Raw genomic sequence first — 67,956 nt, 5'->3', positions numbered from 1 at the left:
TGCAAGGTGGTCATCAGTCATTGTTGATCTGTACTTGGACTTGATGATTTTCATGTGCGAGAAAGCAGACTCGCACAAATAAGTTGATCCAAAAAGAGCTGTCAGGTAGGTAACATCAATACTTGCACAAAATTGATAACACATATAGTTGGCTACAGGCTCGATGGATACAAAATCAGTAAAACGCCTCTCAAACTCTGACGAGATGCTCTGAACATGCTCCTCATAATGTGCACTGTCAAGCTGTGTCACACCTTTACCTTGACGTTGTAGTTCTGCTTGAAGTTGCTACTACATCTTTACACACTGTAATATACACACTGTAATATACATTATAGTTTGATCTGATATATTGATTGGTATTGATCAGATATATTGATATTGATCTGATATATTGATTGGTATTGATCTGATATATTGATTGGTATTGATCTGATATATTGATATTCATGACACACGTCTGTGACGTGCTACGGTAAGCGTACTGACTCATTTCCGGTTTACTTCCTGCTCTGTGTACACTGTTTGGTGCTGTAGCTCTGTCAGTGAACGCTAAATATACATTAGTTTTACTCGTTACAGCGGTTATTCTCCCGCTTAACATTTAAACGTAGACTAGTTCTACCTAAGCACTCGGGGTTACTCCTTCTTTTAGCGACTTTTCACTACTTTCAAAGTTTTTTCATATACGCTAGTTTCATTAGCATTAGCAGTTAGCTATGGCTTCTCCCTCTCCCTCTCCTCTGTCCTGCTCAGTGTGTCAGATGTTCAGTTATTCCTCTGCCTCCTTTAATGATAATGGTACCTGTATTAAATGTAGTTTATTTACTGCGCTGGAGGCGAGGCTTAGTGAGTTAGAGGAACGGCACCGCACCACAGAGATATCTTTAGCCGCTATAGTTAGCCAGCCCCCAGTAGCCGGTGCGGTCCAACCGAAGGTAGCTTCTGTTAGCTCTGTAGATCCTCCGGTAGTTCCTCCGGTAGATCCCCCGGTAGTTCCCGAGCAGCCGGGAAGACAGGGAGGCTGGGTGACTGAGCGAAGGAAGACTAAAACGCCGAAGCCCACAGGTCACCACCAACCCATTCACGTCTCTAATACATTTTCCCCACTCAGCGACACACCCGCTGAGGAACCAACTCTGATTATTGGCAGCTCCATAGTCAGAAACGTGAAGTTAGCGAAGCCAGCGGCCATAGTTAAATGTATCCCTGGGGCCAGAGCGGGCGACACTGAATCAAATTTAAAACTGCTGGCTAAAGATAAACGTAAATACATTAAGATTGTTATCCACGTCGGCGGTAATGACACCCGTTTACGCCAATCGGAGGTCACTAAGATTAATGTGGAGTCGGTGTGTAATTATGCTAAGACAATGTCGGACTCTGTAGTTTTCTCTGGACCCCTGCCCAATGTGACCAGTGATGACATGTATAGCCGCATGTCGTCATTCCACCGCTGGCTGTCGAGGTGGTGTCCAGAAAACGATGTGGGCTTCATTGATAACTGGAAGCCTTTTTGGGGAAAACCTGGTCTGATTAGGAGAGACGGCATCCATCCCACTTTGGATGGAGCGGCTCTCTTATCTAGAAATATGGCGAAGTTTATCTCTAAAACCTGACAGTCCAGAGTTAGGACCAGGAAGCAGAGCTGCTGTCTTACACACTTCTCTGCGCTTTCTTTAGAACAGTCAATTCAATTCAATTCAATTCAATTCAATTTTATTTGTATAGCGCCAATTCATAACAGAAGTTATCTCAGGACACTTTTCAAATAGAGCAGGTCTAGACCGAACTCTTTAACATTAATTACAGAGACCCAACAGTACCACCATGAGCAAGCACTTGGCGACAAGGGCAAGGAAAAACTGCCTGTTAAAAGGCAGAAACCTAGGACAGATCCTCCGGCTCTAGGTGGGTGGTCGTCTGTCTCGACCAGTTGGGGTGAGAGAGAGAGAGAGAGAGAGAGAGAGAGAGAGAGAGCGACAGACAGACAGACAGGTGCACAGCAACAACAGTATTGGCAATGGCAGTCAAGCAGGACCATGGCAGGAGGCTCCACCAGGATCCATGAGAACCTGCGAGACGAGAAAGCACAAGAACTCCGGGGAAGAAGTGGAGTTAGTAACATGCATTAAAGGGACATGAATGAGTGCAGAAAGAGAGAGGAAGAGAGTAGCTCAGTGCACCATGGGAAATCCCCCGATAGTCTAGGCCTATAGCAGCATAACTAAGGGATGGTTCAGGACTCACCTGATCCAGCCCTAACTATAAGCTTTATCAAAGAGGAATGTCTTAAGCCTACTCTTGAATGTGGTGAGGGTGTCTGCCTCCCGAACCACAACTGGAAGCTGGTTCCACAGGAGAGGAGCTTGGTAACTGAAGGCTCTGGCTCCTGTTCTACTTTTAGAGACTATAGGAACCACAAGTAGCCCAGCATTCAGAGAACGTAGTGTTCTAGTGGGGTAATAGGGTACTATGAGCTCTTTAAGATATGAAGGGGCCTGACCATGAAGAGCTTTATAGGTGAGGAGGAGGATTTTAAATTCAATTCTACATTTTATAGGGAGCCAATGCAGAGTAGCTAGTACAGGAGAGATGTGATCTCTTTTTCTAGTTCCTGACAGTACTCGTGCTGCAGCGTTCTGAATTAATTGGAGCGTTTTAATGGACTTATTGGGGCAACCTGATAATAAAGAGTTGCAGTAATCCAGCCTTGAAGTAACAAATGCATGGATTAGTTTTTCTGCATCTGTCTGTGATAGTATGTGTCTAATTTTTCTAATATTACGTAAATGAAAGAAGGCAGTCCTAGAGGTCTGCTTTATGTGGGAGTTAAATGACAAATCCTGATCAAAGATAACTCCAAGATTCCTGACAGTGGTGCTAGAGGCCAAGTTAATGCCATCTAGAGTGACTATATCTTTAGACAATGAGTCTCTAAGGTTTTTGGGGCCAAGAACAAGAATTTCGTTTTTTTCTGAGTTTAACATCAGAAAATTGCAGGTCATCCAGGATTTTATGTCCTTAAGACATGTTTGTAATTTAGATAATTGATTAATTTCATTGGGTTTGATTGATAGATATAACTGCGTATCATCTGCATAACAGTGAAAGTTAATGGAGTGATTCCTAATAATGTTGCCTAAAGGGAGCATATATAAAGTAAATAGTATTGGTCCAAGTACAGAACCTTGTGGAACTCCATGACTAACTTTAGTATTTATGGAGGATTCATCGTTAACATGTACAAACTGAGAACGATCTGATAAGTATGACTTAAACCAGGTTAGGGCAGTTCCTTTAATGCCAATTTGATGCTCAAGTCTCTGTAAAAGAATATCATGGTCAATGGTGTCAAATGCAGCACTAAGATCTAATAATACAAGTACAGAGACAAGTCCATTGTCAGAAGCAGTCAGAAGGTCATTATTAACTTTAACCAGAGCTGTCTCTGTGCTATGATGAACTCTAAATCCTGACTGAAAATCCTCAAATAAACTATTGTTATGTAGAAAGTCACACAACTCTTTGGCGACTACTTTCTCCAGAATCTTAGAGAGGAACGGGAGGTTAGAAATCGGTCTATAGTTGGCTAAAACCCCTGGGTCAAGAGTGGACTTTTTAAGAAGGGGTTTAATTACAGCTACTTTAAAGGACTGTGGTACATATCCTGATAATAAAGAAAGATTAATCATATCCAGTAAAGAAGTGCCAATTAAGGGAACAACTTCTTTAAGCAGCCTAGTTGGGATCGGGTCTAACAGACAGGTTGATGGCTTCGATGAAGAAATGATTGAAGTTAACTCATGAAGATCGATAGCAGAAAAACATTCTAAATATATATCTAAGTTTACATTGACAGAAGTCCCTGAACTTGGAGAGCCACTGATAACTGTTGATGGCAGTTGGTGATTAATTTTTTCTCTAATAGTAATAATTTTATTGCTACAGGCTCACTACGATCAACATTAGACTCTATCGCTCCTATAAAAAGGAAATTATTAAAACATAGGAGACTAGCACCTTGGTATAACCACCAAACCCGCCAGTTAAAACAAATAGCTAGGAAATCTGAAAGGAAATGGCGCTCTTCCAAATTATCAGTATATCGCTCAAATTGGCAAGATAATCTTAAAATTTATAGAAAGGCCCTCCATAATGCCAGAGGAGCCTATTACTCAGCACTAATAGAAGAAAATAAGAATAACCCTAGGTTCCTCTTCAGCACTGTAGCCAGGCTGACAGAGAGTCACAGCTCTATTGAGCCACATATCCCCATAAACTTAAGTAGCAATGACTTCATGAGCTTCTTCTATAATAAAATTATTACTATTAGAGAAAAAATTAATCACCAACTGCCATCAACAGTTATCAGTGGCTCTCCAAGTTCAGGGACTTCTGTCAATGTAAACTTAGACATATATTTAGACTGTTTTTCTACTATCGATCTTCATCAGTTAACTTCAATCATTTTTTCATCGAAGCCATCAACCTGTCTGTTAGACCCGATCCCAACTAGGCTGCTTAAAGAAGTTGTTCCCTTAATTGGCACTTCTTTACTGGATATGATTAATCTTTCTTTATTATCAGGATATGTACCACAGTCCTTTAAAGTAGCTGTAATTAAACCCCTTCTTAAAAAGTCCACTCTTGACCCAGGGGTTTTAGCCAACTATAGACCGATTTCTAACCTCCCCTTCCTCTCTAAGATTCTGGAGAAAGTAGTTGCCAAAGAGTTGTGTGAATTTCTACATAACAATAGTTTATTTAAGGATTTTCAGTCAGGATTTAGAGTTCATCATAGCACAGAGACAGCTCTGGTTAAAGTTAATAATGACCTTCTGACTGCTTCTGACAATGGACTTGTCTCTGTACTTTTGACACCATTTGACACCATTGACCATAACATTCTTTTACAGAGACTTGAGCATCAAATTGGCATTAAAGGAACCACACTAAGATGGTTTAAGTCATATTTATCAGATCGCTCGCAGTTTGTACATGTTAACGATGAATCTTCAATAAATACTACAGTTAGTCATGGAGTTCCACAAGGTTCTGTACTTGGACCAATACTATTTACTTTATATATGCTCCCTTTAGGCAACATTATTAGGAATCACTCCATTAACTTTCACTGTTATGCAGATGATACACAGTTATATCTATCAATCAAGCCCAATGAAATTAATCAATTATCTAAATTACAAACATGTCTTAATTACATAAAATCCTGGATGACCTGCAATTTTCTGATGTTAAACTCAGAAAAAAATGAAATTCTTGTTCTTGGCCCCAAAAACCTTAGAGACTCACTGTCTAAAGATATAGTTACTCTAGATGGCATTACCTTGGCCTCTAGCACCACTGTCAGGAATCTTGGAGTTATCTTTGATCAGGATTTGTCATTTAACTCCCACATAAAGCAGACCTCTAGGACTGCCTTCTTTCATTTACGTAATAATAGAAAAATTAGACACATCCTATCACAGACAGATGCAGAAAAACTAATCCATGCATTTGTTACTTCAAGGCTGGATTACTGCAACTCTTTATTATCAGGTTGCCTCAATAAGTCCATTAAAACGCTCCAATTAATTCAGAACGCTGCAGCACGAGTACTGACAGGAACTAGAAAAAGAGATCACATATCTCCTGTACTAGCTTCTCTGCATTGGCTCCCTGTAAAATGTAGAATAGAATTTAAAATCCTCCTCCTCACCTATAAAGCTCTTCATGGTCAGGCCCCTTCATATCTTAAAGAGCTCATAGTACCCTATTACCCCTCTAGATCACTACGTTCTCTGTAAGCTGGGCTACTTGTGGTTCCTATAGTCTCTAAAAGTAGAACAGGAGCCAGAGCCTTCAGTTACCAAGCTCCTCTCTTGTGGAACCAGCTTCCATTTGTGGTTCGGGAGGCAGACACCCTCACCACATTCAAGAGTAGGCTTAACCCCAACTGGTTGAGACAGACGACCACCCACCTAGAGCCGGAGGATCTGTCCTAGGTTCCTGCCTTTTAACAGGCAGTTTTTCCTTGCCCTTGTCGCCAAGTGCTTGCTCATGGTGGTATGTTGGGTCTCTGTAATTAATGTTTTAAAGAGTTCGGTCTAGACCTGCTCTATTTGAAAAGTGTCCTGAGATAACTTCTGTTATGAATTGGCGCTATACAAATAAATTGAATTGAATTGAATTGAATTGAATTGAATACTGATCTGATATATTGATTGGCATTGATCCTCACCTTCCACCTGCGGCCCCTGCAGGTGTTGGAAGAACACAGACTCTCTGATGTAGCTCTGGTATCACCTGGTTCACGAACCTGTACACAAAGCGGTTTCTGTGGACGCAGTCGAACAGGTCGCAGGTGCGGTTCTCCGCCACTGCTGCTCCAGTGCCCCGCGGCACCAGCAGTGCCAGGTTGCAGCGCGGGTCCTCACAGCACGCACGCTCACAGAGAAGTACTGAAGACACGCCTCTCGGCGGCATGATGTCACTCAGGTGTGGCGACACCAGGACGGAAATACTGTCAATAATCAATCAGTAATAATAATAATAATATATAATAAAGGTTGAATTGATCTGTGATTGATAAAGAAATTTGAATTGATATTATTATTAGTGTTGATGAGATCTGAATATTATTTATTGATGAGTAACAAATAAAAACACCTTTACTGTCGTCATTGATTGATTCATAGTTCGATCTTCAATTGATTTATTGACTTTATTTCATTTGATCAGTCTTTGTTCACAGGACCTGATCAGATAGTAAAACGTGATTGAATCAACATTGACATATTGTCAGGCTGAAGATTGTAATCAACATTGATGTCAGATATTGAAATATACATTGAAAGTGCTCACTATGATCAACATTTAAAGGAGACATATTATGCCCCTTTTCAGGTTCATAATTGTATTTTGTGGCTCTACTAATAGGTTTAGATGTTTTAATGTTCAAAAAACACATTTTTCTCATAGTGCCTATAGCTGAGCACCTCTTTTCAGCCTCTGTCTGAACGATTGGTTTTAGCTCCTGTCTCTTTAAGGCCCTCCTCCCGAAAAGCCCAGTCTGCTCTGATTGGTCGGCATTATGACGCGGATGATGCTCTGGTCCCTCCCACTTTCGCCTCAGCGTTGCCGGCAGTTAGCTCCTCACTGCTACTGAGTTTAGCTGCATTTCAACCGTCAATAGTAATTCAATAACTGCTTCTAAACCAAAAACTTCACCAGTGGACATGTTAGAGGGGGAGTCTGACCTGAAATCACGGAGAAATGAACAACATCAACAATCAGGATTACAACTTTCTGTGACGTTTTCCTCAGGTAAATACTGCTATAAAAACCTCTATCTATCACATAATGTTAGTGTTTATACCTTAACTATGAAAACCAACACTGTGTTTTATGTTTGTCTTTACAGGTACAGCAGTGAGCAGTGACCTACAGTCTACACAGCCCAGTGAAGTTAAACATATTATATACCTGCAATACTTGATCCTGTACAACATGTCAACATAACTGAAGGAATTACTCATCTAATAAAGTAACTTGTTTATGTGCTTTAAAAACTGCTAAGTAACCAACTGTAAGTAACCAACTGTAATGTACTGTATCCATATTTCATAGTCTGATATTTTAACTTGAAAGTATTATTACCAACGTTAACCTTCAGATATTTGTAAAAGCTGCAATTATGTTTGAACCCCATTAAAAATACTGAATATTCTATCATTTATATTATATATTATGATGTCATTTATCTTCCAATATAAGGTTTAAATTTAAAGGCCAGGTTTAAATTTAACATTTTCATATTGATAGATGTTACACGAACCAGGTTTTCAACTCTTGTAGAACTAAAACACTTTATGTTTCATTCAAATTCCAGTTACACATGTTGCAAGTAACAAAGCTAGAACTTTTATGTAAACTGTGCAGATCATGTTCTCCATCAAGGTGGTTTCTAGTATACTGAAGTGTGAGCTGGTAATGGAGCTCTGCAGTCAGTGTTCATCTTGATGAGTCTTCCTTTGGATACCCAGAGTGTCCTGATGCTGCAGCTGTCTCTGTCCTCTGATGGGTCCAGGAACTCCTGAGCTTCATCAGGTCACCTGTAAAACAAGGCAGATTCAGTGTTACCTGTAAGGCAGCATATCATAAACAGTATAATATAATACAATACAGTATAATATAATACAAGTACAACAGCTCATTGTGGCTCAAAGTAGTCCTAAGTTATAAAATAAAATAATAAAGCAGTGTCTCTGGTGGTTCCTTGTTGCAGCTAACTGTAGTGATGTGGTGTTGAAACAGTCTGAGGTTACCAACACAATGTCTATCTAATGGCAGCAGATACACACACAGGACATTTACTGACTGTAACTGATGTTGTAACAAGTTCCTGGTGCAATAACAGACATTTAGCAGTGAGCCTCAGTGTTTATAATACAATAGGAGATTATATGAGTATGAGATGTTACACTGGACCTACACTTATATCGTCAGTCATAGCAGTACTTCAGTAATGCTAAATATATGGATCAGAAAACCTTTATTTTGACTCCACAAAATGCCTAGCGAAAACCCTAACCAGCTGCTCGGTGCTAATCAAAGTTACAGAATAATACTAAACTAATTAATCCCTGCAGTTTGACTATTTCTCTCTCACAGTAGTTCTATTGTTAACTCTGGTGCACATTGATCAAGTTAATTTACATTCAGCAGCACACACACACCTGAACAAAGCAGAAGAACGGCTTCAGAGAACCAACAAAGCTAACGCTAGCTGAGATAGCCTTAGCACGTCAGTAGAAAGTTACACAAGAAGACCAGGACGGAAGCCGCACTGTTCTTCTTCAATCAGAGGTTGTCTGTGTGCTGCTGTATGTAAATTTACCAGAGGTAAAGATAGAGCTACTGTGAGAGAGAAATAGTCAAACTGTGATCAAGCCTCCTTAGAAGTTAACAAAATACGGGGAGAAGGTTATGGTGATTATTTTTCATGATGCTTCTTGTGTAACTTTCTACTGACGTGCTAAGGTCATGAAAAATAATCACCATAACCTTCTCAGGTTGTGTTTGTGTAGGTAACTCTGATGAGTAATTAATCACCGGGACCCTGAGGTCTGCATTTGGGAAGGTCGAGCTGGCCATTCTCAGCATATGTCTCAACTGTTTGAGAGATGTTTTATGTGGCTCTTTGTCCCGGTTATTAATGCCCACCGAGAGGATCACCACCTTTGTCTCCTTGTTGGCTGGTGTTTTTTCTAAAATTCTGCCAAACTGGTACAAAATGGCCCCTGGATAGCTGTCAGCCTGAATGTCCTGATGTGAAAATTTGGGGATTCTATTGATGTTTGAATCACCCAGTATGAGTATTGGTTTGTTACTTTTAAATTCCCAGTCTTTTAGTTTACGGCTACTGCCAGCCCGGTGGCAGGTGGGTTCAAGGGTCAGGCTCGTATCTGCAACTCTGGTGGGAGGAGCGAAGACCTTGGCGCGTGCTCCCAGCTGGTGTGAGTTAGGATGTTCTGAGGGGAGGTCAGAGTTGTAATGAGGGTCTGTCATTTGGACTTTGTGACCTTGTTCTCTCATCATTTCTACCCCTGTATTGTTTTCAGTTACCCCGTTAAGCTGAGGAGCCGCCACCGTGGCTGGGGACGCAGCCTCCCGGTCAGTGCGGACCGAGTTGAGGGGCACCAAGGTGTCTACGGTGCCCTCTGCCACTGCCACCAGGCCGAGTTCACCAGCAGTGCAGGTAGGTGTGCTACTGCGAGGATGGGTGTCCTGATTAATGTTTGTTTTATGGAAGAGGGTGTTTTTGTTCTTTTCAGGCTGACAGCAAATCCAGGGGGCCGTGGCGTCTTGTGTCCTCCGGGGGCCTTGCCTGTTAGGGGAAGTGGGTAGTGAGTTAGTCTGTTTGTGTTTTTGTATGTTGACCCTGAGGAGAAGGGGAGGAGGAGAGACACGAGTGGCACCGTGCGGGGGGACCGATGATGAAAGTCTCTCCCTTATGGGCTGTTGGGTCCCCCCTCTGCCAGGGAGGGGCCCCGGTGCCCGACCTCGAGACTGAGGTACCCCATTCAGCACAACACTACTGTAGGTTGGTGTTTTGTTTGTGTTGTGTGTGCCCTGTACTGGGCTCAACCTGTAGTCCCGTGTGGGTGTGTGTGGTTGATTGATGTTTAGGCTGTGTGTGGTGTTTTCAACTTGTGTGTGTGTTTCTGTCTTTTTTAATCTGTTTTTTCTGTTAGTAGGCTGGGGGCGCCCACCAGTGGAGAGTTCAGGGAAGTCCAGGGCTCCTGCTGCGGCAGTGTGTCTCTCCTCCCTGTGCTGTATTAAGTTCTCTGTAACACATTAAATCCACAGGCTGTGAAAGAGAATGGTTAGTTCGGGGAAAGCAAGGATGAGAAGGGTTAGAGTCAGTGAAATGAAGGGAGAAATTGCCAATATCTGATTGACAAGGGCATGAAGAGGGAGAGGGGGTGCCTGGAACAGAACCTGTATCCAAAAGGTAACCTTCAGCTTGTTTGATTGTGTCTGGGTCTAGCCTATCCCCATAGCGTCTGTGGGCCCAGTTAGCAGCTACTTTTAGTGCTAATTGGTCGCCTGGTGTAGTTAGCAGTGTGGCTAGTGTGTCTGTGTAGTGTTTATGTAGGATATGCATGTTCTCCTTCATCCAATTGTTTGTGTTTTGTTTTACTGACTGTGTTGTTTCTATAGATGGTGAGGCTGGTTTTATAAAAAGAGCCAGTTTGGTCACCTGCCTCATCGTTCCCTGGGGGAAGTTTCCAGTTTGGATTGCTTCCCTAACAATATTCAGGTGATGTATGATTTGTAATAATTTGAAATGATGTTTGGCTAGTGCTCTGGTGTTAATATCCAGCGCCTGTCTGGTGGGTGAACTGGTTGTGATGTGTGTTCTGTGTGTGACTTTTTCCCTAATTGTGGCTCTGTGTTGTATGTGGTGTGTGTGGTTGTGTGGGGTCCTAAGATGAGTAGCTGTGGGCCTGTCTGTTCTCCCCCGGCCTCGTTCAAGCCGGGGCCCACCACCTTCACCCCCGTGATAATGACCATATGAGGAAGCGCCTACCTGATTCCATCTGCCTCCGGGCCGCTGCTGGTGGTATTGTTGTGGCGGCCTCCATCCCGTCCCTTGTCGTCCCCTGTCTGGGTTATGCCTGAAACCAACGAGGGTAAATACAGCCAATTTGAAAAACCTAATTCAAAGGGTTTAAAAGGCAATAGGCTACCAGCAGAAACGAGATGCTCCGACGTTTCGCAGTGCTCTACTGCTTCCTCAGGGAGCCGAATGAGGGAATAGAGGTAAGTGCAACATTAGACATTGGTCTAATGAGCATGTTTCTCCTCACAGGAACATTGCAGAGACTTCAAACCAGGTTCAATCTGTTCATTTTTTCCTTCTGCTTCTTTGGGTGCCACTGTCGACTTCCTGTGATAACCGGAAGTGGGCGTAATTCCGGAAATAGACATGAAAATCCTTGTATGTGTGTCAGCTCTAGTATGGGATTTTTCAGAAAGTGTGTAGGAGCACGTTTCAGGCCATTTTGAGTGGATTGGGACAGGTTTGTATGTTGACTTTTTTGGAGTGTCTGAGGTTGTTGGTTGTGTTTAGGCAAGTGTGGGAGTGGCTAGGTTCAGGGTAAGGCGAACTGGGAAAGGTGTTAGTTGGAGTGATATGTCAACACCGTGCCATTTGGAAGCTAGGGTTAGGGTTTGGAATGGAGAGCCATCGGAAAGCACTGGCCGGCGCATGTCGCAGAAGTCCTCCCCCACTATGCCCCCCCATACATCCAAATTGTACCTGCCGCTGTCTGGGTGAGACCATCCCAGGTGGCCAATAGCATTACCATTCTAAATCCAAACTCAACTGGAAATGACTGGGAGCAGATAGTCCTATTTGTAAATGCCTATACCCATTCGGAATGCCAGACTAAACGAGAATACGTTTTACCATGTATCCAAATACTAAGTGCAGGCTAAGGCCCCTTGTAAAAAGAGAGACACAGAGAGAGATATATAAACCACAGGCTAAGCTACCCATTAGCCTTCAATTTGTTATTCTACTTACGATCACTCAACGTCCTATTTGTGGAACACATCGTCAGTAGTGGACCTTGGGATCCTCGGGTGTTTCGGCCATTATCACTAGACACCCTCACCCAAGGAAGGCCCCGCCGGGGTTGATCAGTCCCCAGGGTGTGTCCTGATAAGTATTAGATATATCGCAAGTAGGACTTCAATAAGTCTGGATATACGTATTAGATATACGCAAGTGCAACTTCAATAAGTATGGATATACGTATTAGATATACGCAAGTACATATACGTATTAGATTTACGCAAGTACAACTCAATAAGTATGGATATACGTATTAGATATACGCAAGTACAACTTCAATAAGTCTGGATATACGTATTAGATATACGCAAGTACATCTACGTATTAGATTTACGCAAGTACACTTCAAGAAGCCTGGATACACATTAGATATTGGATACACGCAAGTCCAACTACAATCAGCCTGGATACACATTAGATATTAGATACACGCAAGTCCGACTACAATCAGCCTGGATACACATTAGATATTAGATACACGCAAGTCCAACTACAATCAGCCTGGATACCCATTAGATATTAGATACACGCAAGCCCGACTACACAAAGCCTGGATATACATATTGGGTAAAAAACAGGCCCAGAAAAACTAAATCCTACCCACACATGGTCCTATCCCCCCATACTACAACGCTAATCGCCCATGTGAAAAAGAAAACTACAACCGATACTAAAAATAACAGAAACTAAAATTAAAATACTGCCCGGAGCTGTAAACGTACTGCCAGAAAGACACATACTTACCCCCTGCGCACCACAGACCAGTTGTTAACACCGCAAGGTAGTTCCGGTCTGAGCATTCAGGGTTGAGAACTAGGTCTCCCAAAACTATCCCTGAAAAAAAAAAACCCTGGCTACTCCTGTGCCACCATACACCGCACGACCCCAGAAGCCAATACCCTCCCCGCGACCCTGATACTCACCAAAAATTTGATTCCAACTTGCAAGATCTTTCCCCTCACCCCACCTCCAATACTTAAGCCTAGAACCCAGCCTCCCTGGCCACGGTGCTCCCTTCCTATCCAATCTGCTCCGCCCACTAACCCCGCCCCCTGCACCCTGACTAAAGTACCTGTGCTGACAGCCTATCTCCCATTGCCCAGGACCTGTCCTGTCTGTAAAAAGCCAACGTCTTCTCCTCCACAAATTCCCCCTCAACTTTTCCTAAATCACCCCTCTAGCCCTTTTGCTATGGTAACACAATTAAAATGGTTAGAGCCATCCACCAATGTTAGGGTAAGGCAACTGTAAGGCTAGGGGTCGATGCAGGGCCCCAAATAAAAAAAAAATGTCCAATAAGGACTGGAGTCCTTGTAATAAACTAGATGCCCCACTACTCCCTAATCTACCATGAGTGAGACTTGAACCCCGGACTCCCACACTCGGGTCCACCCTCTGTACCCTTTACTCTACCAAACACCTAATCAACTGTCCCCAGAACCCCATTCTATATCCAGCAAGCATGCTTATGGATAGCTAATACAATGCTGAACCCTGATAATGAATAGTCATTAATAATCATAAACCCACCCGGACTAGCTAGATAAATTACAAAATAAATTACAAAATTAGGGTCTTATTAGTGTCACCCCAGATTCAAATTAGAATAGCCCTAACAAAATTATACCTCCCATAGGACTCTTACTAGGGTGCCAACAATGTTAGGGTTAGGGCAACTATAAGGCTAGGGGTCGACGCAGGGCCCTAAACAAACCCCTCCCCTGCCATCGTCCCATTAGGACTCTGGCCGTCGTAAGAAACTAAATCCCCCACTACTCCCTAATCTACCAAGAGTGAGACTTGAACCCTGGACTCCCACACTCGGGTACACCCTCTGTACCCCTTACTCTACCAAACACCTAATCAATTGTCCCCAGAACCCCGTTCTATATCCAGCGAGTATGCTTATGGATAGCTAATACAATGCTGAACCCTGATGATGAATAATCATAAACCCACCCGGACTAGCGCTGTCCTAAGGTAAATAAATACAAGATAAATTACAAAATAAATTACAAAATTAGGGTCTTATTAGTGTCATCCCAGATTCAAATTAGAATAGCCCTAACAAAATTATACCTCCCATAGGACTCTTACTAGGGTTAGGGTTGGGGTGGGGTTGGGGATTCCACCAAGGTGGAGGCCCCCAAAAATGCACTCGCCACCCTGCGGATGGCCTGCACTCCGTCTCCATCTTCTCTAATGAGGTTATGTGTACTCGTTCTATGAGTTACATTTAGACCGGTTCGCCTTTGTTATATGAAGTATAATAATAGTGTTTCTGGGTTTTCAGTTTTGGCTCCTTTAAGTTCCCTCCCTGGTTTTTTATATGTGTCACATGTGTTCTCTTTCTTGTATGTCAGATGGCGGTCGCGACGTTTAGGGTTAGGGTTAGGGGTTAGGGTTAGGGTACGATGCTTCCCAATAGCTCCTTGAGGCTTGCTAAAAAATGTGTCAACAATCTGCTACTAGGTGGCGCTCTGGTGGCAGTGTAAATCACTCTGCGGAGAATGTAATAGTTATGAATATGAAATTCACGTGGCACCTGTAGACTGGTGCCTGTTGCTCACATACCAAAAACCATGTTCATTGTGTTTGTAGCACCCCCTACAGTATTTCGACATAGCGGCCCCGGCGCCACGTTTCACCAATATGTATGAAACTCGGTAGGTACGTGTAACATGGTGAGACATACAGAAAAGCCTCTTGGACCCATGTCCCAAAACCCACAGGAAGTCGGGTATTTTGATTTTCATTTTTAGTCTTGGCGGCCATTTTGTTTGTCATTTTCACTTTTTCGCCTTGTATTTGAACAAACTCCTCTTAGGGAATTTATAGGATCTGCTTCAAAATTGGTCAGTACAGTCAAAAAATGTAGCTTACTGAACACCATGCTATTTGCGACTGCACGTTGAAGGGTGTGTCCGTGGCGTGCCGTCAAAGTTGGCCATTTTGAATTCCGTGGTCTTGTATTTGAACAAACTGCTATGGAATTTATCAGATCTGCTTCAAAACTGGACAGTAGACTTGAAAAATGTTGCTAATTAAAAGTTGTGCGATTTGTGACTGTACGTTGAAGGACGGGTCCATAGCGTGCCATCAAAGTTTGCCATTTGGAATACCGTGGCCATTTTTTGCGTTGTATTTGAACAGAATCCTCATGGGGGACCTAAATCTACTACAAAATTGGACAGTACAATCAAAAGATGTTGCTTATTAAAATTTGTACTATTTGCGACTGTACGTTGAAGGGCGTGTCCGTGGCATGCCGTCAAAGTTGGCCATTTTTAATTCTGTGATCTTTTTTTTTGTTGTATTTGAACAAACTCCTCAGTGGAGTCTGAGTTACTTCAAAATTGGAAAGTACAATCAAAAAATGTTGTAAACTGAACGCCATGCTATTTGCGACTGTATGTTGAAGGGCGTGTCTGTGGCGTGCCGTCAAAGTTGGCCAGCTTGAATCAAATGTCAAGCTGTGATGCCATTTCCGGCATTTCAGGGCTTCAATTTAAACTAACTCCTCCTATAGATTTTATCGGATTGACTTTAAATTGGATCACTACAATCTAGACACATTGGTGATCAAAAGTTAACCAAATATTTACTGTGCGTCAAATGGCGTGTCCGTGGTGTGGCGCTGAATTTCCACGTTTCACAGTGAAGAACCTCGCTATGAAAGCTTAAGTCTTTTTCAATCCACTTATTCATTCATACGGGATGCTTTTAATGAGAAAAATCAGTATGGCTTTAGCATGTGCCCCAGAAGAGCTAACTGAATTGGAAAGCAACAGGGGACAACTCAGTGCACATGTAACGTTAATAGCCACACATTACTTTTCAACATGCTGTAGGTCTTCACAGCTTTACGTTTAATTAACAGTAGGATATAGCTATGGCAATATTTGACTTACCAACTCTTGGTTACAGAGATATGTTTAGGCTGATGTAACCACCTTTGAGTAAAATAAAGCTACTCACTGCCGCAGTAAAGTGAACACACACTGTTGTCATTTCAGGGATACCATCTAGTGGCGTGAACGTTACAACGAAACTTTATGGTTCAATAACATATTCACATATCCAAAGCTAAATTAACAGCAACGACAGACTAAAAGACTTTGACAACCACTTGATAATAATTATGACTTTTTATCTTAGAATTTTGACTTATTATCTCACAATTATAACATTTTTATCTCATAATTATGACTTTATCTCATAATTTCGACTTATTATCTCATAATTATGACTTTTTATCTCATAATTTCGACTTACTTTGAGGATATTTTTATTAGCAAGGCTAAGTTTTATCTGTCTTTTTTTTTATTCTGGCAGAAATGGGCTTCCATAGATAATGGACTGCTGCCGGTTTACAACTGTGTCTCCTCCTCTTTCTTTTTTACACTTTACTTTCACTTTCTATGAAGAAGATTGTTTTCTGCATCTAAACCTCCGGCTGAAGGTAATGAAACAAGTTTGAAATATTATACTCGTTAACACAATCCGTCGTTAACTTACTTCCACTAGAAAGAGCGTCCAAACTCACAACTTGTTGAACTAAAGTTGAACTAAACTCGGGACGAACTGAAACAAGCAACATTAAATATATCCGCCATATTGTGTAGATGCTTGTGAGTGTAAAGGGAGGAATAAGAGTAGTAGAGTTAGTTGATGCTCAGTAGTTGAACACAGTCGTTGTTACTGTATAACAGCACTTACTGATGACTGAAGGCACATTTTCCTGCCTGAATCAGCCTGTGGAGGAGGCGGAGATAAGCCGATGTACTCCTGCTGTCGGAGAACCGCTGTTTGTGTCGGTGAATGCATGCCATAATATTGACACTACAGGACTGATGTGGCTACTGACAAAGACAATGAAGCTGCTGCACTTTTATGTTCATAAAACTATAATTCAGGATTATATTATTCAGCAGAGGTAGAAAGTCAGTACATTTACTCAAGTAATGTACTGTATGTTCAGGGACTATATGGAGGACTAAAAGTGCCACAATTAAATAATTAGATACATCATTAAATAATTACTTAAATGTGTCATTAATTAATTAAAATTGGAATTAAATACATAAATGTGTTATTAAAGGGGACATATCATGCAAAACCAACTTTTTAATCATTTGATTATGTACATTTGGGACTCTGGAGGGCCTATCAGCAGGCAAAGTGTGAAAAAATATGACTCAGTCATGTTTTTGTGGGCTGCCTCAGTCAAAATACAGGAGATAAAGCAGTCTGTTCAGATTTTTCCCCGTTAATGACGTTTTCCCCGTTATTGACATCAGTTATGTTGTCACCCACCACAGTTTACTTCCTTGTTGACTAGCGGAGCTCCGCCATTGTCACTATAAAAGAGCAAGCTAGCGGAGAACAAGCAAGCGAGCCTGCAGCCAGCTGCCTGCAGCCTGCCTATAGCCAGCCCAATGTCTGGGCAAAGGCTTCAGGAGGCAAACTGTTCAGTCATTGGCTGCACAGCCCAGCACAAATCTACATATGTATGAGCACAGTGGATTTATTTTTGTTTTTGACGGCAATGTCCGGCTAGAGTCGGAAAAACCTGAACGTGTGTGAACCACTTCGTGCCGGACTGTTTTCACAACCTCGGTTAGTACAACACTGGACTGGCTAAAAGACTGTTCCTGAAAGAGAGATTGTACCAACTGTCTGTGGAGTGACAGCAGAGGAAGTAACTGTAAGTATTTTTAAGAATTGATGCTTTGTTTTTCATTGTTCGTGTAACGCTAGCACATGCTAACAGTTGTTAGCTGCAGGAGCCTGAATGATGCTAACGTAGTTATTGTTTGTTAAATGTTTGTTAAATGTGTGCAAGATGAACACGGAACTTATAAGGTGAGGTTAATTTATTAAGCCAGCTGGTGCAGATGACTCCATATTCTGCCCTGCTGCTATTTTTTATAGAGATTCAAATAACGTTTATGCCGTGAATTACCAAGCTTCGTGCCGGGAGGGGTGGCCTTATGTTCGTCTGTATTTTGTAGAACAGGGTAGATAACGTCAGTTAGGTTTAATTGTCTTTAACCAGGTAACTTACATATCTGCTGGGTAGCTAAGTATCTGTTCACCGTGTGGATCAATACAGCTGTGATCAGAAGAAGACGCCGTACGTGCGTGTAATTCAGCAGCGGAGGTAATTTGATTGGTAAGATTGTAGCTTTGATTTGCACACAGCAGCTCTGTGATTTCACTGTGTTACTATAGTTACTGAGTCTGTCTGACTTTATGCTGTAATATGAGGGGCAGTGTGATCGTTAACCCTCGTTAGAAGCTACCAAAATACCGGGAGTGAGTTATGGTGATTCTTTTCTTTTTGTGTAACTTGCTAACGTGCTAACCAGCTGGAGCTCGCTTCGTTGTTTTCCGTGTGTGTGTGTGTTACGTTGTGTGTGTGTGTGTGTGTGTGTGTGTGTGTGTGTTACGGTGTGTAAATTAACTTGATCTACATGCACCGGAGTTAGCGATAGAGCTACTGTGAAAAAGAAAAAGTCAAAACTAGCAGGGATTCATTAGTTTAGTAATATTGTGTAACTACGACGCTCACTAGGCTGTTTTGTGGAGTCAAACACTGCTTTATTATTCTATTTTATAACTTAGGACTACTTTGAGCCACAATGAGCTGTTGTACTTGTACTGTATATATATATATATATATATATATATATATATATATATATATAGATAGATGTGGCCATACCAGCAGATGCCAACATCAGAAAGAAGGAACACGAAAAGGTTGAAAAGTACCAAGGGTTGAAAGAACAGCTGGAGCAGATGTGGAAGGTAAAAGCAAGCGTGATCCCAGTGGTAGTAGGAGCACTCGGGGCAGTGACCCCCAAACTGGGGGAGTGGCTCCAACAGATCCCAGGAACAACATCAGAAGCGTCAGTCCAGAAGAGCGCAGTCCTAGGAACAGCTAAGATACTGCGCAGAACCCTCAAACTCCCAGGCCTCTGGTAGAGGACCCGAGCTTGAGGATGACACAGATACCACCCCAAGAGGGTGAGAGGGAAGTTGTTTTTATGCTGCCTTACAAGTAACACTGAATCTGCCTTGTTTTACAGGTGACCTGATGAAGCTCAGGTGTTCCTGGACCCATCAGAGGAGAGAGACAGCTGCAGCATCAGGACAGTCTGAAGGACACGATCACATAAAACTTATAGCTTTTAAAAGTTATAGGTTACACAACATGTGTAACCTGGAATAATGAATGAAACAAAAATAAAATGTTTTACTTTTAAGAAGAGTTTTGGTGATTTTTAAATTCAGTAATAAGTGTGGTTTTATATAAATAACATGTTATTTCACAAAGGTTTTTATGAAAAAGAGTTGAAAACCTTCAAACTTTATTATGTTGGAAGAGAAATTACATCACAATATATAATATAAATGATAGAATATTCAGCATATATACAGCATTTTTAATGGGGTTCAAACATAATTGTAGCTTTTACACATATCTGAAGGTTAACTTTGGTAATAATACTTTCAAGTCAAAATATCAGACTATGAAATATGGATAGAGTACAGTACAGTTGGTTACTTAGCAGTTTTTAAACCACATAAACATTACTTTACTTTACGTTACTTTATTAGATGACTAATTCCTTCAGATATGTTGACATGTTGTACAGGATAAAGTATTCCAGGCATATAATATGTTTAACTTCACTGGGCTGTGTGGACTGTAGGGTCAACCCTGTAGGCTGTACCTGTAAAGACAAGCATTTATTTAGATCAGGAAGCTTACAGACCAATTGCATGCGAGTTAAGCCATCCCACGTGATGCTGCTCCGCCAATCAAATCTGTTTAAACAACAGTGCGACTCTGAATACAGAGATGAGAGCGATGAGAGGCAAGTGACAGACGGAAAGATAAGTTAGTGATACATGGAGAGGAAACGGAGAAATGAGTGAGCACGAGACGACAGAAAAATAATGAAGCACTGCAACACAGGACCATGAAATAATTAATTAAATAATCCAATTCAATTCAATTTTATTTGTATAGCGCCAATTCATAACAGAAGTTATCTCAGGACACTTTTCAAATGGAGCAGGTCTAGACCGAACTCCTTATAACATTTACAGAGAGCCAACAGTACCACCACGAGCAAGCACTTGGCGACGGGTGCAAGGAAAAACTGCCTGTTAAGAGGCAGAAACCTAGGACAGACCCTTCGGCTCTAGGTGGGTGGTCGTCTGCTTCGACCAGTTGGGGTGAGAGAGAGAGAGAGAGAGAGACACACACACACACACACAGGCAGAGACAGAGACAAGAGAAAATAGTGAAATAATTATATATGTTTTTTACATAAAATGAATCAGTATTTTAATGAATTAATGACACATTCAAGTAATTATTTAATGGTGTATTTATTTATTTATTTATTTATTTAATGTTGGCACTTTTAGTCCTCCATAATGGGACACTGTAGATAATGACATCAGTCCATTTCAGTTCATTTCTATCATTGTCAGTGAATGAAAATGCTACATGCATGTGTGTGCTGGGTTGCAGATTCATGACACCATCTAGTGGACCAATAGTAGAAGTACAGCTGCTGATGCAAGCTTCCTCTGCCCTAACGCTGGTTTTCTGACAGCATTCAACTGACACTGATATGAAAGAGAAAATAACAGCTGATCTTTTTACAGGAGAAATTATGTAAAGGATTATTTCAGTTGATGTGCACATGAATGATTTGTGTTTCCTCTCCAGATCAAAGTGTTTGTGAGCTGATGTGGATGTGAGTTCAGCAGCATGAGTCAGTGTGAGGACAGAGAGGAGGGAGTCCCTCCCTCTAAAAACTCTCTGTGTGGGGAACATGACAGCCAGACCAAAGCTCAGAGGTGAGATGAGGATTTCCAACTTCTCCATGTCACAGCTCACCACTCAGGTCACTGCACCACCATTATTCACACTCAAAGCTCCGTGTGTGTTGTGTTAAAGCCCAGAGCAGCACTGCTGCTGTGTACTCTGGCCCTGAAGAGAACTTTTCCTAATGTAAGTTCAATGGAAGTGATGGAGGACAAAAACCACAGTCCTTGTTATGTGTAAAATTGCATTGTGAAGTTCAGCTGAGGATAATATGAGGCTTCAGCAGTCTGACTGACACAAATCAAGGCTTTATATTCTAAAAGTTCCTTCTTGAATTCTATAGTAAAAATACTTTACCTGCCATGGTTTATAAACAACAATCAGGATACATATTCTCTGGTGTCTTAGACTTGGACCTGGACCTGAATCCAGCTGTTTGTCCTTCAAGAGTGACTGGTCCAATGAACGCTTCATTGATTTTAAAGGACGACAACCCTCTGCTGCAAAGAGGTAAACTGTTAATATGTAAATGGTAAATGCACTGTACTTACATAGTCTTTCCAACCACTCAAAGCGCTTCACTACATGCCACATTCACCCATTCACACACATTCACACGTCAGTGATACAACGAACACAGTCGCCCTTTATGTTTCTTACATACATTTATAGTCTCACATCTCAAAGTTCAATGGAAGTGACGGTGGACAAAATCCACAGTCCTCGTTCTGTGTAAAAATACATTGAGTGGCACAGAGAAGTCTTAGTCTGAACTTAGCTTGCTGCTGATGTACATGAGAGTTCAGTTTATTATTTGTCACTAACTGTAAAATCTGATCAGAAATCAGTAAATTTAGTCCGGGTTTGGTCCAATATTTTATGAAAAAATAACTCATACACAGACTTCATATTTTATTGGACTTTGCTTTGTTGATCATTTCTGATATTTTATTTTCTCAATAATTTTAAAGGACAGCCTGCATCTGCTGCACTGGACAGGTAAAAAACAGGCAACAACAGCAAAAATAGAATAATGTTATTTATTCTATTATACGAATTTCAGATATATTTACACGATTTAACACACTGAAAAAAATTTGTAGTGATATTTACTTGGAAAAATCTAGGAAAGTTTTTGCACTTAGAAATTGAAAGTAAATTCTACAAGGGCGATCATCAAGCAAACTTTACTTGCAGATATAAGTTTCTTTTACTAGCAAACCTCAGGTAATTTGCTGATGTTTATTAATATGGTTATTGAATTTTACTCTCTCATTCTTTGTAAGTTTTACTTAAACTCTGACTGCTTCAAACTGAAAAATCTCACCTAAAACCAATGGCTTTTCAAGGTAATTTTTAAATACGTTTTCTAACTTTTATTTATGGACTATATTTAAGTAACATTTACACAACATTTTACATAATTTTTCTGCAGTTTAAATTGCCTAAATTTGTTCTTGTTTTTGTTTATTGAAAAAATGACTTTAAAAAAAATGAGGCAACTGTTTAATTTAACAACCCATTTATTTAGTGAAAAAATATTTTTTCAATAAAACATTTTCCAGAAAGTTTGCATGGCAAAACAACAACAAGGTATAGTTCAAGGCAGAAAACCTAGGAGAGATCCTTCGGCTCTTGGTGGGTGGTCGTCTGTCTCGATCAGTTGGGGTGAGAAAGAGAGCGAGACAGACAGACAGACAGACAGACAGGTGCACAGCAACAACAGTAATGGCAATCTAGCAGGACCATGGCAGGAGGCTCCACCAGGATCGATAAGAACCTGCGAGACGAGAAAGCACAAGAACTCCGGGGGAAGAAGTGAAGTTAGTAACATGCATTAATGGAACATGAATGAGTGCAGAAAGAGAGAGGAAGAGAGGAGCTCAGTGCATCATGGGAAATCCCCTGATAGTCTAGGCCTATAGCAGCATAACTAAGGGATGGTTCAGGACTCACCTGATCCAGCCCTAACTATAAGCTTTATCAAAGAGGAACGTCTTAAGCCTACTCTTGAATGTGGAGAGGCTGTCTGCCTCCCGAACCACAACTGGAAGCTGGTTCCACAGGAGAGGAGCTATGTAACTGAAGGCTCTGGCTCCTGTTCTACTTTTAGAGACTATGGGAACCACAAGTAGCCCAGCATTCAGAGAACGTAGTGTTCTATATAGGATATATGATAGGGTAGTATGAGCTCTTTAAGATATGAAGGGGCCTGACCATGAAGAGCTTTATAGGTGAGGAGGAGGATTTTAAATTCTATTCTACATTTTACAGGGAGCCAGTGCAGAGAAGCTAGTACAGGAGAGATGTGATCTCTTTTTCTAGTTCCTGTCAGTACTCGTGCCGCAGCGTTCTGAATTAATTGGAGCATTTTAATGGACTTATTGGGGCAACCTGATAATAAAGAGTTGCAGTAATCCAGCCTTGAAGTAACAAATGCATGGATTAGTTTTTCTGCATCTGTCTGTGATAGGATGTGTCTAATTTTTGTAATATTACGTAAATGAAAGAAGCAGTTCTGGAGGTTTGCTTTATGTGGGAGTTAAATGACAAATCCTGATCAAAGATAACTCCAAGATTCCTGACAGTGGTGGTAATGGCATTACCTTGGCCTGTCTTTAGACAGTGAGTCTAAAAAATTGTGTTACTTTCTACATAACAATAGTTTATTTGAGGATTAGCACAGAGACAGCTCTGGTTAAAGTTAATAATGACCTTCTGATTGCTTCTGACAATGGACTTGTCTCTGTACTTGTATTATTAGATCTTAATGCTGCATTTGACCATTGACCATGATATTCTTTTACAGAGACTTGAGCATCAAATTGGCATTAAAGGAACCGCACTAAGCTGGTTTAAGTCATATTTATCAGATCGGTCGCAGTTTGTACATGTTAACGATGAATCTTCAATAAATACTACAGTTAGTCATGGAGTTCCACAAGGTTCTGTACTTGGACCAATTATTTACTTTATATATGCTCCTTTTAGGCAACATTATTAGGAATCACTCCATTAACTTTCACTGTTATGCAGATGATACGCAGTTATATCTATCGATTAAGCCCGATGAAATTAATGAATTATCTAAATTACAAACATGTCTTAAGGACATAAAATCCTGGATGAGCAGCAATTTTCTGATGTTAAACTCAGAAAAAAACAAAATTCTTGTTCTTGGTCCCAAAAACCTTAGAGACTCACTGTCTAAAGATATAGTTACTCTAGATGGCATTACCTTGGCCTCTAGCACCACTGTCAGGAATCTTGGAGTTATCTTTGATCAGGATTTGTCATAACTCCCACATAAAGCAGACCTCCAGGGCTGCCTTCTTTCATTTACGTAATATTACATAGATTAGACATCTCATCACAGACAGATGCAGAAAAACTAATCAATGCATTTGTTACTTCAAGGCTGGATTACTGCAACTCTGTTATCAGGTTGCCTCAATAAGTCCATTAAAACGCTCCAATTAATTCAGAACGCTGCAGCACGAGTACTGACAGGAACTAGAAAAAGAGATCACATCTCTCCTGTACTAGCTTCTCTGCATTGGCTCCCTATAAAATGTAGAATTGAATTTAAAATCCTCCTCCTCACCTATAAAGCTCTTCATGGTCAGGCCCCTTCATATCTTAAAGAGCTCATAGTACCCTATTACCCCTCTAGAACACTACGTTCTCTGAATGCTGGGCTACTTGTGGTTCCTATAGTCTCTAAAAGTAGAACAGGAGCCAGAGCCTTCAGTTACCAAGCTCCTCTCCTATGGAATCAGCTTCAAGTTGTGGTTTCAGGAGGCAGACACCCTCACCACATTCAAGAGTAGGCTTAAGACATTCCTCTTTGATAAAGCTTATAGTTAGGGCTGGATCAGGTGAGTCCTGAACCATCCCTTAGTTATGCTGCTATAGGCCTAGACTATCAGGGGATTTCCCATGGTGCACTGAGCTCCTCTCTCTTTCTGCACTCATTCATGTCCCATTAATGCATGTTACTAACTTCACTTCTTCCCCGGAGTTCTTGTGCTTTCTCGTCTCACAGGTTCTTATCGATCCTGGTGGAGCCTCCTGCAATGGTTCTGCTAGATTGCCATTGCCAATACTGTTGTTGCTGTGCACCTGTCTGTCTGTCTGTCTGTCTGTCTCTCTCTCTCTCTCACCCCAACTGGTCAAGACAGACGACCACCCACCTAGAGCCAAAGGATCTGTCCTAGGTTTCTGCCTTTTAACAGGCAGTTTTTCCTTGCCCTTGTCGCCAAGTGCTTGCTCATGGTGGTACTGTTGGGTCTCTGTAAATAATGTTATAAAGAGTTCGGTCTAGACCTGCTCTATTTGAAAAGTGTCCTGAGATAACTTCTGTTATGAATTGGCGCTATACAAATAAAATTGAATTGAAAATTGAATTGAATAGCTAACTGCTAATGTTAATGAAGCTAGCGTGTATGAAAAACTTTTGAAAGTAACGAAAAGTCGCTAAAAGAAGGAGTAACTCTGAGTGCTTAGGTAGAAATAGTCTACGTTTAAATGTTAAGTGGGAAAATAACTGCTGTAACGAGTAAAACAAATTTAGATTTAGCGTTCACTGACAGAGCTACAGCACCAACCAGTGTACACAGAGCAGGAAGTAAACCGGAAATGAGTCAGTACGCTTACCGTAGCACGTCACACGTCACAGACACTGAAAAAGAAGGGGGGAGGAAAGAGGACAGAGGAGAAGAGAGAAAATGGGAGAGGAGAGTGGAAGAAAGAGGAGAAAGGAGAGAGAAAAGAAAACAGGAAAAGGTAGGAGAGGGGAGAAAAGAGAAGCGAGGAGAGATAATCATTACCCCAAATTTCACTCTATTTTTCAAGTCAGGAATATGATTTAATTCATTGACATTTTAGATTTATTTCTCATGAGATATTGAGTTAATTTAGAGACTTTTAAGAATGCATTCCCACTCATGCACTGTGTAATAGGCCATATAGTTTAATTACATCTATGAAAATATCGTTTTTGTCATCTCCAACTGAAAGAACCACCAGAATACACTTACAATAAAGACTACTTATTGAAAGGATGCATTTTGTTTCTTTTATTGACTTGTTATAAAAGGCAATGATCAGCCTATTTTTTTTCATTGGCGGAAATGGGCTTCAATATGTATTACATTTTTGTTTGTTTAAAAAAAAACTGAAATATGAACCATTTTTGAAAATCAAATTTGGAGAATATTTGAAAAAAAAAATCATTTTTTCAAAGGGACCAATAAAGGCTCCATTTTTAAAAATTAGATTTTTCTGACAATTATTTGATGGTTCAAGCAAGTTGTATTTAAAGGGGAAGTGAATAAGAATTCAATATAATGTACTCAAGTGAACTTTGTGATCTGAAAATGTTTGAATTTACCTTGTAGTCTTTGATGAGTTTCCCTGAAGAATCCCCCAGGAATTCCATCAGGGCACAAATAATGCCCTCCATTTCTCTCCCTGACTCTCACAGATTCACACACAGACTCACACACACAAACCTTTTTTGTTCTCACTGTTCTGTTACCAATTAAATATGAACAATTTCAATAAATAAACAATTTTTTTTTTCCCCCCCCCAACAAAAATTTTATTTTAATTTTTTCGAGGTTGGACCGGTAAAATTACACACGGGGCCAGTAAAAGTCGAATCTACAGGCCAAGCGGGCCAGTAAGAAAAAAAATGTATGTTGGAGACTGGTGTGTGTGTGTGTGCGTATGTGACAAAGAAAGATCAAGTTTGGGTCCCAGCAAGGCATCAAATGTCTATAATCGGTCTTGTTTGGGAACCCCTGTTTTACCTGGCTGATTGAATCTAGAAGCGGTCGTATTTTGGTCCGATCTACTCCGCCTTTTTTGCTGAATATCTACTGCAATTTTTGGAGTGTAGAAGTCCAGCTTAGTGAGAAAAGTTCTTTCCAAGGGAACCGTTGTGATTCTTTTGAATTCCTCCTTGATCTGAAAAAAGGAGGTACGATTATGCTATTTACTTTTTTCTTTTAAACAAACACTATTTCTTAATGGATTTATAAATGCAACACACAGACACTTGAATCAGAATAGAGAACAATGAGGCTTCATTTCGAATTATGAACAAAAAATAGACGAGGGAATTAGAAATAAAGGGATCCATATAAGGTGATGGTCCTTAGGAAGCATGGGGAAGCAAATTATCACAGCGAATGTTTTTGGATAGATCATTTAAATTTTTTTAAATTCCCACAAATTAATCTGAATTTCAGATACTTAAGGCTAATCAGTAGCTCTATAACAACTCCAAAAGATGGAAAATGCATCATTTCAACAAGTGGTGGTTCTTTTAGTTGAAATATGACACAAAGTATTTTCATATATGGAATAAAAATATACAGCCACATTAAGAAACAAATCTGAAATGCCAATAAATTAAATCATATTTAACATGATAAACTGAGTGAAATTTTGAGGGAATGAACATCTCTCCTGTCTTCTGTTTGCTCTGTCACAGTAAGATTTTAGATTTGTGGCAAACTAAGAGTACACTGCAAAATAACAAAAACCATAGCTTCCTCTTTAGCTTAATTAAAATAATTAGCATCAGGGTTTTGGTGAGGTCTGGCAGAGGCTGCTGTGAAGCTTGCGGCCTCTCCAAGCTGACGCTGTGGATATGTGAAACGTTTTTTTCTCCTCCCTTCCCCACTCCTATGTGTAGCGGTTGTGAACTCTGTCGTTAATTATGCGAAGGAAACTCTCATCATTTTGGCAAACCCGCCATTTATCAAGAGCATCTAGCAAAGGATTAATCATACAGTCAGTCTCGGTTTTACACACACACACACACACACACACACACACACACACATATGTCTCACTGCAAGTGCAAAATAAATAAGAGGTTAGCTGGTTAGCTAACGACACATGTCGCACTGGCCACATTATATAAATAAAGAAAGAAAATCACTGTCAACTTTACATTAAAAGAACATGCTCGACCGTTCGCGAGCTATACGTTTCATAAACAAAATAAACCACTCGTTTAAAATTAAGACAATTAGGTAACACTTTATAATGAGTACACACTATTAAGCATTAGTTAAGCATGAATAAATAATGAAATCATAATTTATAACGCATGAATACACATTAGTATGTAGTTTATAAACACAGTTAAAAATGTTTTATTCATCATTGATAAGCACATAAGTTATGGATTAGTAAATACTGAATTCATCATTTATAAAGCATGATTCTGCTGTAAATAGTCATTACTATGTGGTTTATAATCACAGTTATAAATGTTTTACTCTTCATTGTACTGTACATTTCTGCATGCACTTGCACATCCACTATTCAGACATGTATTAATGATTAGTGACTGTGTTAGCAGATGTTCTATAAAAACTCACAACAAATTTATTTTCTAATGATGGCCTATAAACAGTTATTAATGCAGGAATTCATCAATTGAGGCAGTTACAAAGCACTTACTACTCGTTAATTAAGTATTTTGCACGAGCTCATCTAAAGTGAGCACTATCTATGGCTTATTAAGCATTTACAAATGAGATATAAAGGCTGGCAATGCCTCGAGACTCACAAAATGTTCAGTTATCTTAACAGACAAAGGAGAGACACAACACAAAGGGATATAGAACATATTGTATTGATATTTATTGCAACTTCCCAACATATTGTATGAAGACGAACAAGGGTGGTTTATGAAGACATGCTATTGTTGTGATCTTATCTGTTTGTGACGTGTACGTTAAGCTTGCAATCCTACTAATGCAAAACAAATACATTTTACTCAAACTATTACTGTGGCTCTCTGTTTCATCATGACTGCATTCACAGTTGGGCAAAAGCATTACGAACAAATAATAAAATATAGTAACGCTGGGTCCAAGCAAAAGTTAGCTTAGCTACTACATTTACATGGCTAACAACGAAAGTTAGGTGTCACTAAAACATACACAGTAGGAATATACAGCCAACTTTCCTGTTTACTCCTGACAGAAGCACTCATTTAAGGGTATACTCCCTCTTGTGGCTGAAGGAAGAAATAACACATTTCTATTACAATGCCTGGAGAGCAGGGAGCACAGTGACTCTTTTAACAACATAAAGCAATGCACATTTTAATGAACATGAACTGCTATAATGCAATGAAATTAAATGAAATAAATAATATTAAATAATATATATGGGTGGTGGCTTTTCCTATGAACTAAACAGTATAACTTATTTTATGACCTTGTCCTCACATGAACATACATGAACTTAAAATATTATACTGTAAGCCTGTAAAATTAAACATAGAACAACACAACATCATATAAAAAAAAAAAATTTCAATTCAATTGTATTTGTATAGTGCCAATTCATAACAAGTTATCTCAGGACACTTTTCAAATAGAGCAGGTCTAAACCGAACTCCTTATAACATTAATATAGTTTGTCACTCACAAAAACAAAAATCCCTGCTGAACAATCCACATACTATGTGATGATATCATAGTACATATAGATTACATGAATTGGTTACATTACTTTGCTCCCTTGTTTTTTCCCGAGCCACATAAGGTGACTGTATATAGCAGAATATACTTTTTCCCTACAACCTAGGCAGGGACGTCTGGTATATATGGGCTAACAGGGCTAAGCCCTCCCTGTCTTTTACAGTAAAGATGAAAAACTATTATTAAAAACCTTAGAATATATTGTTTTGAATTTTGGAGGAACCTAGAGCAGCAACAGCACCAAACAGTAGCAGAAAAAACCCAGGATATATGATATATCCTGGGTTCTTCAAACTTGATTTCCACTTTTGTAATTGAATGATAGCTTCTCATTTTATGCCAACACTTACAATTAATTATATAAATGCCATTGTGCCTAAACATAGAAAACCCCTGTGTTAAATTTTTTTGTGATTAGATGATAGATTTCCCTTCTAATGCAGTTTGACTACATGTTCTAAGTACACTTTATGTGAGCTCTTAAGTCAGATGTGGTTAGACAAATACTTCTCTAGTCATAATGACTGATTACTGTAGTCCTAATTTCTTTTATTTGTATATTTGGACAGTGTAAGCTGGTTAAGTATCTAATTTCCCTGTTCTGGACCTTGAGAGAATGGAACCTGTCTGTTAGACCCGATCCCAACTAGGCTGCTTAAAGAAGTTGTTCCCTTAATTGGCACTTCTTTACTGGATATGATTAATCTTTCTTTATTATCAGGATATGTACCAAAGTCCTTTAAAGTAGCTGTAATTAAACCCCTTCTTAAAAAGTCCACTCTTGACCCAGGGGTTTTAGCCAACTATAGACCGATTTCTAACCTCCCGTTCCTCTCTAAGATTCTGGAGAAAGTAGTCGCCAAAGAGTTGTGTGACTTTCTACATAACAATAGTTTATTTGAGGATTTTCAGTCAGGATTTAGAGTTCATCATAGCACAGAGACAGCTCTGGTTAAAGTTAATAATGACCTTCTGACTGCTTCTGACAATGGACTTGTCTCTGTACTTGTATTATTAGATCTTAGTGCTGCATTTGACACCATTGACCATGATATTCTTTTACAGAGACTTGAGCATCAAATTGGCATTAAAGGAACTGCCCTAACCTGGTTTAAGTCATACTTATCAGATCGTTCTCAGTTTGTACATGTTAACGATGAATCCTCCATAAATACTAAAGTTAGTCATGGAGTTCCACAAGGTTCTGTACTTGGACCAATACTATTTACTTTATATATGCTCCCTTTAGGCAACATTATTAGGAATCACTCCATTAACTTTCACTGTTATGCAGATGATACGCAGTTATATCTATCAATCAAACCCAATGAAATTAATCAATTATCTAAATTACAAACATGTCTTAAGGACATAAAATCCTGGATGACCTGCAATTTTCTGATGTTAAACTCAGAAAAAAACGAAATTCTTGTTCTTGGCCCCAAAAACCTTAGAGACTCATTGTCTAAAGATATAGTCACTCTAGATGGCATTAACTTGGCCTCTAGCACCACTGTCAGGAATCTTGGAGTTATCTTTGATCAGGATTTGTCATTTAACTCCCACATAAAGCAGACCTCTAGGACTGCCTTCTTTCATTTACGTAATATTAGAAAAATTAGACACATACTATCACAGACAGATGCAGAAAAACTAATCCATGCATTTGTTACTTCAAGGCTGGATTACTGCAACTCTTTATTATCAGGTTGCCCCAATAAGTCCATTAAAACGCTCCAATTAATTCAGAACGCTGCAGCACGAGTACTGACAGGAACTAGAAAAAGAGATCACATCTCTCCTGTACTAGCTACTCTGCATTGGCTCCCTATAAAATGTAGAATTGAATTTAAAATCCTCCTCCTCACCTATAAAGCTCTTCATGGTCAGGCCCCTTCATATCTTAAAGAGCTCATAGTACCCTATTACCCCACTAGAACACTACGTTCTCTGAATGCTGGGCTACTTGTGGTTCCTATAGTCTCTAAAAGTAGAACAGGAGCCAGAGCCTTCAGTTACCAAGCTCCTCTCCTGTGGAACCAGCTTCCAGTTGTGGTTCGGGAGGCAGACACCCTCACCACATTCAAGAGTAGGCTTAAGACATTCCTCTTTGATAAAGCTTATAGTTAGGGCTGGATCAGGTGAGTCCTGAACCATCCCTTAGTTATGCTGCTATAGGCCTAGACTATCGGGGGATTTCCCATGGTGCACTGAGCTACTCTCTTCCTCTCTCTTTCTGCACTCATTCATGTCCCTTTAATGCATGTTACTAACTCCACTTCTTCCCCGGAGTTCTTGTGCTTTCTCGTCTCGCAGGTTCTCATGGATCCTGGTGGAGCCTCCTGCCATGCTCCTGCTTGACTGCCATTGCCAATACTGTTGTTGCTGTGCACCTGTCTGTCTGTCTGTCGCTCTCTCTCTCTCTCTCTCTCTCTCTCTCACCCCAACTGGTCGAGACAGACGACCACCCACCTAGAGCCGGAGGATCTGTCCTAGGTTTCTGCCTTTTAACAGGCAGTTTTTCCTTGCCCTTGTCGCCAAGTGCTTGCTCATGGTGGTACTGTTGGGTCTCTGTAATTAATGTTAAAGAGTTCGGTCTAGACCTGCTCTATTTGAAAAGTGTCCTGAGATAACTTCTGTTATGAATTGGCGCTATACAAATAAAAAAAATTGAATTGAATTGAATTGAACATCAGTAAACCTACTCTAGGCTAGATGGTTTACACCGGCTTCCTCACCATGTTAAAATTCTCTGAAATGACTTCACTCCAATACAGAGTGGATATCTCTGGGTAATGGGCATTCATGCACTTGTCACTCTTTTGTAAATGGTGAATGGACTGTACTCATATAGCGCCTTTCTAGTCTTTTGACCATGCAATGCGCTGTACACTACATGCCACACTCACCCCTTCACACACATTCAGCAGTTGGCACCTTGCATGGCAGAATGGAACAGAACGGAAACTAATCATTCCCACACACACTCATACATAGCAACGGGAGCAATTTCCCAAATTCATTCCCAAAAAAAAGACAATGCTGGTTTGATTGAGCTTGGTCGTGGTGCTTTGCATATTACGTCTAGATGGTCCACTGCAATAGTCACTGACCAGTCACTTTGCTTTCATCATGCATTCCAGGATAAAGTCACTTTGTTTTTCTTGTACTTCTGTAGCACCATCAGAAGTGCTTTTACAGTTGTCATAAGGTTGGGCAAATTTCTCTGCTTGCCAGCTCACAATGCTCCATTATGTCCTCATTCCAACTCAAAGCTGTAATTTCCATGCATTGTATTTATAATTCTACCTAAACATAATGGTTATGTGTATTTCTAGCCTAGGAAGGCCTGTTGAAGACCTGATGTTATTTTCCGTGATAATTTCACTACAATTAGTGTCACTGGAATTATTGCAGCACACGATCCAGAGGCCTCCAACAATGAGGGCAAAGCTGGACCTAAAACTGAGGGAGACCAAAATTAATTTAATATGTTGTCCCCTTTTTCATGGGGACATTTTTTGACAAGAATGTCTTTACCTTACCCCTGTGTCATTGCCCACAATAAAGAATTAATATTATTATATTAATATATATATGGTAGTGTAGCTTATCTGAATATGTCCTTAGCGTCTCTAATATTTGTTGTCCCAAAAATGTGTAGTAACGTTAGGCATACCCAATAGCACCAGTACAGGGTCCATAAAATTATTAGGCTTTAAAGAATAGTAATTGATATGCTCCAACTGTCAGCACAAGTCTGCTGTCTTGGACACACACATAGACACTGCAAATTCAACACATCCGAAACCACAGTAAAAAATATGTCCAAGGTAAACACTCAGTCACTCCAAATAACATACCGGCTTAAAAATATTGTCCAGTATATGAGTTCAGCATGATCACTTGGAAATAATATTCTTATCAGGTATTTATCTACAGTGGAAAGTCCACAAAACAACTACAGTGAGATCACTATTGGTGATATACATAAGACCACACCCTGCAATGCAACAATTAACCATAATGCTTGTTTATGTAAATTAACCTCAATATATATAATCAAACTGTTCAAATTGTGTATCTTCCCACCTGCCAATTCAGTATAAAATCCCCACAGCAGTTTTCTAAAACAGCAAAAAACAAAAACAAAACAAACAAAATCAGCCAGCACACACAATGGTCACCACAGCAACAATATTTACAGCTTCAGAAGCATAGGATGTCTTTTTATGATGTTTGCTCAAGTTATTTAGGACATGCATACACAACTGTACTAATACAGTTCTTGTCTTCCAACCACTCAAAGTGCTTTTACTACATCCACACAGATGACTGATTTCTAAGTGTAAGGTTTTTAAGTGTATGTATGTTTGTGTGTATGAACTTTATTTCCACTTTTATTACACCATGTACCTTTCCATGAAGCCAAAGATGAATTTCAAAATAGGTGGACAATAAAGATTTTTATTCTAAGAGCTGGATGTTGAAATCAACACTTTAACTTCAGGTAACTTCACCTTGTGTTTGTGTTTGAGAGGGCAGACATAATTTGGGCTAATTCTTCATGATTTCTCTACAGAGTGGACCAGGAGAGCTCAGAAGCTCCCAGTGGTCAGTCTGTCCAGCAGCATCAAATAGACCTGGACTCCATATTTATGGTCTGTACATGTACAAAAACTACCTTTACATCTGTTCAGATAATCTCCATACTGCGATTTTTAGATCAGTGGAATGTCAGTCTGTCCAAAAATGATCAGCTGTTTGGTTCCATGATTTGGATTTGATTGAGTTATTCATATAATATTCTGTTCCAGCTGCTGGAGGACAACATTGTCACTTTTGTGAAGAATGAACTGAATAGGTTCCAGAGTTTTTTGAGATCAGATTATTCAGAATGCTTGGAGACTCAGAGGAAGGATGAGGAGGTGTTGGAGACTAAAGATGAAAAGCAGAGGAGAAGCAGCAGAGAGGCATTTCTGAAGATCACACTGTACTTCTTGAGGATAATGAAGCAGGAGGAGCTGGCTGACTGTCTGCAAAGCAGTAAGAGATTTAACATACAGGATGAAAAATACATTTACTAATATCTCATTAAATGGAGGGGAATATGTTTGTATAAGGAAATGAAATTGTAATATGTACTTAATCTATTAATTTCATTTGTTGTGTGTTCATTCAGGAAATCCTGTTCCAGTTAGTTTCCAGCGTAAACTTAAATCTAACCTGAAGGAGAAGTTCCAGTGTGTGTTTGAGGGGATTGCTAAAGCAGGAAACCCAACCCTTCTGAACCAGATCTACACAGAGCTCTACATCACAGAGGGGGGGACTGCAGAAGTCAATAATGAACATGAGGTCAGACAGATTGAAACAGCATCCAGGAAACCAGACAGACCAGAAACAACAATCAGACAAGAAGACATCTTTAAACCCTCACCTGGAAGAGATGAACCAATCAGAACAGTGATGACAAAGGGAGTGGCTGGAATTGGGAAAACATTCTTAACACAAAAGTTCACTCTGGACTGGGCTGAAGACAAAGCCAACCAGGACATACAGTTCACATTTCCATTCACTTTCAGGGAGCTGAATGTGCTGAAAGAGAAAAGGTACAGCTTGGTGGATTTTGTTCATCACTTCTTTACTGAAACAAAAGAAGCAGAAATCTGCAGGTTTGAAGAATTCCAGGTTGTGTTCATCTTTGATGGTCTGGATGAGTGTCGACTTCCTCTGGACTTCCACAACAATGAGATCCTGACTGATGTCACAGAGTGTACCTCAGTGGATGTGCTGCTGACAAACCTCATCAGGGGGAACCTGCTTCCCTCTGCTCGCCTCTGGATAACCACACGACCTGCAGCAGCCAATCAGATCCCTCCTGATTGTGTTGACATGGTGACAGAGGTTAGAGGGTTTACTGACCCACAGAAGGAGGAGTACTTCAGGAAGAGATTCAGAGAAAAGAAGCAGGCCAGCAGAATCATCTCCCACATCAAGGCATCACGAAGCCTCCACATTATGTGCCACATCCCAGTCTTCTGCTGGATCACTGCTACAGTTCTAGAGGAATTGCTGAAGACCAGAGATGAGAGAGAGCTGCCCAAAACCCTGACTGAGATGTACATCCATTTCCTGGTGGTTCAGTCCAAACTGAAGAATGTCAAGTATTATGGAGGAGCTGAGACAGATCCACACTGGAATCCAGAGACCAGGAAGATGATTGGGTCTCTGGGAAAACTGGCTCTTGAGCAGCTGCAGAAAGGCAACCTGATCTTCTATGAATCAGACCTGACAGAGTCTGGCATCGATATCAGAGCAGCCTCAGTGTACTCAGGAGTGTTCACACAGATCTTTAAAGAAGAGAAAGGACTGTACCAGGACAAGGTCTTCTGCTTTGTCCATCTGAGTGTTCAGGAGTTTCTGGCTGCTCTCCATGTCCATCTGGCATACATCAACTCTGGAGTCAATCTGCTGTCAGAAGAACAGTTAATCTACCATGAATCTGCAGTGACACAGTACTTCCACAGTGCTGTTGACCAAACCCTAAAGAGTCCAAATGGACACCTGGACTTGTTCCTCCGCTTCCTCATGGGACTTTCACTCCAGACCAATCAGACTCTCCTACGGGGCCTGCTGACACAGACAGGAAGTGGCTCACAGAACAATCATGTAGCAGTTGAGTACATCAAGAAGAAGATCGAAGAGACTTCTTCTGCAGAGAGAACCATTAATCTGTTCCACTGCCTGAACGAACTGAATGATCATTCTCTAGTGGAGGAGATCCAACAGTCCCTGAGTTCAGGAAGGCTTTCCACAGATAATCTGTCTCCTGCTCAGTGGTCAGCTCTGGTTTTCATCTTACTGTCATCAGAAGATCTGGACATATTTGACCTGAAGAAATACTCTGCTTCAGAGGAAGCTCTTCTGAGGCTGCTGCCAGTGGTCAAAGCCTCCAACAAAGTTCTGTAAGTGGGATTCATTCATCTATAAAGACACTGTTATCTTTACCTGTAGAAATACATTAATCATGTATTACTTGTTTCCTTCCTGTTGTCTCTCCAGACTGAATGGTTGTAATCTTTCAGAGAGAAGCTGTGAAGCTCTGTCCTCAGTTCTCAACTCCCAGTCATCTAGTCTGAGAGAGCTGGATCTGAGTAACAATAACCTGCAGGATTTGGGAGTGAAGCTGCTTTCTGCTGGACTGGAGAGTTCACACTGTACATTGGAAACTCTCAGGTCAGGATTCCTCAACCCATTCAACTGTATTTACAATAACGGATAAAGACCTAACCTGTGTAGGATTGTGTCTGCTAATATGATTTGTTAAAGGACCTTTCCATAATTTTCTCTTGTTTTTGCTTTTGTTGTTTAATTATTAAATACTACAGGTTAGTTTAAATATTTATTCTAAATTTGTGTCAAAAAAGCCCAACAACCAGCAACTGCCAATATATTTACCCAGGATGTGTGGAATGCATAGGGGGCAGGAAAATCTCCACTCCACTAATTATAACACTAGTGTTTTTTTAAAGTAACTTGGTTTGTTTACCTGCCACTGGCGAATCAACACATGGTTCTTCTCTTCCAATGCCACTTCCCCAGCACACCACAGCAAAGAAAATCACACTGGCCACTACAGTTCAGAGTCTTGCACTGGGTTGGGCACCCACGGGAGGCAAAAACGTGTAACGGGTACACAATACATTCATACAAATTTGCGGGTACGGGTAAAAATAAACTAAATGTGGGCAGGTAGCGGGTGAGAATGGAAATTTGTTTATTTTGTGAAGAAATCGGTAATGAAAAACGACTTTGCAGTCTTTAACATTTACATCAATTAAATATCATTAGGCCTAATGAAGCGGCAGGATTTGTTTTTATTTTGAAAGCTGTAAGCTCGCACATCCTGTGAGGAAACATATAGCTGCAGCAGGAGCACAGGTGCTGTGCCAGTTAACAGAAACTTGTCCAATAACACAACTCTCGGACCACAGAACCGCAGTAAAGTTGTAGTAAATGTGTGGCTTGGTGCACACATTGAAGGACCTGAGCCTCCTCAGAATGAACAGCCTGCTCTGTCCTTGCCTGTTGAGGGCCTCATTCACTGGAGCTGACAGTAGCACTAAAAGAGGTAACTCTTTTAATTGAATTGAATAGAGTTGTTGGAGAATCCCTAAGCTTGTCTATTATAGGCAAGAGGCATCACTTGGTGTTAATTTTGTTGTCCAACAGTTGTATTGAGTATATTTTTGTTTCCTTGGATCATTCATTGTTGTGGCTTTTGTATTGAACATTGACTGTATACAGTAATACACAGCAACAGCGAGGCTCTATGGATGGTAATCTGGGTCTGTCAGTCTGTCATCCACTTTGTTCCAGACCGAAATATCTCAACAACTATTGGATGGATTGTGATGGAATGTGGTTCAGATACTCATGTTGCCTCAAGGTTGAATTGTAATAACGTTATTGATCCTCAGACTAATCATGTAGCGCCATCATAGGGTCAACATTTGAATGTGTCCAGTACTTTGGTTTATGAGCAAATACCTACAAAAGTAAGGACATTCCTTTCCTCCTCAAGTGAACTTAGTGTTTACTGCATTAGCAAATTAACAACTAATATTATATGTACTAAACATGAATGCTAAACATGAACAAGCTAGCATTATCATTTTGAGTATATACTGATGTTGCCATTTAGGAAATACAGCCTCACAGAATCCAACAGGAGACAGGAGACAGTTTCTTCTTCAATTTCAATTCAATTAAATTTTATTTGTATAGCGCCAATTCATAACAGAAGTTATCTCAGGACACTTTTCAAATAGAGCAGGTCTAGACCGAACTCTTTAACATTAATTACAGAGACCCAACAGTACCACCATGAGCAAGCACTTGGCGACGAGGGCAAAGAAAAACTGCCTGTTAAAAGGCAGAAACCTAGGACGGATCCTTCGGCTCTAGGTGGGTGGTCGTCTGCCTCAACCAGTTGGGGTGAAAGAGAGAGAGAGAGAGAGAGACAGACAGACAGACAGGTGCACAGCAACAACAGTACTGGCAATGGCAATCTAGCAGGACCATGGCAGGAGGCTCCACCAGGATCGATAAGAACCTGCGAGACGAGAAAGCACAAGAACTCCGGGGAAGAAGTGAAGTTAGTAACATGCATTAATGGAACATGAATGAGTGCAGAAAGAGACAGGAAGAGAGGAGCTCAGTGCACCATGGGAAATCCCCCCGATAGTCTAGGCCTATAGCAGCATAACTAAGGGATGGTTCAGGACTCACCTGATCCAGCCCTAACTATAAGCTTTATCAAAGAGGAATGTCTTAAGCCTACTCTTGAATGTGGTGAGGGTGTCTGCCTCCCGAACCACAACTGGAAGCTGGTTCCACAGGAGAGGAGCTTGGTAACTGAAGGCTCTGGCTCCTGTTCTACTTTTAAAGACTATAGGAACCACAAGTAGCCCAGCATTCAGAGAACGTAGTGTTCTATATAGGGTATATAATAGGGTACTATGAGCTCTTTAAGATATGAAGGGGCCTGACCATGAAGAGCTTTATAGGTGAGGAGGAGGATTTTAAATTCTATTCTACATTTTACAGGGAGCCAGTGCAGAGAAGCTAGTACAGGAGAGATGTGATCTCTTTTTCTAGTTCCTGTCAGTACTCGTGCTGCAGCATTTTGAATTAATTGGAGCTTCTTAATGGACTTATTGGGGCAACCTTATAATAAAGAGTTGCAGTAATCCAGCCTAGAAGTAACAAATGCATGAATTAGTTTTTCTGTATCTGTCTGTGATAGGATGTGTCTAATTTTTTTAATATTACGTAAATGAAAGAAGGCAGTCCCAGAGGTCTGCTTCATGTGGGAGTTAAAAGACAAATCCTGATCAAAGATAACTCCAAGATTCCTGACAGTGGTGCTAAAGGCCAAGGTAATGCCATCTAGAGTAACTATATCTTTAGACAGTGAGTCTCTAAGGTTTTTGGGACCAAGAACAAGAATTTTGTTTTTTTCTGAGTTTAACATCAGAAAATTGCAGCTCATCCAGGATTTTATGTCCTTAAAACATGTTTGTAATTTAGATAATTGATTAATTTCATCGGGCTTGATCGATACATATAACTGCGTATCATCTGCATAACAGTGAAAGTTAATGGAGTGATTCCTAATAATGTTGCCTAAAGGGAGCATATATATAGTAAATAGTATTGGTCCAAGTACAGAACCTTGTGGAACTCCATGACTAACTGTAGTATTTATTGAAGATTCATCGTTAACATGTACAAACTGCAAACGATCTGATAAATATGACTTAAACCAGCTTAGTGCGGTTCCTTTAATGCCAATTTGATGCTCAAGTCTCTGTAAAAGAATATTATGGTCAATGGTGTCAAATGCAGCACTAAGATCTAATAATACAAGTACAGAGACAAGTCAATTGTCAGAAGCAATCAGAGGGTCATTATTAACTTTAACCAGAGCTGTCTCTGTGCTATGATGAACTCTAAATCCTGACTGAAAATCTTCAAATAAACTATTGTTATGTAGAAATTCACACAACTCTTTGGCGACTACCTTCTCCAGAATCTTAGAGAGGAAGGGGAGGTTAGAGATTGGTCTATAGTTAGCTAAAACCCCTGGGTCAAGAGTGGGCTTTTTAAGAAGGGGTTTAATTACAGCTACTTTAAAGGACTGTGGTATATATCCTGATAATAAAGAAAGATTAATCATATCCAGTAAAGAAGTGCCAATTAAGGGAACAACTTCTTTAAGCAGCCTAGTTGGGATCGGGTCTAATAGACAGGTTGATGGCTTCGATGAAGAAATGATTGAAGTTAACTGATGAAGATCGATAGCAGAAAAAGTCTAAATATGTATCTAAGTTTACATTAGCAAAAGTCCCTGAACTTGGAGAGCCACTGATAACTGTTGATGGCAGTTGGTGATTAATCTTCTCTCTAATAGTAATAATTTTATTATAGAAGAAGCTCATGAAGTCGTTGCTACTTAAGTTTATGGGGATATGTGGCTCAATAGAGCTGTGACTCTCTGTCAGCCTGGCTACAGTGCTGAAGAGGAACCTAGGGTTATTCTTATTTTCTTCTATTAGTGCTGAGTAATAGGCTCCTCTGGCATTACGGAGGGCCTTTCTATACGTTTTAAGATTATCTTGCCAAATTGAGCGATATTCTGATAATTTGGAAGAGCGCCATTTCCTTTCAGATTTCCTAGCTATTTGTTTTAACTGGCGGGTTTGGTCATTGTACCACGGTGCTAGTCTCCTATGTTTTAATAATTTCCTTTTTATAGGAGCGATAGAGTCTAATGTTCTTCGTAGTGAGCCTGCAGCACTATCGACAAGATTATCAATTTCAGAGGGACTAAAGGTGTTATAGGATTCTGTTAAATTCAGACATGGCATTAAATTAAACACTGAAGGAATCTCCTCCTTAAATTTAGCTACAGCACTGTCAGATAGACATCTGCTGTAGGAAGTTTTGCCTAATGGCTTATAATCTAATAGTATGAATTCAAAAGTTATTAAATAATGGTCAGATAGGAAAGGATTATGTGGGAAGACTATTAAATGTTCAATATCAATGCCATATGAAAGAACGAGGTCAAGAGTGTGATTAAAACAATGAGTTGGTTTATTTACACTCTGACAGAAGCCAATTGAGTCTATTAATGATATAAATGCATTACTAAGGCTGTCATTGTTAACATCCACGTGAATATTAAAATCACCCACAATAATTACTTTATCCGATTTAAGGACTAAACTTGATAAAAACTCTTTAGAATTCAGATATAAAATCAGAGTACGGTCCAGGAGCGCGGTACACTATAACAAATAGAACTGGCTGCAGTGTTTTCCAGGATGGGTGAGAAAGACTAAGAACAAGGCTTTCAAATGAATTATAATTTAGTTTAGGTTTAGGGTCCATTAAAACGCTCAAATAATGTATGGCTTCTTGTATTTGACGTTGCAGTACCCTCAGATGATCTGCCATGTGTGTTGTTTTGTGTGTTTGCAGATTGTCAGGCTGTATGATCACAGAGGAAGGATGTGCTTCTCTGGCCTCAGCTCTGAGCTCCAACCCCTCCCATCTGAGAGAGCTGGACCTGCGCTACAATCATCTAGGAGACTCAGGAGAGAAGCTGCTGTTTGGACTGGATGATACACAATGGAGACTGGACACTCTCAGGTATGAACTTTTCTTGTTGGTTGAAGCTACAGTAGATATAACATTTACAGAGACCCAACAGTACCACCATGAGCAAGCACTTGGCAACGGGGGGCAAAAACTGCCTGTTAAAAGGCAGAAACCTAGGACAGACCCTTCGGCTCTAGGTGGGTGGTCGTCTGCCTCGACCAGTTGGGGTGAGAGAGAGAGAGAAAGAGAGAGAGAGAGAGAAACAGACAGAGAGATAGAGAGAGATAGAGACAGAGAGACAGACAGTTGCACAGCAACAACAGTAGCAACAACTACACTAATAGTAGTAGTGACTGATGATAATGAACATGACAACAGCAACGATGGGGGACAATGAGCAGTGACAACAGCAACAACATTAACAGTAGTAATAATAATACTAATAATAATACACTAATATCAGTGATATTAGCAATGGCAGTCAAGCAGGACCATGGTAGGAGGCTCCACTAGGATCCATGAGAACCTGCGAGACGAGAAAGCACAGGAACTCTGGGGAAGAAGTGAAGTTAGTAACATGCATTAATGGGACACGAATGAGTGCAGAAACAGAGAGCTCAGTGCACCATGGGAATTCCCCCGATAGTCTAGGCCTATAGCAGCATGACTAAGGGATGGTTCAGAACTCACCTGAGCCAACCCTAACTGTAAGCTTTATCAAAGAGGAACGTCTTAAGCCTACTCTTAAATGTGGAGAGGGTGTCTGCCTCCCGAACCACAACTGGAAGCTGGTTCCACAGGAGAGGAGCTTGGTAACTGAAGGCTCTGGCTCCTGTTCTACTTTTAGAGACTATAGGAACCACAAGTAGCCCAGCATTCAGAGAACGTAATGTTCTAGTGGGGTAATAGGGTACTATGAGCTCTGTAAGATATGAAGGGGCCTGACCATGAAGAGCTTTAAAGGTGAGGAGGAGGATTTTAAATTCTATTCTAAATTTTATAGGGAGCCAATGCAGAGAAGCTAGTACAGGAGAGATGTGATTTCTTTTCCGAGTTCCTGTCAGTACTCGTGCTGCAGCATTTTGAATTAATTGGAGCTTCTTAATGGACTTATTGGGGCAACCTTATAATAAAGAGTTGCAGTAATCCAGCCTAGAAGTAACAAATGCATGAATTAGTTTTTCTGCATCTGTCTGTGATAGGATGTGTCAATTTTTTGTAATATTACGTAATTGAAAGAAGGTAGTCCTAGAGGTCTGCTTTATGTGGGAATTAAATAACAAATCCTGATCAAAGATAACTCCAAGATTCCTGACAGTGGTGCTAGAGGCCAAGGTAATGCCATCTAAAGTAACTATATCTTTAGACAGTGAGTCTCTAAGGTTTTTGGGGCCAAGTATAAGAATTTTTGTTTTTTTCTTTGCCCCCGTCGCCAAGTGCTTTCTCATGGTGGTAGTGTTGGGTCTCTGTAAATAATGTTATAAGGAGTTCGGTCTAGACCTGCTCTATTTGAAAAGTGTCCTGAGATAACTTCTTTTATGAATTGGTGCTATACAAATAGAATTGAATTGAAACTGTCATTATATTCCCTGACGATAATACATGAGACAGATAATTTTTGACCAAATCAGGTTCCTCAAATCAGAACCATAAGAAGTCTCTAACGTACTGTACTCACTGCAGGTAGGAGGAGCTTTGTGCACATGCCCTGGTTCCACGTAGATCTCTCCTCATGGATGATGCCATGGCGCTCATTTCGACAAGTGGCAAAGAGGCATGATGACAAACAGTGGGGAAAACTTTTGAAGGGATACCACCGTGGTATCCACACACCGCGTGTGTTTGTGTGCTGTAACATTAGCTACTAGCCGTGTGGCATTTCCTTTTCCGTGTTAATAGCAGTCAATGTGATCCAGGAGTAATAATCCAAGAGGAAAACATGCACAATACATCCAAAACATGACATTTTGTTAATAATATCAGAACTATGTTTTCTGAGACTTTTAGAGGTTTTAGAGGGTTTATGGCAGAGGTCTGGAACCAAAGACTGCTTTTGAAGGGGAACTCAAAGAAAAAGGTTTTGTGTGTGTCAGATGTTGTCTTCTTTCACACACACCAAATTCCTGTGGCTCATGAGGAGACTTTAGGGGGAGTGGCGATGTACATATTTTGTATCTGTGTATGAGAGTGCTGGTCTAACCCCCCTCCTCCTTTCAGGGTGGAGCCTGCTGGAATCCGATGGTTGAGACCAGGTCTGAGGAAGTGTAAGTGTGAAAACAAAGCAGCACACATTCAACCATCTTCACACTGTAATATCACTCATTCACATCTCTGATGTCATCATCAGAGTGTCAATAAATGATCAGATGATAGATCAATAACTGCAACTGTATTGTGTCTTGTTCTCTCTAACAGATTCCTGTGAACTCACACTTGACACAAACACAGTAAACAGAAAGATCAAACTGTCTGACAACAACAGGAAGGTGACGCTTGTGGAGGAGTATCAGTCATATCCTGACCATCCAGACAGATTTGACAAGTGTCCTCAGCTGCTGTGTAGAAATGGTCTGACTGGTCGCTGTTACTGGGAGGTTGAGTGGAGTGGAAGAGTTTCTATATCAGTCAGTTACAGAGGAATCAACAGGAAAGAAGATAGTACAGACTGTGTGTTTGGAGAAAATGATCAGTCCTGGAGACTGATCTGCTCTGATGGTGGTTACTTTGTCTGGTACAATAATAGTAGAACATCCATCTCTTCCTCCTCTGTCTCTAAGAGAGTAGCAGTGTATGTGGACTGTCCTGCTGGCACTCTGTCCTTCTACAGAGTCTCCTCTGACTCACTGATCCACCTCCACAGCTTCAACACCACATTCAATGAACCTCTCTATCCTGGATTTGGATTTGGGTTCTTGTCTGGTTCCTCAGTGTCTGTGAGTTCTCTGTAGGAGGGATAGTCTCCTCTGTTAGAGAAACATTAACCATATACTTGATCATTTGGCCTCATTGTCAAAGTGAAAATGAACAGAGCCTTCAGTTACCAAGCTCCTCTCCTGTGGAACCAGCTTCCAGTTGTGGTTCGGGAGGCAGACACCCTCACCACATTCAAGAGTAGGCTTAAGACATTCCTCTTTGATAAAGCTTATAGTTAGGGCTGGATCAGGTGAGTCCTGAACCATCCCTTAGTTATGCTGCTATAGGCCTAGACTATCGGGGGATTTCCCACGGTGCACTGAGCTCTTTCTTCCTCTCTCTTTCTGCACTCATTCATGTCCCATTAATGCATGTTACAAACTTCACTTCTTCCCCGGAGTTCTTGTGCTTTCTCGTCTCGCAGGTTCGTATCGATCCTAGTGGAGCCTCCTGCCATGGTCCTGCTAGATTGCCATTGCCAATACTGTTGTTGCTGTGCACCTGTCTGTCTGTCTGTCTCTCTGTCTGTCTTTCTCTCTCTCTTTCTCTCTCTCTTTCTCTCTCACCCCAACTGGTCGAGACAGACGACCACCCACCTAGAGCCGAAGGATCTGTCCTAGGTTTCTGCCTTTTAACAGGCAGTTTTTCCTTGCCCTTGTCGCCAAGTGCTCGCTCATGGTAGTACTGTTGGGTCTCTGTAAATAATGTTATAAAGAGTTCGGTCTAGACCTGCTCTATTTGAAAAGTGTCCTGAGATAACTTCTGTTATGAATTGGCACTATACAAATAAAATTGAATTGAAAATTGAATTGAATTGAATTGAACAGGGAAATTTGGTTTGATTCTGACTGCAAAACCATTAGGAAGACATTCAGAAAAGTATTGAACCAAAATGTAGGACCTTGTCATCGTATATTATCATCACAAGAGACTTTTCTTTTTGGTTTCTTAATTCCACACTCATCATATTATTTTGATTCTTTCCCTGTTCAGAAAGGTCTCTCTCTCTGACTTTTTCACCCAAGAGGGGAGGTGGGGAGGTGAGACTGTGGCGCTGACAGTCTCCTGCAGAGAGCCTGGTTCTTTTCAGATTCACAGATGGTATCTCTAGGTGTCAATTTGTTCATCCTCTTCAACAGAACACTGACTCCTCCATAGATCAGAACGACACTTCACACTTAGGCTCTGGAAACCGTTGTTTTCCTACAAGAGATGTGTGATAATTTAAATGCCTTTTTAATTGCAAATCCCTATGGAGTGGACATGGAATGTGTTGCATCTCCTTTGATCTAAATTGTACCACCTCCAGAGAGAGGTTCCTTCAAGTTAATTTATGAGAGGTCCATTTACTAGAGGACATTCCAGTCTATAGCAGTAACCACATTTGCACGGATAAAGATTTAGTTCTGTTGTAGTATTATTGTAAAATGTAATCTTCTCAAAATCAACAGATTGCCATCCAGCATGAGAAGGTCGCAAATGTAATGCTTTTCTGATGTTCACATTCCCAGGTTGGACTAAGTTACAAAATCATGTGTAAAATGTCTGAATGTTTGATGGAGCCACAGTGCCACCTTTTTTTTGCTGAGATTCTGGTATAGCATAAGGTATCCTCAAAACGGACTTTGTTTTATAATTGTGTTTTATTCCAAATGGTAAATGCCTGACACATAATTTTATAACAAGAATTAAGCTAACACTATACGAAATATGTACAATCTATTAGTGTTGCTTTATATGCATGTTTGTGATATTTTAACTAGTTCTGCTTTTATCTTTACATCAAGTCATTTCAGTTATGTTATGTTAAAACATGTAAACTATGTGTTAAGTCATGGTGGGTTCTGTGAATGGTTAATTATGATTTTGAAACTTTAAAACGCCATAGTAGTAAGTTGATAAAGTTACAAATATCAAAATATCGCTAAAAGAAGTGACGCGATTAGCCTTTCCAGATACGCCTCTAGACTAAAACATATATATAATATAGACTCCGGTCACTCCCTTTTTTCTTACCTTTACACTTCCAAAACTTTCTTCTTAAATTTGCTTTGGATCCATTCGTTATTTACTCTCATTCTACTTTTAATTTCCGTACTTTACTTCGTTTGAGACACGTGTTGAATTTTTCCTCACGTAATAGTTTGCGGTGCTGAAGTACTTTTTAGTACTTTTATTTTGAAGGCTCAAGACACGAACAAAGTTAATTCTTTTATAGGTTTTTTTTGTTTATATATATTGTCAAGTATTGTCGCCTTATTCACAGAAGGTGAATTTAATTTAATTCTTGGATTTACTGACTACAGAGGATTCGCCAGGCCAGCGTTATGTCCTACAGTTATTTTAGACAAGGAGTTGGATTAGTTCATAATCAAAGCTGAAGACCAACCACTCTGAGAAACTTTTCTTAAGACATTTATCATAAGCCAGAAGGACATCGCATTGGTTGACCGCTCAAGGAGACGTATAAACGTTTCAGCCGGACAAGGACATTATTCTCCAGACTATCTGCCTCCAACACACTCAAAGCGCCAAGCCACGCTGGGCCTTGGGCTGGAGCGTTTACTGGTATCGGTGACGACATGTTCTTGGACCTGTGATTCTGAACAGCAGCTGAGCAGTACGAGCCTGAGGAGAAAGATCCTGAAGTCCCTCCATCTCTACTAAAAAGTAGGCTGAAACCCACATAAACTGCCGGGGTCCCACACACTTCCCAAGAGTTGGTGTCTGTCTGTGAGCTTTGCTTCACATAGTTTAAGCTTAGAAGAATTTTCGATTAGGGCCTTGTAGTTTTAAAATGTACTCCCGTAATATTTTCAATTTATTGCCGTATCACAAAATCCACCATTGCTCCTGAATCACCCAATATTAATAATTCATTTACTGTCCATATATTCTGTTACTTGTTGTTGTTTGAATTGTCATGTCATGCTATTTACTCTTCATTAATTTTTAGTTAATAAACATATATAACCATATGTCTTTGTCTGTGTAGGTTGATTTGATGTGGGGAAATCGATGAATCGTGTAAAGAAATCACTATTTTGGAATATGAGATTGAGCAAAGATTTTGAAATTTAATAAATTGATTTGAAACTGATTTGATTAGATTTGTCGAATAATTTCCTCCGGATTATTCCAGTAACTAAACAACGGAGGTGGTGCCCCATTTACGAGTGTATTATTAATCACCAGTGAATAATTACCTTTCTTATTAAATAGTAGTGTAACCCCTACAAAAACCACAGGTATGCAGGCAAATGAGAGGTAGAAAATTTAATTGGCCATCATAAAGATATGCAGGCGTGGCAATGGATGCAGGCATGGCAATCCCACATTAACTCCCACATAAAGCAGACCTCTAGGACCGCCTTCTTTCATTTACGTAATATTAGAAAAATTAGACACATACTATCACAGACAGATGCAGAAAAACTAATCCATGCATTTGTTACTTCAAGGCTGGATTACTGCAACTCTTTATTATCAGGTTGCCCCAATACGTCCATTAAAACGCTCCAATTAATTCAGAACGCTGCAGCACGAGTACTGACAGGAACTAGAAAAAGAGATCACACCCTATTACCCCACTAGAACATTACGTTCTCTGAATGCTGGGCTACTTGTGGTTCCTATAGTCTCTAAAAGTAGAACAGGAGCCAGAGCCTTCAGTTACCAAGCTCCTCTCCTGTGGAACCAGCTTCCAGTTGTGGTTCGGGAGGCAGACACCCTCACCACATTCAAGAGTAGGCTTAAGACATTCCTCTTTGATAAAGCTTATAGTTAGGGCTGGATCAGGTGAGTCCTGAACCATCCCTTAGTTATGCTGCTATAGGCCTAGACTATCGGGGGATTTCCCATGGTGCACTGAGCTACTCTCTTCCTCTCTCTTTCTGCACTCATTCATGTCCCATTAATGCATGTTACTAACTCCACTTCTTCCCCGGAGTTCTTGTGCTTTCTCGTCTCGCAGGTTCTCATGGATCCTGGTGGAGCCTCCTGCCATGGTCCTGCTTGACTGCCATTGCCAATACTGTTGTTGCTGTGCACCTGTCTGTCTGTCTGTCTCTCGCTCTCTCTCTCTCTGCCTCTCTCTCTCTCTCTCTCTCTCTCTCTCTCACCCCAACTGGTCGAGACAGACGACCACCCACCTAGAGCCGGAGGATCTGTCCTAGGTTCCTGCCTTTTAACAGGCAGTTTTTCCTTGCCCTTGTCGCCAAGTGCTTGCTCATGGTGGTACTGTTGGGTCTCTGTAATTAATGTTAAAGAGTTCGGTCTAGACCTGCTCTATTTGAAAAGTGTCCTGAGATAACTTCTGTTATGAATTGGCGCTATACAAATAAAATTGAATTGAATTGAATGTAGATGCAGTGTCGGGTAGCTCTTTCAGACATTTTTGTTTCAGTGTTTTTCCTTGTTAGCTTTATGAATGAAAACAGTGAAAATCTGGGTTTTACTTGGGGCCAGAATACCATTGTTGGTAGACTGGTCCATCCACCACCATTACAAACCAGCCTATAGAGCCTTCATCATGTAGCCCAGAATACCATCGTTGGTAGACTGGGCTCATTTATTTTGACCATCTGCAACTTATTGTCTCCGGTCTGCAGTAACCCAGTTTAGAGGGTCTCATTGAGGCCAGCAGGGATCCCTGTTTTTAATCTGGCAATCCAGAGTCTCTCGGCCCGCACTCTATGGGCTGCAGACCAATGAGGGTGGCCTTCCAGGCCTGAAATTATTAGATTATCTGCCCCATGTGTCCGGAAGTGGTCATATAAAACAGACACCTTAGTAGATTTTTGGATGTGGTATAGGTGCTGTTGTAGCCGGTACAATAGTTTATTTAGTGTTTAGTCCCTTTCTCCTTTTATGTCTCAATTACACCTTATTGGTGTATGTTTTTCTGGTCCAGGTTACCATTGCTAGTATCCTGGGCACTTTAGTATTTTCTTTACTCTCCATTATTTCTTATAGCCTCTGTAATTCTGATTTGAGAAGGGACAGTAGTTTTGTTTTTTTGTTTTTTTGTTATTGTTGGACCAGAGTTGGATCACCACCACAAGTCATAAGTGCAAAAACAATAAGTGCCATATCCAAAATTATTTACAAAAGACATATATAAATCAAAAGGACAAAAACATGCAAAGGAAATACAACATGCAACAAAAAATATATAATGGAATCCTCCTCTGGTCCACCAAATATCAAGCCCATGATTTTGTTATTTTAGTTCTTTGGTTTTTATCTGTTTTGCCTTTTGTTGTTTTTCACTGTCTGAAAAAAAGATTGTTTTTAACCAGACAATGCCCGCCTAGGCTTTTAAAACATGATTCAATCCAAATTACACTCATCACGCGTTTTTAATAAAGTTTTTAGCGTATCTTTGGTGTATATTCTAAATTTCATTTAATCCATGGGGTACAAAAGTTTTTAATCTCTGAATCCATCTTTTCTCAGCAACAAGTCTCTGTCCCTCTGACCAATTCTGTCTCATTTCCAAACCTGATATAAATAAATTAGCAACATCATGATTCCTAAAGTGTGTGTACAACTCTGATATTTTATCCTCTCGACCAATGCAATACAGGTGTTGTTTAAGGCGTTTTGAAAGTTCATTTTGGGTTTGTCCAACATATAGTTTATGACAAACATCGCACTTGATCACATACACCAAATTCTTAGATTTCAGATCCAGTTGGTGAACAATAGGAAAACCCATATCTGAATGTCTGTTCAAAATGTATTTGATTGGCCAAAAGTGTTTTTCATAGTTGTTAGTTGTTTTCCTGTCCTTGAGCGAGGCATGGACCAAAAGATCCTTCAGATTTTTATTCCTCCTAAAAGCCGAGATAATTTTGAAGTCCATCAGCGGTTCAGCAACATTTTGTAGTCTTGTGAAGTTCGTTTTTATCAATGTGTTCAATCTCAAGGATGTGGCAGAGAAGGTGGTAACAAAGGAGATGATTTTTCTTTCCCCTTTGCTCTCCAAAGCCACCCTGTTTTGCATTCCTTGCGTTTCTGTTTTTATCAGATGGAGGAAGGATCTACTATAACCCCGGGTTCTGAGTACTTTAAAGAGTGTTCTTGTTGCCTTTTCAGCGTCCTCTACTCTCGTGCATATCCTGTTAAATCGTATCAATTGTGATTTCACAATTCCCCAAAAAGTATGACGAGGATGATAGCTGTCTTTGTGCAAAAGAGCATGCGTATCTGTTGGCTTGAAGAACACTCTTGTACCCAGTTTCCATTCCTCCGTCTGATCCCTGATAAAATCACCTGAGTATCCAGAAACGCCAGCTCTTCTGGTTGAAGATCGAACTTGACTGTAATGGTGCTGTGATGGTTATTTAAAATGCTGATGAACTCCAAAAATTCTGACTTCGAGTAAGACCAAATCCCAAAAATATCATCTAGATATCTGAGGTAGATTAAGGGCAATTTTGGGCACTTGGGAAAGACAGTTTGCTCCCAGCCCGCCATGTATATATTTGCGTAGGCTGGGGCAAACTTCTTTCCCATTGCTGTTCCATGTACCTGCAGATATATCTTGTCGTCAAACTTGAAGTCATTTTTGGTCAGGCTCAGTTCCAGGAGCTGGAGGAGCAAATCATCCGGCCTTTTCTGGTCCGGGTATTTGTTGAAGGTCTCTCTGACCGTTTTCAGACCCATTTGTGTGTTGATGTTAGTGTACAAATAGTCAATGTCCACAGAGAAGAGCACTGAACCAGGAGGAATCCTCATCATTTTGATCTTATTGATGAATTCATATGTATCCTTGATGTAACTTGGATGTTGTTGTGACAAGGGATTTAGGTAGTGATCTATATACTCTGATACTGCATATGACTCACTCCCACAGTCTGATACAATCGGACGTCCAGAGGGGATTTGATGTGGGACAGGCCACGTCTCTGGATCCTTATGGATCTTTGGGAGATGATAGAATTTACGTGGTCGAGGTGTGTCTGGTCCAAATAAGTAGTTTCTTTGTTTGGCCGTGATGTATTTTTCCTCATATAATTTTGTCACCAATTCTCTAATCTTCCTCTGGGTTTCAATTCAATTCAATTCAATTCAATTTTATTTGTATAGCGCCAATTCATAACAGAAGTTATCTCAGGACACTTTTCAAATAGAGCAGGTCTAGACCGAACTCTTTAACATTAATTACAGAGACCCAACAGTACCACCATGAGCAACACGTTTCCTGCTGCAATGTGTGAGAAAGTGATTGATAATGCAGAGTATTATTCAATTGTCTCTGAGCCTCCAGTAAATACTGGGTCCTGTCTAAGATCACTATCTTTGATCCCTTGTCAGCTGGTTTTATCACTATATCCTGGTTCTGTTTGAGTTTGTTCAGTGCTCTTCTCTGTGGACACGACAAGTTGTCCCTCTCCTTCGCTATGCTCAGTCTCTCAAGGCCCCGGCCATCCTCCTCCACCAGCCCCTGGATGGGTTCCGGCAGGGAAACCCAATGCGGTTCCCATCCAGAGGAGCTCCTAAATGGATCCGGGGTCGAGTCTGTAGCATAGTCGAAATGGTGTAACAATTTAAGGGTCCTATGATAACGGTGTAGATCTCGTCTTAGATCATCCCTATCCACTTCCAGTGGAGTCGGGATGAAAAACAGTCCTTTCTCCAAAAGTTATTTTTCTGTCTCGCTCAGTGTGAAAAGAAGTGATAAATTTAAAATGTTTGATTGTGTGTTTTCAACATCGGGGGTGAGTAATCTCGGTGCCCCCGACGCTAGTTTAGTTGTTCCATCCAAGTTTTTAGAATGTTTTTAGCAGTTTCTGATGTCCAATGAACTGGGTCATGTGAGTGGACTTTAAAAACACTATCATCCAGCAAATCGAGTGTTCTGTAGGTTTTTCTGATGTGGTTGTTCATATCCCCAATGAGTGATTGCACTGTCCGCGGGAGTTGTTTAGAGAGGTGTATCTGAGGATAGATAATTTGGGTTAGGGTTAGGTTTGAAGTTGAGTGATATTTGAAGACAGAGTTTGTTTATGGTGCGCTGGCCTGGGAGCGTGTGGTCCGTTGCCTTCCACCCGCCTCCCTGGAAATAAAATTCAACTGGAGTTTTGGTCGTAGCAAATAATATGGGTATAAGTGGGACAGATACATATAATAAAAAATATCAATTAACCACCACATGACAAAATCAAGTATAGCCCAGAATAAAATATTCTAGACTAAGAGTACAGGATGTGTTTTTCTTCTTTTTTCCAACAGGTGCGGCCCAGCACGAGCGATGGTGTGGCGGCGGATTTTCAAAAGAAGAGTATATGATCATGGAAAGAAAAAGTTATGGTTATACAGATTGTAATGTTAATACTTTAATGAAATAAACAGGAACAGACAAGAGTGATGTTGTGTATGTTCTTAAAAGATATTGTTTATTAATAAGTCAATTTGATTGTATTTCTTCATATTATTTCTGGCTGTCTATGATGTTCCTTTAGCTGTGGAGGAGAGAAGTTACAGGTTATGGTGATATGTCATGCATTCATTTAAACCATATGGATTTCTGGAGTTTAGTTTCTGAATCCAATTCCCCTCCGCTCTCTTCCTCTGTCCCGGGCTCCAGAAGGGGTTACTCTCTACGCCGAAGATGATGAGATTATTGGAGGGGTGTATTTGAAAATGTTGTACTAGGTGAGTTTCCCGCTCAGCCTTTCTAATGTTATATAGGTGTTGTGAAAGCCTGATGTTAATGCTATTGCCTGTTTCCCCTATGTATATGAATTTACAGAATGTGCAAAGGATGCAGTAAACAGTGTTCATTGTATTCGGCGTGAAGTGTCCCTGGAGTGGATAAGATCTATGACTGTGGATGTTAGTTATGGAAGTGGACAGACGGAAGTGTTCACGCTGCAAATCGAGCCGTACTCCTACCCCCCCGCTGGAAAAGAGCGAGCGTGTCAGTAAGTCTTTTAAATTTTTGTTTTTTCTGTTTGCAGAAATGACTTTATATTTCTGATATAGATCAAATGATTGTTGTGCTTTATTAAAATCATTTTTCCATTTGTGTTGCATAGGGATGCAGATGTGAGAGAAAGTAGTTACAAGAGGGAGGAGGAGGAGGGGCTCCTGCGCAGCAGCGGTCACTTCAAAGGGATCCCCATCCAACTGATGCAGGCACGTGATTGACTGATTATTGGACAGGTCCAGGGAAGCATGGTCAGAGCGAGTGGGAGAGAGCGCGGCCAGTGTGGAGTTTTTAATTGTTCTGAGGAACCGGGTACTGTATCCTCTCTTCCTAAGGCTGCTAAAGAGGGTGCTAATGGCTGTTTGTAAGTGTTTCTCTTCTGAACAAATTCTGAAAAACCGTATAATTTGAGATTTAATGATGCCTTTGTAAGTGTGCTTCGGGTGGTAGCTGCATTTGTGTAACAGCGCATGCGTGTCGGTTGGTTTAAAAAAAACCTTAGTTAAAAGTTTTTTATAGCCTTTGTCTGTAGATTGAAAATATACTGTGGTGTCTAGGAAGTTAATATGTGTGTTGCTTATTTCATGTTTTACTTTGTCCGTTGAGTGTGTTAATGAAATCCATAAATGTGTTAAGGCCATGCGGCCATGCTCTGATGATGTCATCCAAATAACGTAAGTAGAATAATGGTTGTAGTTTGCATTTAGATAAAGCTTCTCTCTCCCACTCGCTCATATAGATGTTAGCATAAGATGGTGCATACCGGTGTCCCATGGCCGTTCCCTGGACCTGTAAGTAGTGTGTGTCATTGAATACAAAATCGTTATTGTTTAAACATAAGGTGAGTAATTGTATTATTTCGTCGTTGGGTGTCGAGTCAACTGGGTATTTGTTCATTACATTCCTAACAGCTCTGAGGCCCATCTCTGTATTTATGTTGGTATAAAGGCTGTCTATGTCAATAGTGAACAGGTGGGCCTGGGGAGGGATGTGTAATTGGCGGATTTTTGCAAGGAAGTCATAGCTGTCTTCAGGTAGCTGGGGTGCCTGTTAGAGAGGGGTCCTAAATATGAGTCTGTGAATTAAGAGATGTTATAAGTGCAACTGTTACAGTCAGAGACTATAGGTCTTCCTGATTGGACCTGGTCTCTGGTTCTTTGTGAATTTTTGGGAGTAATTAGAACTGCCTTAGGCGGGGATCTGTGGGACCGTACAGATAGTCTCTCTGTTTGGCTTTAATATATCCTCTGATATACAAATTTTGTAGTATTTTCTTTATATTAATCTGTGTTTGAGGTTGTATGCTGTAGTCTATTGTTTTATAATGTGATGAATTATTAAGTTGTCTGTTGGCTTCCAATATGTATTGTTGTTTGTCCATGATTATGATTTTTGAACCTTTGTCTGCTGGTTTTATGATTATGTGTTTATGTTTTATAAGTTCAGTTATGGCATGTCTCTCATTTATAGAGAGATTATCCGAACGGTCCACACTATTCGTCCCATGGATTAATACCTGATGGTCTGCTCTGATGAGTTCTTTTGTTGTGCTGTGAAGTTGGTGCCAGTTTGGTTGCCATGTTGAAGGGGCTATAAAAGGTAAGTGTCTTGTACTTTTATTTTGAAAATAATCTATTAGTTTAATTCGTCTGTGGTATGTGTCTATGTCATTGCTAAGTATTTCCATGTTGGTATGAGTGGGTCTGGGGATGAAGGATAGGCCCCTCTCTAACAGGCTGATTTGAGCTGCTGTAGGTGTAAAGATGGTGGACAAATTGAGGATGTTGGCTCGAGACCCCCATGACAAATCTACTGTTGTTGTAGGTAAGTGAATTGGGGTTACCAGTTTGTGTTGTGTAGATGAAATGGGGTGTAAAAAGTTTATAAGTTTAAATCAAGCTGACTGCACCAATGGACGAGGATCCCCTCTGCTGTCTCCGCTGTCCAATGGATGTTATCTGAATGAGTTGTGAAGTCCTTCTCCGGAAGTGCTTCCAGATATGGCAGGTGAGTTATGATGAACTTATTGATTGTGTTTAGATTCTGTTTTTCTATTGTAGATAGTCATGGTGAGTAGTTAATTACAGGGATTCTGATTTCTGCATTTGGAAAGGCCGAGCGGGCTTTATTCATCATCTGTCTTAATTGTTTAATGGATGTTTTTTTAGGGTCCTGGTCCCGGCTATTGAGGCCCACCGAGAGGATCACCAGTTTGGTCTCGGTGTGAATTGGTGTTTTTTCCAGCAACTTATCAAAGTGGTACAATCGGGCACCCGGGTAGCTGTCAGCCTGGATATCAGAGTGTGTGAAGGTAGGTATTCTGTTAATGTTTGAGTCACCCAAGATTAGAATAGGTTTATGGATATTAAAGTGCCATTCTCTTAGTTTTTGGTATTTGTCAGCTCGGTGGCAGGAGGGTTCAGAGGTCAAGCTCATGTCCACAGTTTTGGTGGGAGGGGTTAAATTTCTGGTTCCAAATTGTGTTATATTGGAGGGCTGTGAAGAGAGATCAGAGTTGTAATTTGGGTCTGTCATTTGGACTTTTGGACCTGATTTTCTCATCATTTCTGCTCCCTTATTTTTTACAGTTTCTCCAAAACCCTGATCAATGTGGGCTGAGGTTGTGGACACCAAAGTGTTGGTGGTGTCCTCTGTTGCTATCACCGAGCCGAGTTCATTAGCAGGGTAGGTGGATGTGACTTTGCCACTATGGGGATGAATGTTCTGGTGATGATTGTTTTTAAGTGATAAAGTGTTTGTTTTTTCCAGGCTGACAGCTGGGCCAGGGTGCCATGGCATCTGCCGATCCCTGGGGGCATGACCTGTTGGGAGAGGTGGGCAGTGAGTGAGCCTGTCTATATGATGGCAGGTTAAGTTTGAGGGAAGGAAAAGGGACAGAGGTTTCACTGGGAGGGGGGACCGATGAGGAAAACCTTGGTCTTTTAGTGGACCGTGTGGTCTCTGTTGAGGAGGGGTCCCGGAGATCGGCCTCGAGACTGGGGCACCACACCCTGCAACACCCTGCTGTAGGTGTGTGTTTTCTTGTGTGTGTCCCGTGCTGGGCTCAATGAGTGTTCCCGTGCAGGGGTGTGTAGTTGGTATGTATTATTGCTATGTGTAGTGTTTGTAATTGCTGTATGTGCTTTTTTCTTTGTTTTTGGGAACTCCGGGTCCCCTCCTGTTGCAGTGTGTCGCTCCTCTGTCTGCTCCAGCAAACTTTCAGCAGCATTAACAAAATCCACAGGCTGTGGAAAAGAATGGTTAGATTGAGGGGAAGAAGAGTTAGGGTCAGTGAGATAAACAGAAAAGATATCTTCATCCGACTGGCAGGGAGATGGGGAGGGAGAAGGGGGACATGAGGAAGAATCTGTGTTGAAAAGATAATTCTGTGCTTGTGTGATTGTGTCTGGATCCAATCTGTCTCCATAGCGCCTGCGGGCCCAGTTAGCAGCTACTTTCAGTGCCAGCTGGTCACCTGGTGTGTTTAATAGTGTTTCTATTGTTCCTTTGTAGTGTTTGTTTAATATTTTCATGTTTTCCTTCATCCAGTTGTTAGTGTTGTCTTTAAAAGACTGTGTTGTTTCTACTGTTGGTGCTGCTGGTTTTATAAACAGGGCCAGTTTGGTGACCCGTCTCATCATACCCTGTGGGAAGTTACCAGTTAGGATGACTCCCTCCACAATGTTCAGGTGATGTATAATCTGTATTAATTTAAAGTGATGTTTAGCCAATGTTCTGATTTTCTGATCCAGTGCCTGTCTAACAGGTGAGTTGTCTGTGTGTGTTGTAGTGTGTGTTCTGTACTGAAATCTCTCCCTGCTTGTAGCTCTGTGTTGTGTGTAGTGTGTGTGATGTTGTGGGGCCCTATGATGAAAAGCTGTGTGCCTAGCCGTATCCCCACGGCCTCGCTCCCGCCGGGGCCCACCACCTGCACCCCTGTGATAATGAGCAGAGAAAGAGGCACCCACCTGGTTCCATCTACCTCGGAACTGCTGCTGGTGTTGTGGCCGCGGTCTCCATCCCGTATCCTGGTGTCTCGTGTCTGGACGTTGCCTGAAAGACATGCTGAGACGGCGGGGTTTTGTGTTTCGGGTGGGCGCCGGAGGCGGAAGAGAGCGGAGCAACTCCGGCGGGTGATATTCCTCGGTCGGGAAGTTTAAAACGTAACTTTTAATAAATTAAGTTTAAAACCAACGAAGGTTTATGGAGCCAATAAAAGACTAAAAAAAAGGGTTAAAAAGCAGTGGGCTGACCGGCAGAAACGAGATATTCCGACGTTTCGCAGTGCTCTACTGCTTCATCAGGGAACTGAGTGGTAGAAACAGGCTGCGGTGTGTGAGGGAGCCTTAACAAGGTAAAGAGCCCATTTTCCTTGAGCGGGGCTCCCCCAATCACCGATTGGCACACAGCTGAGGACCCGCCTCCTAATCTTAGTGGGCCTATGTGAAGAGGGGGTGTGAGGGGAAAAAAGGTAAGATAGGTAGAGAGGGAAAAGGGGAGGGGACATAGTAGAGAGGCAGCCTGTGAATGGGAGAAGTAGTTACAATGTATTAATGATTAGTAACAATTGCAACATTGTATGATTGTTAATAGTTTATTTCCCCCATAGGATCGGCAGAGAAATTGCTGAGGTGATCCTCCCGGTGGGTTTATGCAACTGCACATAGTAGACTGTTAATAATTGACAGAGGAGAGAGCGGAGGAGGAGGAATTACGTGCCGGGCCGCACAGAGAGTTTAAACAAACTGTCATGTGGTGATCAAGAGACAAATAAACAAAAATAAAATTGGGGGAAGGAGAGAGAATATGTTATGATTAAAACATTTTTGGGAGTTTTATATATAATATATTATATATTTCATGAGTATAAATGAAATGGGATTAGGATAGAGGAAGTGGATGAGTCTCGGCACCGCGCAGCGGTGTCGAGGCTCCATGCACGGGCCATCCTGCTCCAGATCAGGAAAGCTCTTTATTTGGAGTTGAGGCCTTTGGGGTGTAATGTTTCTAATTTCCTAATCCAAGTCCTCTCGGCTCGGGTTCTCTGTGTGGCATTCCAGCTAGGGTCCATCTGGATGATCGTGGCCCGGACAGACGACCATCCATGGGCCAGAAAATGGCTGACCAGAGGTGTGTGGGTTTCCCTCTGTCTCTGGATATTGTACCTGTGTTGGGTGAACTGCTGTAAAAGCGTGTTTTTGGTCTCCCCAACATACTGCAAGCCACAAGAGAGACATGAGATGAGGTAAACGCAGTTTTTGGAGTGGGGATTACCACATGCCATGGTCTTATAGACCGTTTTATTAGAGTGGCTGCGTATCCACCTGGCATGTTTAAAAAATTGGCCATGGCCCCTGGGTGCAGAGGTCATTAGGGGCTTCATTTTGGCCGAGACCAGGTAATCCTGGAGGTTCTTGTTCTTTCTAAAGGCCGCTATAAACCTGTGGTTATTCAGGTGTCCTGGCCTAAGGACTTTTTGGTAAAAATTGTGTTTGATTTTCCTGCACAGAGTGACCGCTGGCCTGGAATAGGTGGTCACAAAGGGGAGAACCTCCGCCGTATCTAATGGCCTTTTCTCCAGGAAGGTGCTGAGGGCCTTACGCCGGAAGGAGCGTGAATACCCCCTGGTGGCCAGAGCTCTGAAGAGCGTCTTTGTAGCCGCCATGAAATCCCTCTTGTGAGTGCAGATTCTGTGGAACCGAAGTAATTGGGATTTCAGTAGGCCCCTGTATGTGTGTTTTGGGTGGTGACTGTTTGTAAAGAGCAGAGCATGGGTGTCTGTTTCCTTAAAGAAAACTTTAATATCTAATTTATTTGTCTGTTTGAAGTTTGTTCCTTTATAGGTGGTGGTGTCCAAGAAGTCGACCGACGTGGTGCTGGTGGTGGACTTCAGTGTGATGGATGGGTTGTGGTTATTCAAGGTAAGTACAAATTGGTCAAATTCTTCCATGGAGTGGGACCAGATCCCCCAGATGTCATCCAGATATCTATAATAATGCAGTGGTTTTTTGTTGCAGGTTGCCAGGGCGGAGGTCTCCCATTCAGCCATGAAAATGTTGGCATACACCGGTGCAAATTTCTTGCCCATAGCAGTGCCTTTTATTTGTAAATAAAATTTGTTGTCAAATTCAAAATCATTCCTCCTCAGGTTAATGGCAAGGAGTTGTAATAATTCCTTATCTGGTCTTTTTTTATCTGGAAATTTTGTGAATATATTCTTTATGGCCTGAATGCCTTCATCAATGTCAATATTAGTGTATAAGCTATCAACATCCATGGTGAACAGGATGGAGTCGGGGGGGATCTGGAGTTGTTTGACTGTATTAACAAAATGGTAGGTGTCCTTGAGATAACCCAAATGTTTATTAGAGAGGGGATTGATGTAGTAATCAATAAATTGGGCCGTATAGTAGGTCTCACTGTCACAATCAGAGACAATGGGCCTCCCAGGTGGGATTTCGAATGGGACACTCCATTTTGAGGGTTCTTTATGGATCTTGGGTAACAGGTAAAACAATCTGGGCCGGGGGATTGGATTACCCAGCAGGTAGGTGTATTGTTTTTTATTTATGAATTTTTTCTCTAATAATGATTTAATAATTGGTTGCACCATTTTTTTGGTTTCAGGGTAGATAGGTTCCTTTAAGACAGAATAATACTTTTTGTCTGTTAGCTGTCTGTTGCCCTCAAATAAATATTGTTCCCTGTCCATCAATACTACTGCACTGCCTTTATCTGCCGGCCTTATGATGATGTTTTTGTTTTCTTTTAGGTCCTTAAGGGCTTCAATTTCATCTTGGTTAAGATTGTTTCTGATTGGGAATGGCTGGAAATTTTTTTCAAAATAATTAATATCAGCTTGGATGAGGTCCGTGATTTCTGGTGGCAAATTAGACAGGGGGGGGCTCCAATCGGATTTTTGGGTAAAGGGGGTGAACGTCACATCTTTTTTGTTTTGAAAGTAAACATGGAGTTTAATTCTCCTGTGATATTGCTGTAAGTCCCATCTGCACTGCTCAATGATGTGGCTCTGGCTCCCCCTAGTGGGGATGAAAGAGAGGCCCCTGTCCAGGAGTGTGAACTGGGCCTGGGTTAATTTGAATGTCTGTGATAACACCAGTACACCAGGTGTCTCTTTGCCCAGGTGGAGGCCACTTGAAAGGGGGCAGGCCAATCACGTTTGGGCAATGCAGATAAGGTGTTAAACTCCTTATCAATGGAGTCAATGTAGTGATCCCTGAGAATAAGGATTGTTGTATATTCCCAGTTTTTGGCATTGCTCTCAATGAGGAGACGGGCCCCCTCACTGGGGCTGGCCGGTTTAATTGTGGTGGCCAAATTAGTTGTTAATTTGTGGATTGCTGGGGGGGGCTTGTCGGTCGAAACATTTTTTAGGTGGTGGGCCAATGTAATGATTTTTTTCATTATCCTGGCCTTAATGCCAAAATCAGGATCATCAGACTGTTGTCTGTTCCCATTTCTGTTTCTCTCCCTCTTTCCACCCCGTGTGTTGCTTGTATTCCTCCCTGTGTTGCCTGTGTTTCTCCCTGTTTCCCCTGTATTTCTCCCTGTGTTATCTGTGTTTCTCCCTTTGTTCCATGTGTTTCTCCCTGTGTATCCTGTATTTCTCCCTGTGTTCCATGTGTTTCTCCCTGTGTTTCCTGTATTTCTCCCTGTGTTTCCTGTATTTCTCCCTGTGTTTCCTGTATTTCTCCCTGTGTTCCCTGTGTTTCTCCCTGAGTTCCATGTGTTTCTCCCTGTGTTCCATGTGTTTCTCCCTGTGTTCCATGTTGTGTTGTGTCTTGCAGGTTGGTTGTACGGGGCCCTGCGGCTTCCCGGATTTTCAAAAAATTGTGGCCTATAGCCATGCTCCGTGGAACGGTAGCGTTGTGGGTTGTCGTCCCTCCGTCCATGTCCTCTGACAACAGAGGCATAACTGGGACGCTGCCCTGTGGCCTGGTAGCGTTGGCGAGAGCGGTACTGGGCTGAGCGGGGTCTGGGCCTTTCCCCCCGGGGCTGCCTGTAGCGATCACGCCGGTAGGAAACCACCGTCCAGTCCTCTTCCCTGTTCTCACCACGCATTCTGGGCCGTGGGTGAGTGAAAGAAAGGTGGTAAAAAATAAAAAATAAAAATGAAAAGAGAATATTTAAATTGAGGATATGAACAAGCTTTAAACGACGTTTCGGTCTAAGGAATAGACCTTCTTCAGGTTAGCTTGTTCTGTAGGTGTAAAAGTGTTGTAGAGTGAGTGTTCTCTGTCTCTATTCTTCCATGTAGTGTGCTCGAGCTGTGAGAAGCAAGTGGGACTGAGGAGTGGGCAGGCTGGGTATTTATATACAAGAGGGGGGGTGAGAGGGGGGCCAGGGGTGGCCAGCTGCAGGTCGTCACGTGTTTGTACCAACTGCCGCATCCCCTGTTGTCCCCCTCCCCGTGAAAAGTCCTTTTTGAAAAATAATACTTCCAATATTCCCCTAATTTTGCCCCTATAAATGGGTTATTACCATGTAATGCATAAATAAAGACCCTTGAAATTTGTTTTTTCTATTTTCCTTTTCAGGTGAGTGTGTGGGCCCCTTGCAAACCCAGAGGGTGTCTGTGGAGGATTTACAGGTGATTATTAGATAGTTTTTTTCCTTTTTTCTCTCTTTTTTAAGGTAAAGCCTGGTAGGGATTTAGGAGTGTTTGGGGTTTGAGATGGGTGTCCTGGGGGGTGGTTAGGGTTAGGGATAAAGTTCAGGTAGTGGTTAGGGTTAGGGGTTAAGGTCAGGGTCAGGGGTCAATAAGAGGTAGGAGCCTCAGCTGCCTCCTCATGTGCTCCGTTGCTCCCTTGCTCGTTAAAAGATTTATGGACAAATAGAACAGTGAGAACTTGCGAAATTCAAATAGTACATCTCCAATTAGGGTTAGGGTTACCCGATAGGAATAGGGATGAGTGCAACATTAGACATTGGTCTAATGAGCATGTTTCTCCTCACAGGAAGGTTGTAGAGAGTTCAAAGCAGGTTCAATCTGTTCATTTTTTTCCTTCCGCTTCTTTGGGTGTCGGTCTCGACTTCCGGCGCTAGGGTTAGGGTTAGGGGTTAGGGTTAGGGTTAGGTCTTGGGAAAGAAGACTGTCCCCTGTAGGGAACAGTGGGTGCACTCTCCTTCCACCCTCTTCCTCCCCGGTCCTGAAACGGTTGGCGAGCTCGCCCGCGTCTGCCACCCCGTTGGACCAGGGTCCAATCATCATCCAGGTAAACAACCATGGAAATGGTTGTTGTTTGTTTGTTGTTGTTTGTTTTGTGTATTTAAATTTTTGTTAAAAAATAAAAAATAATTTTTTGTAAAATATAAACTATAATTGTTGTCAAAAATAATAATACTACTAATGAACTAAGGAAGGTGTGTCCCCAGCAACGTTTCGACTGTAAGTCAGTCTTCTTCAGGCGAATAGGACACACTAATAACTATGCTGGTCAGTAAGGCTGGTGAGCGATGTGAACAGCTCGAGGTAGAAATGAAAAGTGAGCTCCCACTTGGGCTCCTCCTTTTATACCCTCTATTTTTTTCAAAAGAAATTTTGCATTTAGGTTTTGTAATTTGTAAAATCCTTCTCCTACTCAAGTTTTTTAACCCTGTAACTCCCCAATGAAATGAATTATCACATAGCCAATGTATTTTTATAGACTTTTACCTTTTTTAACTTATTTATTCATACTCTCATGATTGTTTGTAAATTATTATTAATAACATCTTATATTAAACTTATTTATTTGTAACCCTGTAATAGTTTGTACATGATAAATTGTTTTTTAACCCTGTGTTGTCGTAATGATTTTATATAAAGAAGTTTTTATTTTAGCAAATTGTTGTTGTTGGTGTTTATAATTAGAAATAGGGTTAGGATAGAGAAAGTGGATGAGTCTCGGCACCGCGCAGCGGTGTCGAGGCTCCATGCACGGGCCATCCTGCTCCAGATCAGGAAAGCTCTTATTTGAGGTTGAGGCCTTTGGGGTGTAATGTTTCTAATTTTCTTATCCATGTCCTTTCAGCTCGGGTTCTCTGTGTGGCGTTCCAGCTGGGGTCCATCTGGATGATCGTGGCCCGGACAGACGACCATCCATGGGCCAGAAAATGGCTGACCAGAGGCGTGTGGGTTTCCCTCCGCCTCTGGATGTTGTAGCGGTGTTGGGTGAACCGCTGTAAGAGCGTGTTTCTGGTCTCGCCCACATACTGTAGGCCGCACATAAGACATGAAATAAGATACACGCAATTTTTGGAGTGTGGATTGCCACATGCCATGGTCTTATGGACTGTTTTATTGACATGGCTGTGGATCCAGGTGGCATGTTTGAAAAATTGGCCATGGCCTCTGGATTTTGAGGTCGATAGGGGCTTAACTTTGGCTGTCACCAGATGGTCCTGGAGGTTTTTGTTTTTCCTATAGGCTGCTATGAACCTGTGGTTATTAAGGAGTCCCGGATCAATGATTTTTTGTTGGAAATTTTCTTTGATTTTTCTGCACAGAGCGATTGCTGGCTTGGAATAGGTGGTGACGAAGGGGAGTACATCCGACGTGTCTACTGGTTTTGTTTCCAGAAAGGTGCTGAGGGCCTTCCGCCGGAAGGAGCGTACATAGCCCCTGGTGGCGAGAGCTCTGAAAAGCGTTTTTGTGGCCGCCATGAAGTCACTTTTGTGTGTGCAGATACGGTGGAAACGGAGTAATTGTGATTTCAAAAGGCCCCTATATGTGTGTTTGGGGTGGTGGCTGGTCTTATAAAGCAGGGCATGGGTGTCTGTTTCTTTGAAGAAAACTTTAATGTCTAATTTGTTTGTATGCTGGAAATTGATCCCCTTGTAGGTGGTGGTATCCAAGAAGTCGACCGACGTGGTGCTAGTGGTGGACTTCAGTGTGATGGACGGGTTGTGATTATTCAAGGTGAGTACAAATTGGTCAAATTCTTCCATAGAGTGGGGCCAGACCCCCCAGATATCATCCAGATATCTATAATAATGTAATGGTTTTTTGTTGCAGGCTGCCAGGGCGGAGGTCTCCCATTCGGCCATGAAGATGTTGGCATATGCCGGTGCAAATTTTTTGCCCATGGCAGTGCCTTTAATTTGTAAATAAAATTTGCTGTCAAATTCAAAATCATTTCTCCTCAGGTTGATTGCAAGGAGTTGTAATAGTTCCTTATCAGGTCTCTTTTTGTCTGGAAATTTTGTAAATATGTTTTTTATGGCCTGTATGCCTTCATCAATATCAATATTGGTGTATAGACTGTCAACATCCATAGTGAACAGGATGGAGTCGGGGGGGATATGTAGTTGTTTGACCGTATTAATAAAGTGGTAAGTGTCCTTGAGATAGCCGAAGTGTCTGTTAGAAAGTGGGTTGATATAATAATCAATAAATTGGGCCGTGTAGTAGGTCTCACTATCACAATCAGAGACAATCGGCCTTCCAGGTGGGATTTCAAAGGGGACACTCCACTTTGAGGGCTCTTTATGTATCTTGGGCAGCAGGTAAAACAGTCTGGGCCGGGGGATCGGATTACCCAGCAGGTAAGTGTATTGTTTTTTGTTTATGAATTTTTTATCTAATAATGATTTAATAATTGGTTGCACCATTTTTTTGGTTTCAGGGTTAGGGTTAGGGTTAGGGTTAGGGTTAGGGTTAGGGTTAGGGTTGGGTTGGGGTGGGGGTCTCCACCTAAGTGGAGGCCCCCAAAGTGCACTCGCCACCACTGTGGATGGCCAGCTCTCCGTCCCCATCTTCTCAAAAGAGGTTTTATAATCTCACTATCTGAGTTATATTAGACTGGTTCGCCTTTGTTATATGAAGTATAAATATGTGGGTCCTCCTTTTCTCATGTTATGTTCTCTCTCTTGTATGTCAGGTGGCGTTCGCTCGCGACGTTTCGTCCGCTTCTTGGGACTTCTTCAGGCTGCCATGACATACAGGTGGTTTTCTTGTGATTTTAGAGGTAAGTATCCCCTTAAAGTGAGGTAAGTATTCCTATTAGTTGAGGTAAGTATCCCCTTTAGTTGAGGTAAGTATTCCTTTAAGTTGAGGTAAGTATTTAATTTATTTGAGGTAAGTATTTAGTTTAGTTGAGGTGAGTATCCCCTAACTATGAGCCCCTCTGGGGAGATGTGGCTCCCTCAGAGGGCCGTGCCAAACTGAATTCAAAAATGTCCGCTGCTCCCTTTTGTACTCTGAGCCCCTCCCTTTCTGAAAATTCGTGTTATTCCTCCATTGTAGTGACTTTCTCCAACTGCCATTTCCCATGTCTTTTTTCAAATTAAAATCCTTTGTTTCTGGTTCCAATTCTTTGCCTTTAATTTAAATAGTGTTCATATCTATGATTAACACATTGTTCACTGGGTATGTGTGCCTCCCTTTAATGGCTACACTTCATCCATGGGATTTAAATGCCTACTTTATTTAGTGGCTTCATCCATTATATGAGCTTAGAATGTCCTTCACTGAGGTTTAAAGATAAATTAAGGCCAGTATTTTGGAGCCAGAGTGGGGACTAGATTTGAATAGGGCCTAGGATTTGGGGTTAGGGCCTCAAGGGGGCTTAGTTAGGGTCCAATTGGTTAGGGTTAGTTCAGAAATATATGGGCTGGGGTTAGATGGGATTAGGACTGGGTTAGCTTATTATAGCTTAGCATGGGTAGGAGCACTGACCATTGATCCACAGGAGGCCCTGGCTGGTTAGGTTTGGGTTGGGGTGGGGGTCTCCACCTAAGTGGAGGCCCCCAAAGTGCACTCGCCACCACTGTGGATGGCCAGCTCTCCGTCCCCATCTTCTCAAAAGAGGTTTTATAATCTCACTATCTGAGTTATATTAGACTGGTTCGCCTTTGTTATATGAAGTATAAATATGTGGGTCCTCCTTTTCTCATGTTATGTTCTCTCTCTTGTATGTCAGGTGGCGTTCGCTCGCGACGTTTCGTCCGCTTCTTGGGACTTCTTCAGGCTGCCATGACATACAGGTGGTTTTCTTGTGATTTTAGAGGTAAGTATCCCCTTAAAGTGAGGTAAGTATTCCTATTAGTTGAGGTAAGTATCCCCTTTAGTTGAGGTAAGTATTCCTTTAAGTTGAGGTAAGTATTTAATTTATTTGAGGTAAGTATTTAGTTTAGTTGAGGTGAGTATCCCCTAACTATGAGCCCCTCTGGGGAGATGTGGCTCCCTCAGAGGGCCGTGCCAAACTGAATTCAAAAATGTCCGCTGCTCCCTTTTGTACTCTGAGCCCCTCCCTTTCTGAAAATTCGTGTTATTCCTCCATTGTAGTGACTTTCTCCAACTGCCATTTCCCATGTCTTTTTTCAAATTAAAATCCTTTGTTTCTGGTTCCAATTCTTTGCCTTTAATTTAAATAGTGTTCATATCTATGATTAACACATTGTTCACTGGGTATGTGTGCCTCCCTTTAATGGCTACACTTCATCCATGGGATTTAAATGCCTACTTTATTTAGTGGCTTCATCCATTATATGAGCTTAGAATGTCCTTCACTGAGGTTTAAAGATAAATTAAGGCCAGTATTTTGGAGCCAGAGTGGGGACTAGATTTGAATAGGGCCTAGGATTTGGGGTTAGGGCCTCAAGGGGGGCTTAGTTAGGGTCCAATTGGTTAGGGTTAGTTCAGAAATATATGGGCTGGGGTTAGATGGGATTAGGACTGGGTTAGCTTATTATAGCTTAGCATGGGTAGGAGCACTGACCATTGATCCACAGGAGGCCCTGGCTGGTTAGGTTTGGGTTGGGGTGGGGGTCTCCACCTAAGTGGAGGCCCCCAAAGTGCACTCGCCACCACTGTGGATGGCCAGCTCTCCGTCCCCATCTTCTCAAAAGAGGTTTTATAATCTCACTATCTGAGTTATATTAGACTGGTTCGCCTTTGTTATATGAAGTATAAATATGTGGGTCCTCCTTTTCTCATGTTATGTTCTCTCTCTTGTATGTCAGGTGGCGTTCGCTCGCGACGTTTCGTCCGCTTCTTGGGACTTCTTCAGGCTGCCATGACATACAGGTGGTTTTCTTGTGATTTTAGAGGTAAGTATCCCCTTAAAGTGAGGTAAGTATTCCTATTAGTTGAGGTAAGTATCCCCTTTAGTTGAGGTAAGTATTCCTTTAAGTTGAGGTAAGTATTTAATTTATTTGAGGTAAGTATTTAGTTTAGTTGAGGTGAGTATCCCCTAACTATGAGCCCCTCTGGGGAGATGTGGCTCCCTCAGAGGGCCGTGCCAAACTGAATTCAAAAATGTCCGCTGCTCCCTTTTGTACTCTGAGCCCCTCCCTTTCTGAAAATTCGTGTTATTCCTCCATTGTAGTGACTTTCTCCAACTGCCATTTCCCATGTCTTTTTCAAATTAAAATCCTTTGTTTCTGGTTCCAATTCTTTGCCTTTAATTTAAATAGTGTTCATATCTAT

At 41.2% G+C, this 67,956-nt stretch overlaps 1 protein-coding gene and 2 long non-coding RNA genes across 3 annotated transcripts; 2 read left to right on the top strand and 1 right to left on the bottom strand.

The window, feature by feature from the left end:
- Positions 1–7,852: 7,852 nt before the first annotated feature.
- Positions 7,853–17,057, bottom strand: LOC127365095 (uncharacterized). Its single transcript, XR_007885116.1, has 3 exons — positions 16,868–17,057; positions 11,099–11,186; positions 7,853–8,117 (listed from the first exon to the last, which is right to left on the bottom strand). It is a non-coding gene; the product is annotated as an uncharacterized LOC127365095 (long non-coding RNA).
- On the top strand, positions 10,188–64,659 carry LOC127365092 (uncharacterized). The gene is made up of 4 exons (XR_007885112.1): positions 10,188–10,828; positions 11,000–11,201; positions 63,560–64,446; positions 64,543–64,659. It is a non-coding gene; the product is annotated as an uncharacterized LOC127365092 (long non-coding RNA).
- Positions 16,498–48,950, top strand: LOC127365041 (NACHT, LRR and PYD domains-containing protein 3-like). The gene is made up of 11 exons (XM_051402732.1): positions 16,498–16,610; positions 20,901–21,031; positions 21,408–21,509; positions 34,092–34,170; positions 34,327–34,555; positions 34,692–36,474; positions 36,572–36,745; positions 41,558–41,728; positions 43,895–43,941; positions 44,093–45,014; positions 48,564–48,950. Exons 2-10 carry the CDS (start codon positions 20,943–20,945, stop codon positions 44,623–44,625), a joined length of 3,207 nt encoding a protein of 1,068 aa, XP_051258692.1. The 5' UTR covers positions 16,498–16,610; positions 20,901–20,942; the 3' UTR covers positions 44,626–45,014; positions 48,564–48,950.
- Positions 64,660–67,956: the final 3,297 nt, after the last annotated feature.

This window comes from Dicentrarchus labrax, unplaced genomic scaffold (genome assembly GCF_905237075.1).
Source record: "Dicentrarchus labrax unplaced genomic scaffold, dlabrax2021, whole genome shotgun sequence".
NCBI classification, from domain to species: Eukaryota; Metazoa; Chordata; class Actinopteri; family Moronidae; genus Dicentrarchus; species Dicentrarchus labrax.
This window is presented reverse-complemented; position numbering and strand designations above follow the sequence as displayed.

Excerpts from the sequence above, each read along its gene's own strand:
- LOC127365041 (XM_051402732.1), top strand. The coding sequence starts at position 20,943 with ATGAGTCAGTGTGAGGACAGAGAGGAGGGAGTCCCTCCCTCTAAAAAC. Across the intron at positions 21,510-34,091 it reads CAACCCTCTGCTGCAAAGAG|AGTGGACCAGGAGAGCTCAG; the intron begins GTAAACTGTTAA and ends ATTTCTCTACAG. Across the intron at positions 41,729-43,894 it reads TGGAGACTGGACACTCTCAG|GGTGGAGCCTGCTGGAATCC; the intron begins GTATGAACTTTT and ends TCCTCCTTTCAG.